This window comes from Nannobrachium achirus (genome assembly GCF_963921795.1).
Source record: "Nannobrachium achirus genome assembly, contig: SCAFFOLD_392, whole genome shotgun sequence".
NCBI lineage: Eukaryota > Metazoa > Chordata > Actinopteri > Myctophiformes > Myctophidae > Nannobrachium > Nannobrachium achirus.
In genome coordinates, this window is record NW_027664746.1 from 1 (window position 1) to 60177 (window position 60177).

Here is a 60177-nt window from a genome sequence, read left to right on the forward strand (position 1 = left end):
AGCACATGTGAGGAGGTAAAGGGCATTGGGCCTGTGGGGCTTTGGAATTGTGGCACTGGCGTTACATTTTAGACAAACACACTTACTGTAAGGGGGAAATAAATGGGAAATACTGGGGGAAAAGTCTTCATCCCGTTCTGTATGGAAGTGGGTTTTAGGGTTCTTTGTAATGCTACTGACTCTTGGATAAAGTATTGCATTGGAGGTTTGCCTACTTTAGAAGCCATGAAGGGAGCTGACAGGCCCTTCTTGATGTCATATTGACATTCTTTTTATATTTTAATTATATATTTTTCGAGGCATAATATGTGGTCTACCTGCACACCCTTGGTGATCTACTGGTAGATCACGATCTACCTTTTGGGCAGCCCTGGCATAGGAGATCTGTACACTTTGAGACACAGCCAAACTGATCAGAGTTTCAGTTGTGCTGGACATCAATTGAGCTCTGTACCTGATAGTCGCGGGATATCTTAAAAAGTTCTGGAATAAATTCCTTACAAAACATTCTTCACCAATGTGTTTGTAAAGGTGTCTAGTAACACATCCCACAAAGACTGAAATTCAGTCTCCCTAGGAGAATCCGTTACAGCTGCTGAAAGTCGGGGTCCCATTATATTAACTATACAGGATAAAACACACCAAAATAAATATGCTTTAACTAGAATGTGAGGGGTCAAACTAGGGGTTTTTCATGATTCTGAATCCATTGAATCATCACTTTTCACAGTTTTGTGGGAGCCGCCTTTACCCCAAGGAATGTTTTTCGTGCAAAACAAAGGCTTGCAATGGATTCAGAATCATGGAAAAACCCCTTGTTTGACCCCTCACATGCTACTTAGGTAAAACATTTGAGTCCTTTTTCCACCACTGCTATATCTGTTTCATTGTGGTCAACACAACACTAAAGTAACAAGAACATGAGAACGAGTATCCACATGTGTGTACATGGAAGCCATGACTTGCTCAATCGCCTCAATTCCTCAAATGAGAATTTGTTTCCTTATATGGACATGCAGGTTCTGTCAAGTCCTGCCCCGAGCCCTGTCAGGACTGTAGTGTGAAGACCTTTACTCTGGTCAGTTGTACTCAGACACTGCAGACGTCTACCTGAAGAAATGCAGCACAACAACACAGGTAAGACTTCAATACATTCAGAGCTGGAGTCATATTTAAACTCAACCTGGGTTGTGTGTAGTAACTCTGACTGAATTTGTTGGAGGTGAGGGTGAATAATTATTGATGAATATGGATCGGTAAAATCCCAGTTGTCCTACGCCCAGTTGTCCTACTGGGTCCCAGTTGTCCTACTGTGGGCAAATGTGTGTGTGCGCTGCTGGCTGGTTAGGCGGCAAGCGTACGCTATTATTCCAAACGTAGGAGACGGTGTTTGAAGGAGCACTCGTTTTATGGTTAGATGTCACAGTTATTGTCCACGACATTGCAAGCGGCGCGAAGGCCAGCGGACCTTGGTCCTGCTCTTCGCGCCCGAGCACCGCAGGCGCGAGTGCCCGCGAAGAGCGGGCCAAGCCGTGGTGAATGCAATCATTATATTTATGCCCAGGCCGTAAGGCCTGGGCAAGCCCACGATAAACGCCCGCGCAGTCCAAGTGACCACAGCCAGCCAGGCTACAGTAGGACAACTGGGACACAGTAGGACAACTGGGATGTAGGACAACTGGGCGTAGGACAACTGGGACTAGCCCTATGGATCAGCAGCTGTGGTCTAATCAAATTGTAAAAAAAAAATTGCTTTAACACATACAGGATGGGAACCCCTTTTGAGGTTCTTGTTGTCATGTGCAATATATATTAAGTTAGTAACATTCGTTTTGTAATTTCTGAATTAATATTTGAAGTTTTTCAGAAAACTTTAGTTTTTTAGAATCAGCCTCAGTCCTAAATGGGTTTATCAAATTGCTGTATTTGAGCATCCTCAATCAGCAGCATTCTAGTGCTGCTCAATAAATGAGATATAATGAAAATAATTATTGACAGCATCAGCCGTATACGTGTGATACGTGCCTATTGCAATTATATACTCATGTGTGTTATTGAGTGAGTGAATGTGTCACATTGCTTTGTATTGCGTGTTAGCTGGTGTAGGCCTGCAGGGCTGCTATGATGCTAATGATCACACAGATCATTAGCACACAGGGGAGGAGGGGTAGGCTATTTCAACAATGTATTCATTTCCACATAAAGGTGAGCACAAAGACACAAATTAATATTAAATGTTCACTTAAGATTATGTTCTCAAATGAATGACGTATCAAACTTTATTTATACAGCACATTTATACAGATCTAAATTGACCAAAGTCTTGTTCATAGAAGGCCTCAACAGAACAGGCCTGTGCAACAACATAGTCACAGTAAATGCAACAATGAAAACATGTGAAACAAGATAGAAGACATGAGACTCAAACAAGATTAAAAGCAAGAGAAAAGGAGAAAGATTTAAAAAGCCCATGGAATGTGGTTGTCTGTTCCAGGGGCAGCAGCAGCAAAGACACACCCTGGTTTTGGGAACTTCCTTGTATTGTGTTGTTGTGAGTTGTGACAGGGTATGCGGTGTGTTGTATTTTATTATGTTCGGAGGTGTATTGCTATTTTCAGAAGTGGGGGAGCGCCCTCATTAACGTGCACGTGCATTTACGTGCATGTGTCTCTGCCGAAAATGATGCTGTTGCTCGGGCTGGCGGGTCCGGATTGGGCCGGGCCTTAATTTCCAGGCCTGTTGATAAAGTAACTCCACATCACCATATGGTGCTTTTGTGAGAGCAGATTTCCAGGCCATTACACAGACTTCAAATCCAGACCTATGCCGGAAAAGGTTTCAAATGGCCATAACTCACTCTGATCATCAGAGTGAGTTATGACCATTTGAAACCTTTTCCGGCGTATTCTGAAAACACACCTCTTCAGACTCCACCTTAGACCATAGAACTTGTCCTAGCCTCAACGACCTTACCTTGCAGGCAAAGGTTAAAATGTCATTTAGTTATCTTTATGCAGTAGACAGATGATAGATCATTTGTAGATCTGGCATCATAGTGAGGAGTTTTGCATACCCTGCCAGCTTGTAGATCGGCTTTTGGGGGGAAAATGTTCCCCCCAGCAATGTGGATAATGCTATTTATTTATAATGATGTAATTATGTTCTCATGTTTTTCAAGGTGCACTAACGTTTTCATCTCTCTCTGTCTGTCTGTCTGTCTGTGTCTGTCTGTCTCTCTCTCTCAGGATGTTGCTATTGAGGGGTTTCAGAGCCATGCAGCCTTTCCCACCAAGTAAGAATATAAAACTATCTTCTACATGTTTCTACATTAAACATTACATTACTGTGATCATTGAACTCAAATACCATGATCACGTTTCTCTTCCCCCCCCCCCTCTCTCTCTCTCTCTCTCTCTTGAGGAGAGCTTTTCTGCCCATTGATGAGGAGTTTACACACAACACACACACATTGACTTAGTGAGTTCTGAATCCATGCTACTCTATTTTATATTTGATTTTATAGAACATTTTGTTATTCACCCCATGCAGACTTTAATTAGATGGATCATTTTAAAGTTTCTGTCGTATTCCTAAGACAATAATTTGATGACCAGCAGTGTTGATTTTGACACTGAATATTGACTTAGTTTTAGTCATAGCCTTTTTAATTCCATTTAGTTTTTGTCATTTTAGTCATCTGATAAGTTTTAGTTTTTGTCTAGTTTTAGTCGACAACATTTTAGTTTAGATTTTAGGGTTGTTTCAACACATGCACGTACACGCACGCACGCACGCACGCACGCACGCACGCACGCACGCACGCACGCACGCACCTGGAGACCCAATATCAAGAGACCGTCTTGATATTGGGTCTTAAGGACAACTCTTTGCCACGGACATAGTTGTCCCTGTACGGACAAGTTGTCCCTGTACGGACAAGTTGATGACCCCTGAGAGAGAGGGAGGGGAGAAGAGAGAGGGCTGTTACAACATGCGCGCACACACACACACACACACACACACGCACACACACACACACACACACACACACACATTACACATTGTGGTCAACAAAACAATAAAGTATCAAGAACATGACAACGAGAAACAACACATATGCGTACATCGCGGTGTCCAAAGTGCTGCCCGGGGGCCATTTGCGACCGAGGATGAATTTTATATGGTCCGCGTTTGTCTCACTCTGAAGGGGTCAAAGAAAGGTTATTTCAAGGTATTTTGGCCCTTGGGTGTTTTAATATTTTCTAATGTGCCTCCCTTTGAAAAAAGTGTGGGTCCGGTTCGGGCCGGGCCTTAATTTTCCAGGCCTGTTGATAACTAGTATTCATGTCCACATAAAGGAGAGCGCAAGGACACACATATAACATTTGCAGTTAAGGTTATGTTATCAAAATCATGGCGTATGAAACATACTTTATACAGCACATTTACAAAGATCTAAATTGAGTCAATTTAGATATTGACCAAAGTGTTCTTCATAGAAGGCATCAACAGAACAGGCCTGTGCAACAACATAGTCACAGTACATGCAACAATGAAAACATATGAAACAAGATAGAAGACCTAAGACTCAAACAACATTAGAAGCTAGAGAAAAGGAATGAGTCTTGAGGAGAAATTTAAAAAGCCTAATAGTCTGAGCATTTCTAATGGAATGTGGTCGTCTGTTCCAGAGCCTGGGGGCAGCATCAGTAAAGACAGCTGGTTTTAACCTATGATTTTGTAATTGTCTTGTTGTTGTGAGTTGTTACAGGGAATGCAGTGTGTTGTATTGTGTTCAGAGGTATAGTGCTACTCTTAGGAGTGGGGGAGTGCCCTTATTAACGCACATGCATTCACATGCACGTGTCTCTGCCTAAAATGATGCTGTTGCTCAGATGGCCGGGTCCGGATAGGGCCGGGCTTTAATTTGCAGGCCTGTTGATAAAGTAAACATGACATTTAAAAAATATTAAACTATTTGAAATGTTATGCTATGACTATGTAGATGGATAGATAAACTGATAAGATATTATAGATAGATAGATAGATAGATAGATAGATAGATAGATAGATAGATAGATAGATAGATAGATAGATAGATAGATAGATAGATAAATAGCAGGGGTGGACTGGGCATCTGGCATACCGATGGGCCAATGGGCCCCATTTTGGGGTATGAGGCTAACAACCCAACCCTGTAAAACAACACATTACAGATACGCCAACAAGTGTGATGCTGTAGCCTGATGCAGGTGTAAGACCCGTTGTTTGTATTGTGTGTTATAGGTAGAAGTGTGCCAAAATGCTAAGTTTTCTATGCATTTCGGGTGTTTTAGGGGGTTTGTCCCCCCATTTTGTTTCCACCCACGCCGCTTCGGGCTGGAGGTGACCCCCCTATCATTCCTTCCTGCTCCACCTAGTGCTAAAGGCTAGATCTGGCCCTGGAGTGAGTTATGGCCTCTTGAAGCCTTTTCCGGCGTATTCTGAAGACGCACCTCTTCAGACTCCACTTTAGGCCGTAGAACTTGTCCTAGCCGACCTCAACGACCTTGCACTCAAAGGTTAAAATGTCATTTTTGGGGAGAATGTTCCCCCGCGGTTAATGCTATTTATTCATAATGATGTAATTATCTCTCTCTCTCTCTCTCTCTCTCTCTCTCTCTCTCTCTCTCTCTCTCTCTCTCTCAGGATGTTGCTATTGAGGGGTTTCAGAGCCGTGCAGCATTTCCCACCAAGTAAGAATATAAAACTTCTAAATCTTCTACATGTTTATTCTACATGTTATTTATACAGCACATTTACCCAGATCAAAATTGACCAAAGTGCTGTTCATAGAAGGCATCTACAGAACAGCCATGTGCAACAACATAATCACAGACACAGTAGCCTACATGCAACAATGAAAATATATGAAAAAGACATGTCTCAAACGAGATAAAAAGCTAGAGAAAAGATAAAAAGAGAATGAGTCTTGAGGAGAGAATTAAAAAGCCCATGGAATGTGGTCGTCTGTTCCAGAGCCTGGGGGAAGCAGCAGCAAAGACACAACCTGGTTTTGGGAACTTCCTTGTAATGTGTTGTTGTGAGTTGTGACAGGGTATGCGCGTGTTGTATTTTATCGTGTTCAGAGGTGTATTGCTACTTTCAGAAGTGGGGGAGCGCCCTTATTAACGCACATGCATTGCAAGTGCATTCACACGTGCACATCTCTGCCTAAAATGATGCTGTTGCTCAGGCTGGCGGGTCCGGATTGGGCCGGGCCTTCATTTCCAGGCCTGTTGATAAAGTAACTCTACATCACCATATGGTGCTTTTGTGAGACCAGATTTCCAGGCCATTACACAACCTTCAACTCCAGATACTGTTCTGATCAGAGTGAGTTATGGCCATTCGAATCCGTAAGCGTCGAAAATCGAAAGCGTAGTCTGAAGACGCACCTCTTCAGACTCCACCTTAAACCGTAGAACTTGCCCTATAGCCTCGATGACCTTGCAGGCAAAGGTTAAAATGTCATTTAGTTATCATTATGTAGTTGACACAGATGACAGATCATTTGTAGATCGGGCATCCTAGTGAGGATTTTGGCAGATCCTGACAGCTTCCCCCCCAGCAATGCAGTTAATGCTATTTATTCATCTCTCTCTCTCTCTCTCTCTCTCTCTCTCTCCCTCTCTCTCTCTCCCTCTCTCTCTCTCTCTCTCTCTCAGGTTGTTGCTATTGAGGGTTTTCAGAGCCGTGCCAAATTTAAGTAAGAATTTAAAACTATCTTCTACGTGTTTCTACATTAAACATGCCATTACTGTGATAATTTAACTCAAATCCCATGATCACCTTTCTCCTCTCTCTCTCTCTCTCTCTCTCTCTCTCTCTCTCTCTCTCTCTCTCGCACCATGTCATGGCCATCTGGCCAGTGATGTATAACAGACCAGTTACCCATATATGGAGACCCCTGGTACCCATATATGGAGATCCATGTACATTTATGGGCATAAAAGAGATTCTGTTAGTGTGGTTCCCCTGACATCACAGTGACGTCAGAGCATGATGTCAGAGCAGCAAACATATAGACCTTACAAAAGTGTACACGGACGGATACGATCAAGCTGTGGCGGTTCTGATAGTAAATAGACTTGACTATAGATATGCATGTATATACAGTACAATATACAGAGACATCCAAGCTTTCCCAGAAGATTTGTTTTCTCCTACCTGTTGATAAAGTAACTCTACATCACCATGTGGTGCTTTTTTGAGAGCAGACTTGCAGGCCGCTACACAGCCTTCAAGTCCAGACCTATACTGTGATGATCAGAGAAGCCTGAAGCCTTTTCTAGCGTATTCTGAAGACGCACCTCTTCAGACTCCACCTTAGACCGTAGAACTTGTCCTAGCCTCGGCGACCTTGCAAGCAAAGGTTAAAATGACATTTAGTTAGCATTATGTAGTAGACAGATTCATTTGTAGATCTGGCATCCTAGTGAGGATTTTGGCAGACCCTGCATGCTTGTAGATTGGCTTTTGGGGGGAATGTTCCCCCCCATGGCTTTTTATTCATAATGATGTCATTATGGTTTCTCTCTCTCTCTCTCTCTCTCTCTCTCTCTCTCTCTCTCTCTCTCTCTCTCTCTCTCTCTCTCTCTCTCTAAGGTTGTCTCATTTGAGGAGAGCTGTGCTGAGGAGTTTACACACAACATTTTGACTTGTGAGTTCTGAATCCATGCTACTCTGTTTATTTTTCATTTTATAGAAGATTCTCTCTCTCTCTCTGTATCAAGAACATTATGGGGGTCAAACAAAGTTCAGGTCACTTTCCATATTGGTCAATATGCCTTGGTGTAGATCATTTCTTAGTACTAGTTTCTCAAGTAAGACGCCTCAGGGCGACAAGTGACCTCGCCCTAAAGGGCGAGGTCATGCCATATATTGGCCATCTAGCCAGTGATGTATATCGGACCAGTTACCAATATATGGAGACCCCTGGTACCCATATATGGAGATCCATATACCGGTACATACTGTATATGGGCATAAAAGGGATTCTGTTAGTGTGGTTCCCCTGACATCACGGTGTAGTCAGAGCATGATGTCAGAGCATGATGTGTATCACTACTCACCCCATGGAGATTAGGGTTAGGGTTAGTGTTCGGTTTGGTTGTTGAAAAAATGACTTGTAGAAATAGCGACACGCTCCGTGTTCCAACACGCACACACGCATGCGTCCAAAGTGCGGCCCGGGGGCCATTTGCGACCCGAGGATGAATTTTATATGGTCCACGTTTGTCTCATTCTGAAGGGGTCAAAGAAGGGGTTATTTCATGGTATTTTGGCCCTTGGGTGTTTTAATATTTTCTAATGTGCCTCCCTTTGAAAAAGGTTTGGGTCCGGTTTGGGCTGGGCCTTAATTTTCCAGGCCTGTTGATAACTAGTATTCATGTAAAAATAAAGGAGAGTGCCAGGAATCTGTACTTTAACCCTAACCCAATTCAATGCTTTTCTACTTCATTACATCTCAGAGGCAAATTTTGTTATTTTTACACCACTACATTTTTTTAAATTTATTTGGTACTTGCTTTGTTGATATGCATTACAAAACACACAACCACCTCAGCCGTATTTAAAGTTAGTTTGTTTGAAAATAGCCAATCTACAATTATTTCACAATGCGTCGCAATGCGTTTCACAATTGTTTCTACACCTTCTTCACCCTAACCCAGCCACTTACTCGTAACAGAGTTTCTACATTGCAGTGTTGATATACAGTAACTTAAGCAAAACATTTGAGTACTTTATCTACCACTGCTATCTACATTATACACAGGGATGGCTCCAGGAGGGTCCCCGTGAAGGAGCCATGACTTGCTCAATCGCCTCAATTCCTCAAATGAGAATTTGTTTCCTTATATGGACATGCAGGTTCTGTCAAGTCCTGCCCAGAGCCCTGAAGACCAGCTGTGAAGACCTTCACTCTGGTCAGTTGTATACCTGCACTCAGACACTGCAGACGTCTGCATAGACTGGAGAACAACAACACAGGTAAGACTTCAATACATTCAGAGCTGGAGTCATTTTTATATTCAACCTGGGTTGTGTGCTGTTGTAACTGTGAGTGAATTTGTTGGAGTTGAGGGTGATAGGTATTATTCAATCTAAATAGTACTTATTGATGAATATGGATCAGCAGCTCTGGTCTAATTAAATTGTTAAAACCCCTTTTGAGGTTCTTGTTGTCATGTACCACATGTAGTAAGTTAGTAACATTATTTTTGTAATTTTTGAATGACTATTTTAAGTTCAGAAAACTAGATGGTGTTTTTAGAACCGGCCTCAGTCCTAAATGGGTTATTCAAATTGCATTCTCAAGCATTGAGATTCAATAAATGAGATATATTGCAAATAATTATTGACAGCATCATCAAGTATGTGTATGCCTATTGTAATTATATACTCATGTGTGTTAATGAGTGAGTGAATGTGCCACATTAATTTGCATTGGGTGTTAGCTGACTGGTGCAGGCCTGCAGGGCTGCTAATGCTAATGATCACACCGATCATCAGCACACAGGGGAGGAGGGGTAGGCAACATACTGTATTTTAACAATGTATTCATGTCCACATAAAGGAGAGCACAAGGACAATGAAAACAAAACTGAACAACATTAAAAGCAAGAGAAAAGGAATGAGTCTTGAGGACAGATTTAAAAAGCCTAAAAGTCTGAGCATTTCTAATGGAATGTGGTCGTCTGTCCCAGAGCCTGGAGGCAGCAGCAGTAAAGACATCCTGGTTTTACCCTCTGGTGTTGAGAACTTCCTTGTATTGGGTTAGGGTTAGTTGTTACAGAGTGTTCTGTTGTATTGTGTAATAGTATAGTGTACACACACACACACACAAGTGCACACACACAAGTGCATTTAACTACTGTACTCTAGGAATCTGCACTTTAGATTGAGTGTTTCTAATTTCAACACTTTTACTTCTACTTCATTACATCTCAGAGGCTAATGTTGTTCTTTTTTTACACCACTACAATCATTTATAAGTACTTTTACTCAAGTACATTTAGTTTCCCAGCCTCTTACTTGTAAGTGTTTCTACATTGAAGTGTTGATATAACTTGATGTAACAGTAACTTAAGCAAAACATTTGAGTACTTTATCCACCACTGCTACAGTATCTACATTACACATTGTGGTCAACAAAACACTAAAAGTAAGAAGAACATGAATACGAGGTAACCAACACATACAGTATGTGTACATGGAAGCCATGACTTGCTCAATCACCTCAATTCCTCAAATGAGAATTTGTTTCCTTAAATGGACATGCAGGTTCTGTCATGTCCTGCCCAGAGCCCTGAAGACCAGCTGTGAAGACCAGTTTACTCTGGTCAGTTGTACTCAGACACTGCAGACGTCTACCTGAAGAAATGCAGCACAACAACAACACAGGTAAGACTTCAACTCAATACATTCAGAGCTGGAGGCATTTTTTATATTCAACCTGGGTTCAGTGGGTTGTGTGTCGTTGGAACTGTGAGTGGATTTGTTGGAGTTGAGAAGGTGATAGGTATTGGTCAATCTAAATAAATTTGTACTTAATGATAAATATGGATCAGCAGCTCTGGTCTAATCAAATTGTTAAAACCCCTTTTGAGGTTCTTGTTGTCATGTACTGTACCACATGTAGTAAGTTAGTAACATTGTTTTTTGATGCTAGGGAACCACACTCCTTTAAGGCCTTCTCTGTAAGGCGATCATTAGCACACAGGGGAGGAGGGGTAGGCTATTTCAACATACGGTATATAACATACGGCATGTCCACATAAAGGAGAGCACAAGGACACAAATATTAAATGTTCAGTTAAGGTTATGTTCTCAAAATCATGGCATATCAAACTTTATGTATACAGCACATTTACAAATATCTAAATTGACCAAAGTGCTGTTCATAGAAGGCATCAACAGAACAGGCCCGTGCAACAACATAGTCACAGTACATGCAACAATGAAAACAAAACTGAACAACATTAAAAGCAAGAGAAAAGGAATGAGTCTTGAGGACAGATTTAAAAAGCCTAAAAGTCTGAGCATTTCTAATGGAATGTGATCGTCTGTCCCAGAGCCTGGGGGCAGCAGCAGCAAAACTTCCTTGTATTGTGTTGTTGTGAGTTGTTACAGTGTTCTGTTGTATTGTGTAATTGCGACCATAGGTCGCATTTACTATCAAACCCTGCACAAAGTGTAAGTAGTGTCAGTCCCTCTGTCTGTCATACCTCACACGTCACACTCTTGCCCTGCTCATATCTCCGCAACCGTTGCCCCGATCCATGCCACATTTTGCACACACGTTCCTTGCCTGCCAAACTACAACCTCCAAGGACCCCCGGAGCTCCAGGGAACCCCAGGTCCCTGGGGGACCCCCAGATGTAAAAAATGACCAAATGTGCTAAATTGACCAAATGACCACCCCAACGGGGCTGCTCACGGGGAATTCCCGGGGACCACCGACTCCTGGTGCTCCAGAACGGATGCAAAAGTGGTGGCGCCCCCAGTGGAGGACCCCCTACACTGCAGCTCACATAAAATGCCGTAACTCCGGCTAGGAGCGACCGGGACAGCCGGGGCCGGTACCTATTCGTCCGCCTTGCCGGCGCGGAGACCCCACCCCTCATTTCTCACATGGCCCTCTTCTAGCGCCACCATGAGGCCGATTCTTGCAAAACACATTTTTGGACACTGCTCCTACAATTTTTGCCCTAAAATCACGCAAATCGGTACACAGTATGTCTACACTCATCCCATCAACATGAATCTCTCCCATATAGCGCCACCTCCAGGCCGATTTTTAAAAACACATTTTTGGACACTGCTCCTACAGATTTTGCCCTAAAATCACGAAAATCACTACACAGTATGTCTACACTCATGTCATCAACATGGATCAGGAAGATTTTGGCAAAACACATTTTTGCCCTATTTGTGGAGATAAGTGACCTACGGTCGCTTATCTCCCGATTAGGGAGTCTTACTGGTGTAGTGTAGTGTAGTGTAGTGTAGTGTAGTGTAGTTGCGACCGTAGGTCGCATTTACTATCAAACCCTGCACAAACTGTAAGTCCGTCAGTCAGTCAGTCAGTCAGTCAGTCAGTCTGTCTGTCACACCTCACACGTCACACTCTTGCCCTGCTCATATCTCCGCAACCGCTTCCCCGATCCATGCCAAATTTTGCACACACACTCCTTACCTGCCAAACTACAACCTCCAAGGACCCCCGGAGCTCCAGGGACCCCCAGGTCCCTGGGGGACCCCCAGATGTAAAAAATGACCAAATGTGCGAAACTGACCAAATGACCACCCCAACGGGGCTGCTCACGGGGAATTCCCGGGGACCACCGACTCCTGGTGCTCCAGAACGGATGCAAAAGTGGTGGCGCCCCCAGTGGAGGACCCCCTACACTGCAGCTCACATAAAATGCCGTAACTCCGGCTAGGAGCGACCGGGACAGCCGGGGCCGGTACCTATTCGTCCGCCTTGGCGGCGCGGAGACCCCACCCCTCATTTCTCACATGGCCCTCTTCTAGCGCCACCATGAGGCCGACTCTTGCAAAACACATTTTTGGACACTGCTCCTACAATTTTTGCCCTAAAATCACGCAAATCGGTACACAGTATGTCTACACTCATCCCATCAACATGAATCTCTCCCATATAGCGCCACCTCCAGGCCGATTTTTAAAAACACATTTTTGGACACTGCTCCTACAGATTTTGCCCTAAAATCACGAAAATCACTACACAGTATGTCTACACTCATGTCATCAACATGGATCAGGAAGATTTTGGCAAAACACATTTTTGCCCTATTTGTGGAGATAAGTGACCTACGGTCGCTTATCTCCCGATTAGGGAGTCTTACTGGTGTAGTGTAGTGTAGTGTAGTGTAGTGTAGTGTAGTTGCGACCGTAGGTCGCATTTACTATCAAACCCTGCACAAACTGTAAGTCCGTCAGTCAGTCAGTCAGTCAGTCAGTCAGTCAGTCTGTCTGTCACACCTCACACGTCACACTCTTGCCCTGCTCATATCTCCGCAACCGCTTCCCCGATCCATGCCAAATTTTGCACACACACTCCTTACCTGCCAAACTACAACCTCCAAGGACCCCCGGAGCTCCAGGGACCCCCAGGTCCCTGGGGGACCCCCAGATGTAAAAAATGACCAAATGTGCGAAACTGACCAAATGACCACCCCAACGGGGCTGCTCACGGGGAATTCCCGGGGACCACCGACTCCTGGTGCTCCAGAACGGATGCAAAAGTGGTGGCGCCCCCAGTGGAGGACCCCCTACACTGCAGCTCACATAAAATGCTGTAACTCCGGCTAGGAGCGACCGGGACAGCCGGGGCCGGTACCTATTCGTCCGCCTTGGCGGCGCGGAGACCCCACCCCTCATTTCTCACATGGCCCTCTTCTAGCGCCACCATGAGGCCGACTCTTGCAAAACACATTTTTGGACACTGCTCCTACAATTTTTGCCCTAAAATCACGCAAATCGGTACACAGTATGTCTACACTCATCCCATCAACATGAATCTCTCCCATATAGCGCCACCTCCAGGCCGATTTTTATAAACACATTTTTGGACACTGCTCCTACAGATTTTGCCCTAAAAACACAAGAATCACTACACAGTATGTCTACACTCATGTCATCAACATGGATCAGGAAGATTTTGGCAAAACACATTTTTGCCCCATTTGTGGAGATAAGTGACCTACGGTCGCTTATCTCCCGATTAGGGAGTCTTACTGGTGTAGTGTAGTGGGGGAGTGCCCTTATTGATGCACATGCACACGCATTCACGCGCATGCGTCTCTGCCTAAAATGATATTTTTGCTCAGGCGGCCGAGTCCGGATCGGGCTGGGTCTTAATGTTCAGGCCTGTTGATAAAGTAACTTTGCATCACCATATAGGCCTAGTGCCTTTGTGAGAGTAGATTACCAGGCCGCGACACAGACTTCAAGTCCAGTCCTATACTGTGATGATCAGAGTGAGTTATGGTCATTTGAAGCCTTTTCCGGCGTATTCTGAAGACACACCTCTTCAGACTCCACCTTAGACCGTAGCACTTGCCCTATAGCCTCAACGACCTTGCAGGCAAAGGTTAAAATGTCAAATAGTTACGATTACAGTATGTAGTAGACAGTAGACTGTTTTTGCCCCCCACAGAATATACAGGCATTCTGGGGTTCATGTGGTTAATGCTATTTATTCATAATGATGTAATTATGTTTCCATGTTTGTCAAGGTGCACTAATGTTTTCATCTCCCTCCCTCCCTCCCTCTCCCTCTCCCTCTCCCTCTCTCTCTCTCTCTCTCTCTCTCTCTCTCTCTCTCTCTCTCTCAGGATGTTGCTATTGAGTGGTTTCAGAGCCATGCAGTATTTCCCACCAAGTAAGAATATAAAACTATTTTCTGCATGTTTCTACATTAAACATTTCATTACTGTGATCAATTAACTCAAATACCATGATCACATTTCTCTCCTCTCGCTCTCTCTCTTAAGGTCATCTCATTTTACGAGATCTGTGCTGCCCATTGATGTGGAGTTTACACACAACATCTTGATTTGGTGAGTTCTGAATACAATCCATGCATGTTTTGTATTTGATTTTATAGAAGATTCTCTCTCTCTCTCTCTACCGGACACGTCATGAATCTCCTGAAAATGCAGACCATGTGACCCAGCACTCCAAACTGCTAGTATTTCTATGCATTTGGTTTGGAGCAGATACTTGCAGTAGAGGTGGTTTAAATGGAAACATGGCAGGATATATTTATCAGATGGCTTCAAGAAACAGCACTTTTAAATTATGTAATACGCCTACTATCAGTTAAACGATTGATTCCACTTATATTTATAATTTATGACTATTTTCAAAAATTAATAATAGCATGATACTGGAGGTATCGCCCATTTACTGCCAAAAATCAAAGATCTACAAGCCTGAAAAAACCTTTTCCAAAGTCCCTGCCAGTCTCCCCTGTGTTTGGGGAGGGAAGATTTCAATGAGGGAAATAGAGACAGAGCCCTGGAGTCCGTGGACAAAGTAAACACTGTCACATTTTCTCATGAAAGCCCTCTATTATGATCCAGGTCTTATGCCTTATGCCTTAACTTCTTTGCCTTTTTTTTTTACTATTTTGAAAAACATTTTTAAATACTTCAAATGCTGATCTACATCTGCACGTTGTGAGCTTGCAGATCAGCTATTTGAAATATTAAAAAGAATATGTCTATATAGTAAAAAAAGGCAAAGAAGTTAAGGCATAAGGCATAAGACCTGGATCATAATAGAGCCCAAGTCCCAGCCTGTCTTAAGGGCCGTCTGAGCCGTGAGGGTGATAGATCTATAAACGCACCACTCTGCCCACGACTATGCACTGGAGTGACGCATTGTGACTCGTGAGCTGTACGTATATATGTTGTTTTTAGCGAGTAACTTTCTCCCAGAAGTGAATAAAAAAGTAACCCTAATGATATTAGGCTCAAGAGAGTCGTTTATTCCTGTTTGTTTACATGGCGGACACACAACAATGTTTAATCCATGAATTAATCACAAGTTGTTGAGGATTTAATCACGCTGAGCTCATCAACCGCCATGCCGTCCTTACCTTTTAACGTGGGCACGTGCGCGACGTGCACGCACGATCTGTGCATGGATCATGTACCAAGCGTGTGTAGACTCGATCAGCTTTCAAATAAAAAAATCCCATCGAAAAAAGACCTTTCTGTCGCTACTCTTTACATGAAAGCGAATGGAAGCTGTCCCATTGACTCCAATTCACAGGAAAAGAAAAATATTTAAAAAAGAAAAACATCTGCTTTAAGTAGCATGTGAGGGGTCAAACTAGGGGTTCTTCGCGATTCTGAATCCATTGCAAGCATTTGTTTTGCATGAAAAACATTCCTTGGGCAAAATGTCTGCCCCAGAAAACGGTGAAAAGTGATGAGTCATTACCTTTTTTTAACTTTTGTTTGATGACTCATCACTTTTCACCATTTTCTGGGGTGGAAATGTAGCCCAAGGAATGTTTTTCATGCAAAACAAATGCTTGCAATGGATTCAGAATCATGAAGAACCCCTAGTTTGACCCCTCACATGCTACTTAAAGCAGATTTACTTTCTTTTTGTAATATCTTTCTGTTCCTGTGTAGTGGAGTCAATGGGACAGTGTATATACAAATGGCCATAACTTTTTTTTCGCGATGTTTCCGACAGAGCAGGCCTCTCATTCTGTGGACCTTAATGACCAACCTGTTGTGGAAATTCGAACATTTCCTCGGTGAGAGAATGAAGAGTTAGACACTGATATGTCTATAACAAATTTATTCAATACAACAGATGACAATAATAATAATATGACAATAATTCCTATGTAGTACAATAATGAGAAAATGAGAGTAAAGAATAGAGAGAAGAGAGGAGAAAGGAAAAAGAGATGAAAGAAGGATAGGTGGACAGGGTCCAGTTGTCTCGAAAGGCAACGGGAGTCTGACACCGATCTGGATGTTGAGGCAGCTTAAATACAGATACTGCAAGGATACATACACATTGTTAAGATAATTCTGAGGACTGACATTCCTTCTGTCTGACCAAAAGATGTACTCTCTCAACACTTGAGTATGTAAGGTCAATTATGCCTGACTATGAAATGTGCTGCTCAATGCTCAGCGACTGAGAGTGGCGACACTACCCTGACCAATGCTGCATGAACATGTGTTCCTTATCGACTGAGAATGGAAGGCCCTCTGCTCTATGCTGAGGCCGTAGTGTGTAGTCACTACCCTAGCCAGAATACTGACGCCTGATATAAGAAACATTCTCCTTGCGTTCATAACACCTTAACCTGTCGTCTTGCTGTCTGGGTCTGCCGCTTGCCTACAGGGAAATAGTTAGTGTACTTGACCTTGCTGTATGAGCCTGCTGCTGCATAGCCTAACTACCGTACAAGTACTGTATATACTGAGGCTTAAAATCATAAGACATATTATCATACTCATTTACTTCCCTTGCTTACATATTACATTCATAACATCAGCATACAGTCATATATTAATATAACCGAAGTAAGATGAATATTATATAATCTATATCAATAATCGATAACTCAATAATCAATAGATCAATAGCCTGAAAGGGAATATAAATTGTATTTCCATAACACAACCTAATAGATAAAACAGAAATATAAAGTACGGCAAGACATCACAGGTTAAACCCTATTCCTTGAGCTTTTGGGCTTGTGGGTCCCTGACTAATTCAACCATGGCTCTACAGCACTGTGTGCTGCATAGACCCTGTTTGGGCTTTTGGGACTTAGTTGATAGCACCCTCTTGTGGCATGTCTTGTGTACTGTATGTTAGAGCTACATGTAAGTTGATTATATAGGTAGGATGTTTTGTCAGTAAACTGAAGTGGCCTACATCTGTCCTAGATATGGCCTACATCTTGGCACAAACGGCTCAAAGTTTCTTGTACGCCCAGGTGTCCAGTTCTACCACTGAATCTATGATAGGTTCACTAGGATAACTCCCAGGAGCTTTGTTTCCTTCACCTGCTCAACCTTTACCCAATTCAACATCAGAGTCAACTATGGTTTAGAACTTAGTATACAATAGTATGATTTGTGCCAAATACTAGGCTTTTTTTTTTTTTTTTATGTTGAGCACTAATGTGGTGTGATGTGGCAGTGTTGGTGCTTGTATACAGTTATACAATTATGCAACTTCTATACAGTATGTTGGGGTGTATACATGGATGAAGTTATGTATGTAATTATTGAATATGTTTGGGTTCCATGTTACAGATCGTTTAGAGTGTTCATTCAATATTAACTTTTATTTTTGAATGAAAAGTATAATTGATAGGTAGAAGGGATAGGCATCAATAAGCTTTGAGCTTCGGCCTATGCCTTTTTGATCAGCCAGTAACTGTTGGATTGCAGTGTGGAATGTTTTGTGATGATGTTGATGTGGATCGAAATAAATTCAAACTAAACTAAACTAAACTAATAATCACCTTTCTCTCCTTAATCCCCCCCCCCCCTCTCTCTCTCTCTCTCTCTCTCTCTCTCTCTCTCTCTCTCTCTCTCTCTCTCTCTCTTTCTCTCAAGGTCCCTTATTTGAGGAGATCTGTGCTGCCCGTTGATCAATGTGCTGTTTACACACAACATTTTGAGTTAGTGAGTTCTGAATCCATGCAACTCTGTTTTGTATTTGATTTTATAGAATATGTTTGTTCAGAAACAGGAGTCTCCATGTCTATCTAGCTCTTCAGTAGACAAAATCTGAGCACTTGCAAATTGGCCTGGCAACATCCATAACGATTAGATAAAAGGGTGTACCAAACTTTTCTCAGTTGTTCCCAATGTGATTTCTTACATAGAATCCATTTCCGCTTGATACATTTTCGTAACGTTTTGTAAGTGAATTAATATTATTTTCTCAATTAGGTGTAAGATATTTGAAACATGACTTGGTGGAGTTTATTGTGGTTAATTAGAATAAATTAACCACATGCATAATAACAACTCAATGCAAACACGTGGTAATTTTCAGCTCAATGTTATATCAAGTATGTATTTTTACAGACATGTTTATTATGTAAAACTGATCATTACAGAAGCAGTCAATATCACAATACATTGGTCTCTGTCCATGTAAAGCTAATATGGCCATGAAAAGGATTTCTGAGAACTACCGTACCAAAACCGTACACCTTGCTGTCTTTATCCAACCTGTTGAATACAGTGAGGCTGAGAACTAAATATGTAAATCTAAGATACGGTATGTCATGAAGAAAACTTTATTTCCATTAGGACATATTTATAATGACTTTATACTTGACTTTTAATGACGTAATCAGCATCTCTGGGGGAACATTCACCAAAAATAACCAACACAAAAAAGCCCTACAAGCCCACAACGCATCACAAGTTGTAGATGTGCTATTTTTGGCAAAGAGAATTTGGTGTAGATGGTGTAAAAAGAAAGTACCAAGTACAGTGTCTGGTCTGTTGTATTAAGTATGAGTGTCTAAGGGGTTAAAATTATAAATTCTAAATATGATCAAAGTATTCTGAGACACCCCTGGGCTTGCATCATACACCCTAGGGTGCCACAGCACCCACTTTGACAAGTCCTGCTTTATCGAAAGGTGCAACTGTAGAACCCTCAGGGCATTGTCCATCTTCCATAGTGAAACTGGTTGAGGACCACATCACATCGGTCAAGGCCGGGGTACATCCATACAGCAGGGTTGTCACGGTTACCATCGGTAATACTAGGGTGAAGTAAGTAGCTCTTCACCTTTTTAGGTGATGGGGTGATGGGGTGATGTCGGAAGGTAAAAGCAGGAAGATGTGTCGGGGTGTGCGGTGAGTCGCTCTTCACCGCGGCTAATGATGTAATGTTGTAGTTTTCTGACTTTAGAAAACTACACCCCGGTGAACTGCTCTTCACCTTCTCTGGAGTATGAATCAGACGTAACTGTGTTGCCATGGAGATGGCCTGTTTGATGGCACACCTCAAAATCATAGACCTGCAGCATTTCAAATCCACTGGGTCAGCTGTCCCAAGCAGAAATTGATTCTACAAGATGAATCTGAGAACTGAGAAACGTTTGGAAGTGACCCCTGGTTTCCAAAAATATTGTCTATAAGGCGCAATTAAATGATACACAGATTTGTATTTTATTTATGGCCATATTAGCTTATTACGTGGACTGAGACCATTGTATTGTGATATTGACTGCCTCTAGTGATCAGTTTTACAGAAATAAATATGTCTAAAAATAAGTACAGGTACTAAATATTGAGCAGAATATGACCATGTGTTTGTGTTGAGTTGTTAGATAATTATGCATAATCTATGCTAATTGACCACTATAAACTTCCACAGTGGTTACATTTCAAATATCTTAGCTAATTGAGATAAAATATTTATTCACAAAAAAAAAGTATCTCATTAACTATGCACGATTAAAAATGTATCTACATCGATAGGTTTGAGCTTGTAGATCGGCTATTTGAACTATTTAAAAATGTTTTTTTCAAAATAAAACTAAAAAGTGCAAAAATGATTAAAGATACAATGGGGCACCAATGAAAATAGGGCCCACATGCTTGAAATAATGTTCTTTCTGACACACAGTGAAACCACAAAGCGGTCTGGGATGTCAGAGGTGTAGCGCTCAGCTACACGTAGTTAACTACATACATTGGGTCCCCATTGTACACAGAAAACCATCTTATAGAAGGTGTTTGTTGAATGCCGCAATGGCTGAGGGGACAAAACTAAAATGCATCTTTTCCCCTGTAGCGATACAGTGGACGATCATCAGTGTCATTATTTTGTTATAGAGTTCTCAACAGGCCTGAACATCAAGGCCCTAACAGGGCCGGCTCGAGGCCCGGCCCAAGGTCCGGCCTGAACCCAACTAATTAGCATATATTTTAGGCCCTACCGTCGCGAAAACGTTGGGTCGGGTAGAGTCGGGTTCGGGAAGAATTTGAGAACTCTATCACAGAGTAAAAATTATATTTTTGGCATACATTTTAGGCCCTACCCTACCCTCAATGTCGGGTTGGGTAGGGTCGGGTTTGGGCAGAATTTGAGAACTTTGTTCTTGAAGACATTCTTTATTGAAAGTGCTAAGCGTGTGATGGTCTGGTTGTCCATAGCAGAAAGTACAGAGTGTAAATATCAATGTTCTTATTGTCATTTATCAACAGGGCTACTAGAAGAAGCAGACAAAGAAGACAAACATGGGGAACCAACTACGCACAGGGAGGAAACATCACATGGTAAGTTTATTTATACAACAAACTATGCCCAGAGGCAAAGACCAGAGATCAGTTTATTTAAACTGTACGAACAAACTAACTGAAGACCAGAGGCTTTAAGCTTTCAGGAGGAAACAAAAAAAATGCACAGGCATATTATAACCACACCTGGCGATCTCATGGAGTACTCCATATAGACATGTACAAAACAGAAAAAGTACAAAACTATGGCACCACCTCTTTGATAGGATGCTCTATTGTACATATTATGTTGGATGTTGTTTTAATTTACATTTGCACACACAAACGCTCATAGGACTCTAGCCTACTGTACATGCAGCCACACCTCAGTTGTTGGTTATGTCCCATCTAATGCAAAATTCTACATTCATATAGTAACAGTATTTATACTAAAGGGGGTCTTGTCCACAGAGAACGCCTTTTGAGCTGAGGAGCTCTTTGGATATAATTCATACCCATAGTTTTCACGCATAGTGTGGATATCATGCTCTGTTTTTAATGTTTGATATTAGCATGTTTCTTCATTCTCTGTGGATAAAGCCCACTGCGTTCAGTGACCTACATGTGGCAATGTAAATACAAAAAACTTCACAACCGACACCTTAATATAATGAAGCTGAGATGTTAAAATCTTCTGTTTGTAAATTGTAACAGGTCTCAGCCATAGAGCCTCTTGAGGAACACATCTTGAAAACTCTGGATAAGCTGGAGGACTTTGAGTTTGAGATGTTCAAGTTCCGTTTGCGACAACCTGATGTCCTTGAAGACCTCGAACCAATCCCAAAGAGACCCCTGAAGAAGGAGGGCAGGAGGACCATCGCTCATCTGATGGTGCGCAGCTACTCCTGTGATGCAGCTCAGAAGATCGTGGTGGATATTCTGAACAACATCCACAGGGAGGATCTAGTGGAGAGGTTTCCACATTATACATGCGAAGGTTGGTGGAGACAAGTTAACAATATATTGAAACACTCCTATGGTGTAATTGGATATGAGAAAAAGGTGCAATCCATTCAAATCCATCCATCCATCCATCCATCCATCCATCCGCACGCACGCACGCACGCACGCACGCACGCACGCACGCACGCACGCACGCACTTATTTGAGTACCTGGCTGTCTATAGAGAACAGTGAATTACTAAAACATCATCAATTTAATTTTATATCAGGAAAATTCAGGTAATTGCAGGTTTTTTATACAAGTGTGTTGTCTTTTCTGTCACAATAGATGACCAGCATGAAGCTACAAACACTGACCCACCAACGCAGGCTGCAACTTCAACAACTGATGTCTCTGAAGGTGAGCTGACACTATCAATGGATGTCTTCAATAAACTGATTAACCACTTGAACCCCAACATCTATATGCTGCTATGTGGCCCTCACATGTAGAGTTCAGGCCGCTAAGTGGCCCTCACACCTATTTTGCACCACAGATCTGACTGAATGTATTGAGATCTCTGTATGTGTCTCATGTTTTAATTTCCTCTACTCTACTTCCTCTACTTCTCATCAAGTTATAAACATTGACAACGGCTTTGACAATTTTTGTTTTGTCTGCTACCCAGACAATATTATAGTTTGTCTCAATCACTAAAGCTCAAATAAAAGCAATCTAATGTCAGGATAATTATTGCCAGCTAATAGCAGGTTTCTGTTCTCTTTTCTGACACAATAGGTGTAACATCAGAGCAGCATGAAGCTACAGCTGACCCTCCAATGCCACCTTCAACTTCAACAAGTAGAGACGTCTCTACAGCTGAAGGTGAGCTGACACTATGAATAGATGACTTGAATAAACTGATTAATCACTTGAACCCCAACATCTATATTCTGGGGGGAATATTAGAGTTCAAGTTGCTACATGTCCCTCACATCTAGAGTTCATGCCAATAAGCAGCCCTCACATCTAGAGTTCAGGTCGCTGAGCAGCCCTCACATCTAGAGTTCAGGTCGCTGAGCAGCCCTCACATCTAGAGTTCAGGTCGCTGAGCAGCCCTCACATCTAGAGTTCAGGTTGCTAAGCAGCCCTCACACCTAGAGTTCAGGTCGCTAAGCAGCCCTCACATCTAGAGTTCGAGCCTCCACGTGGCCCTCACACTCTATGTTGCACCACCAATACGACTGATATAGCCATACAGTATATTGAGATCTCTGTATGTGTCTTTCATGTTTTAATGTTCCTCTTTCTCTCTCACTCTTTTGGGGTTCCGATAATTACATGTCTTACTTACTACATCATCAAGTTATAACATTGACATAAGGGGGGGTAGGAGGCCTGTGCATTATTTTTAAGTATATTATTTGTAAAGTCCTACAACTAACATAGTGAGTGTAGGAGTCAGATCACCATTTTTCTAACAGTGAATCTACCGATGATATGGCCATACCGATATACTCACTTTCCCTCCTTTGTACATGTCAACACCTTCATAGTCTGGCCTCTGGCTTTATCCCCAAAAGATCTGGTACGCGCTGTCCATGCGCTGTCCCTCTAACATACTCGTTCCTGATCCTAAATTCAATTAATCAACAAAAAAAGAACGTAATTCAGTTTCATTTTACGCACAGTGCTTTTCATATAGCCTAAATAAAAATATATATTATTGTATGTGCATCTGAGGTGACAGAATACCTTTTAGAGTTGCAGGTCTACTCCCTGCTACCCAGATATTATTATAGTTTGTCTCAGACTTTTTTACTCATTTAAGTGTCTTGTTATCTTCCTTGCTACAATAACAGTTCATCGCCTAAGGTCAAATAAAAGTAATCTAACGTCAGGATAATTATTGACAAGTAATAGCAGGTTTCTGATGTCTTTTCTGACCCAATAGTTGTAACATCAGACCAGCTTGAAACTACAGAAGTTGACCCACCAATGCCAGCTTCAGCTTCAACTTCAACAAGTAGAGGTGTCTCTAAAGATGAAGGTGAGATGACACTACAAATAGAACCCCAACATCTAATCTAGGGGGAATATTATCCAAACAAAACATCAGTCCAAGTACAGAGCCAACTGAGGTCCAGTTTCACTTTAAAAAATGTTTGGGGTCATTTTATGGTCCATTCAGGCTTTTGCTTTTCACCCCAGAGTTTTTAAGTTGCTTGTATTTAGATATTTGATAATCAGACATGCCCCCTTCCTATACAAACTCATTGTAACTTAAACCACCATTGTAAAAAGTGCCCCCTCCAGACCATGAATGCAGTTTTCACTATGGTGAAAGAAACGCAAAAGCCCCCCTTTCCATGCCATACCTGAAAGCAGCATTCAAGAGAATTACCTTGTTAAAACTCTCCTGAACTTGAATACAGCATCTTATGTTGCCCTCTCTGTGTAGAAATCCATCTCCAGTATTGACTTGATTATGCTTAGTTCAGCATGGTATCAAGCACCAAAAATAGCCCTCCAAGCTCACCAAAAGGCCCTTTTAGAAATTTCAGCCCCTGCCTCTCTAACATTCTCTGCACGTCCTGCTGGTGACTCATACTGTCCTCCTAATACATGAAAGCCATTTTTTTACAATTACTTAAAAAAAAAAAAAAAAAAAAAAAAAAAAATATATATATATATATATATATATATATATATATATATATATATATATATATAAATAACCTCCCCACCCAGGCTTTGAACCTGGGCCTCCTGCGTGAAAGTCCAATATCTAAGGGATATCCCTATGGAACGAGGGAGATATTAGACTTTTTGAGGCTTCAGGCTAGGGCTGCCACTCTCTCCACCACACTCACCCCCCTTTAGACCTCCTCCTACGGGGAAACCCTATCTGGGTCACGGCACCATTGTGTCCAATATATTAACCATTACACCAAAGGGATATCCCTAGGGACAGGGAGATACTAGACTTTTTGAGGCTTCAGGCTAGGGCTGGGACTCTCTCTGCCACACACACACACACACACACACACACACACACACACACACACACACACACACACACACACACACACACACACATATATACTAGGGATGCGAAGATATACCGGTACGGATCGTAATCGCGATACAAACGTCCGCAATACGGTCGAATCGGTTCATTCAGTGTGTACCGGTACAATAGACGGCCGAAATCGTGATGGATCGTGCCGTGAGTGTCTGGATCGGTACATTCCGCGATTGTATCGGTTCTTCCATAATAGTATTTCATTATATCCTGTGTTTCCGAGGCGCCATGAATGCACCATCATCAGCCGTTCGGTTCAGCCCCCTCCCCAAAAGCCAGTCTTTAACGCGAGCTGCTCTCGGACAGACGGACATCTGCACTCTGCATGCTTGCAACCAGGGAGACAGACAGCGAAATGCGAGTGAATCAACACAGACGAACTAGCAGCCCCACGGGTTAAAAAGATGATAGATTAGTACAGTACTTAGCTTTATAACATCCAAGTCCGCTGCGCTGATTGTTGTCACAGAGTAGCACAGGCTGATCGAGTGATATGTAATCAACAGCCGTTTCTTAGCGAATCTTCGACGGACAATTGATTGAGATCATCTTCTCTCTGCGCTATATTAACTGCACACACACAACAACAACAATGTTGCTGGGTGTTGTAGGACTACTGCTTGCGTTTAAAACAAAGTATTTGTCACTGTTCTACAACTTTCCTGTTGATGCAAGCAACTCTCTCACTTTCTCTGCTGCTAGTTCTGCTCTGGAAAAGAAGCCTAATTTATACATCGCAGTACAAAGGTGTTGCACCTAAAATAGCAGACCTACAAGCTCACAATGCGTCGTGGATGCGACGCGCTGTGAGCTTGTAGGTCTGTTTTAAAACATTTTGGCTATAAAAATTGCATAATCCTGGATTAAATATAATATAATATTATATTATATTATATTATATTATATTATATAAATACAAACCAGGGAGGGACTTTATTGTTTTTCAGGTCAAGGACCCCTTAGCTCAGACAGAGATCAAGCAGGGACCCTCGCTGTAGGCTATACTGTATCACACAAATATTTGGCAGGCCCCCTGTAATAACCCTGGATTGGGGTCCCTGACTCCCAGTTGAAGACATATAGGCCTACTAATAATGACATAGGCCTTCTATATGATTAGTTATCAAACACTTCTACAATAGCCAGCAGCTTTGTGTTCTCCCAGAATACTATATGTTGGGTTGTTAGACAGAGCCTAGTACTACAGTGAAACAATAAATTGCCTTGAATTTAAATTTCATAAATTTTTAGTCGCTATGTTTTGTAAATTTTGGGATTTGGGCTTGAATCGTGGTGAATCGTGAATCGTATCGCATCATATCGGGAACAGGGGTGGATCGTGATGTATCGTATCGTCAGGATTTCGATGTATCGCAATTATATCGTATCGCTGGCTGTGTATCGAGGTCCGTATCGTATCGCCTCAGTGGTCGAGATTCGCATCCCTAATATATACAGTATATATATATATATATATATTTCACAGATTGCGTTAGACCGGTAATTGCCGGTTTTGACCGATTTTTTATGGCCAAGACCGGAAAATAAAATTCCTCTCGGACATTCTGACCGATTGAAAAACCAATGGTCATTTATTATTATCGCTGTCTGCTCCTCTGCGCAGGCTGCCTGCCTCTCTCTCTCTCTCTCTCTCTCTCTCGCTCGCTCTCTATGCTACTCTGCATTAAAATGATTATGTCCGGTTTTTTCTTCAGATGTCCGGTAAATTTCAATCATGCCGGTCACAGTGACCGGCAGTTAAAAATCCTAGCGCAATCTCTGATATATATATATATATATATATATAATTTTCATTTTCCAATTTTTTTTTTCAATAATTAAAAAAATATGATCTGTTAAACAAAAAGGAAAAAAAGAAGAAGTAGTAATAATCTGCTAACCCGTAAGCAGATTTGAACCAGAAACATATTCATTGTTACTATATAATTTAGATTGAAAGCTCTCTGGTCATCAAAACATTTTAATTATGTAACATAACCTACCTATACCAATTGTTAGAACAACACCAGTACATTTTGTCCTGAGACTTTCTAATCATTTGAGCAGCAGGAGAGTTACTGCCAGGTAATACCAGCCTCCAGGTTTCTTATTTAAGTCTGCTTTCTTTTCCAACTCAGACAAGCCTGCAGCTGCAGATGATGACCCACCATCAACTCCAACATCAACAAGTACAGGAACCTCTAAAACTGCAGGTGAGTTGACACTAGGGGTGCTACGGTTCACAGTATAAAACCGAACCGTACGGTACGCCCTGCACGGTTCAATACGCCTTTATGAACCACAAGACAATCTCCACTAAACCCCGCTCCGCGAGTAAACACGCACTAATGTCCAATCACCGTAGCCCTCCCCCCACCTACGCCGACATTCACACTCGCAGCAGAGCAGAGCAGTTGAGAGTCCTCACAGAGATGGAAAAACAAAACGAAGCCAGTATTGCTAGTCGCTAAGCTGTGCAGTGCGGAGCGCACGCACTGTAGTTGTTGTAACATGGAGAACAAGTCCAGGAGAAATCTGCTTGTTGTTGTTAGTCCCATACATCATTACAGACTGTTTTTAGACTGGCCATAGCAGGCAGCGTTAGCAAGCAACAAAGCCAAGCGTAGCGTAGCCCCCAGCCAGAGTCTCAGACACCCGCTAGTCTCAGTGACTGACTGACTGCATGGTGAGTGTTGCCATATCTGATTATTATAAGCCACGTTGAGCTTGTTTGTATGTAAAGTTGCTTGTAGGCTAAATCATGGTGGATGTGGTGGTGAACTTGTAGATCGGCTCGGACACTTTCAAATAGCCGACGTATATAGGTTTAAAGACCTCACGTGGCCTATATTCACTTATTTAAGCCTTGTTTTCATAGACCTGGTTGCTTATTCCTCTCGCAAAATTTGGCAACACAGTGAACACACCCGTCTATTTTGGATATAGTAATGAAAACTTACAGAGGCTATTTGCTCAAGCTTGTAGCCTACTATAGTATCTCTTGTTGTGTGCAAAACAATTTGTTCATAAATAAAGCACTTTGAAACTGAAGACGATGGCCAATATTGATGATAATGATAATAGAAAAGAAAATCTTTTTTCCCCCTTTTTATTTTAATTTTATATTATTATTATTATTATTATTTTTTAAACACACGTTAAGGCTAAGAGGCACTGTCATAATTCAATTTGCTTAGACGCAAAATGAAAATAGATTTTTGGAAAGCCAAACTTTTTTTACTTTTTTTATGCAAAACACGTACCGAACCATACCGAAACCGTGACCCCAAAACCGAGGTACGAACCGAACCATGGGCTAAACGAACCGTGGCACCCCTAGTTGACACTATGAATAGATGTGCTATGAGCTGTTCACATTGTTTACCTGTAGTCTACAGTAGAGATGACATTATGTAGATGTGCTATGAACTGCTCTTTACGTGTCTGTTTTAAGTGCTCCACACTGTGATAAAGGTAACTAGGCTAACTACTAGGCTAACTACCTTTGATTGGCAGTTGTGCCGAATGCTCACCCCAAAACATGATTTGTGAGACTGTGGCGTCTCGTGTGGGACAACAAAGGCATGGATGTGTTTGTAATGACAACTACACATTCACTTTTGACCGCAACAAAATAGTATAAAAGCGATAGGCTTATGGTCTCCACTCTATATGAAGGCTGCTGGGTTCTGCTGGGGAAACTGGACAACAGGGGCATTTCTGCCTAATAGACACCATGGACAGTCATTTTGGACCAATACAAGTAATGAGCCTAGATGTTATTTAGTGCAGAGTTAAAATGAAACAGATCCAACATTCCATTCACAAGATCACTTTCCATAGATATATGTTTTAATATTATTTGGCTTTTCCAATGATTGCACAATTTGCATGAACAAAGTGCAGGGCTCCATAAAGCCATTTTAATAAAATAATAATAATACATAAATCCTCTATCTTCAGATAAACACTTTGTGGATAAACACTGGCGTCACCTGATCCAGAGAGTGACCATGGTCAGTCCAATCCTTGATCTACTCCGTGATGAGAGAATCATCACCAATGAGGGCTACGGTAATGTGAGATCCAAGACCACCACCCAGGAGATGATGAGAGCACTCCATCCACTCCTGACCACCGCCAGGGCCAAAGAAACGTTCTACAAAGGTCTAGAAGAACATGAGAAGGCACTTCTTGATGATCTGTAAGTAACACTGATTTAAAGTCATCTTTAGGCCAGACATAAGACATTATATAAGTAGGCTACAAGAGAATGTACCTTGTACAGGCCATGAGCCTTCATGTGTTATTGGCCGGGTTTCCCAAAGCGATCGTAGAGCCTTCTTAGCTCACGCATGGTCATAAGACCCATAGCAGCAAAACTGTTTGAAGAACGTCTTCGTAGCCTGCGCAAGCTCCTGTCAATCAAGAGCCTACGCAGGGCAGGCTACGGCGGCTTTCGAGAAACCGGTCGAGAGTGTACAATGAAACCAAAATGGGCTGCTACAATGGGTGAGCACACCTTACGAATGACTTCAGGAAATCCATCGTAAGGTCTCCAGGAGGATCGTAGAAGAACTCCTGTCAGTCACGCAGGCCTGTCTTACGAGGGCTTTTTAAAGGTGACCTGGGGCGCCCTTAAACCCTTCGTAGCGAAGCTGACTAAAAGTATAACTATAAAAGTATATAAAAAATTGATCTAAGTCAAGTGGATGGCAGAGTAGCTAAAGCCTAGGCTACACACCGCTATAAAACACTATAAAAAATAAACAATATAATGAGGAAATCAATAAATAAATAAAGATGAACGATGTATTTTTTATGTTATGCGTCTGTCGGGTTGCTTGAGAGAGCAAACCACAACACAAGACACTTACATAAAAAAGAAGAGCTCTCCATTCGTTCTCAAAGTGGGGTCCGGGGACGCCAGCTAAATTGTACCGTATATAATGATGCACGGAAACAGGGATAGAACTCTTGTCAGTCCAACACACAATCTGCCAATCTAGCACTGAACTGTGTTGGCAGGGTTGTTGTATTTACTTAGGAAGTTATAGGAACCAAATGAACCCTCATCATGGGTATGTAACCTACGTGCATGTAGGGGTGGGCGATATGGCGATAATTATCGTATCGGCGATACAGCTTTGCCACGATATGCTTTTTCAGAGTATCGTTTCTCTCGTGATACAAACAGTCTCAAGGCTCTGGATACACCATACAGCGAGTGCACGTTCTATGAGTCGCAGCTCTAGTGCTTAATTTATACTTCTATAGTACGGTGGTGTAATTCGCCAAAAAGAACAGATCTACAAGCTATAACGTGTCGCGGCTCAACGTGTCATATAGCGTGAGGATCTGTCCCCTGCTTTCACAGCCCCTCCCCCGGGCAGCACGCAGACAGGCTACAGTGTCTACAGCACTGACTGAGTTGTGCAGGAGCACGGCACAGTGGTCCACGATTTAGTTTCACTTTCACGGGACGTAAAGCAGTGATGCAGCTTGGCCTGCATTCTTTGAAGCATATTTTTCATAATGGATGCATTAAACTAACAGGACGCAAACTACTTATCCGTCCTGCTATCGCTATCAGCCATCAAAGCTGAGCTGTGCTGGAGTCTCCTCTCCATAGCTGTGTGTTCTGGCAGTATCGATGAGATGATTTAGATCACCTTGTAAATCCATGCTTCTGTTTTTATTAACTACAAACAAGTAGCTATTTGCCGCTATTTGTAAAGTGCTTATGTTTTCACCATTGATGCATGCGTGTGTCGTCGCGAATCGCGGTGAAATCGTCGCGTCTATTTTGCGTCTATTACATAATTGGCTTAGTTATAAAAACCATGCCATTATTGTTAGTAGAAAAGCGAAAAGCTAGGATGATAATGAGTGAGTAATTCTCTAAAAAGAAAGCTTGTATCATAACAAACCTCCTGACTTTGGTTGGTCATAAGGTAATTTGTTTTCCCTAAAGTTTCAATGGTAAGGCATGGGTTGTTGTCAACCTGTGGGTCGAGACCCCCAGAGAGGTCCCGCCAAATTGTTTTGAATATAGCCGATCTACAAGCTCACAACACTCAAAAAACATTTTAAGGGAACCCATAAAACATTTCTGGGACCCATTTGAATGACCTGAACCATCATCACACCAACTAGTAAATATTTTGAGGTAAAAAATGATAATTGTTTAATCAAAAATCTGAATGTTATCATTAAAAAAATCATAGATTAGGCTATCTATCTTTCTATCTGCAGCATAAAAATGTATAGATTATCTATAGAATATCTTTGTGGGTCTAATAATCATAATAAACCTAAAAACTCGCTTAAAACAGTATTGTGATAATATCGTGTATCGTGATACTGCATGAAGCATATCGTGATAATGCTTTTTTCCAGTATCGCCCACCCCTACGTGCATGCATGTACAAATGGGACCATTTAATTGTACACTCTCTGATTTACACCCATGATGAGGGTTCATTTGGTTCCTGACTACTTGTAGCCCCCATAGTTATTACAGCGAAGACAGGCAGCACAATGTCGGCCATGCACGTTGCCAGCCCTGTTGGCATGCCAGAATGTATGATAGACTGATGAGTCAAAGCCTCGGGTTCGACTTCCGTTTAAGTGTATCGCCACATATCAAGGACCTCTCTAATATAGTCTATAATATACTCATGGTAGCTTATATAAATATTTAAGAAGATTTAGACGAACATTTAAGTCATAGTTTAACATTAAAACAAGTATTTTGTGCAGCCCTTACATCTTGCAAGTAGAGTTTAAGGCTAAAATTAAAACAAGGAGTTTGTGTGGTCAGTTAGACTACCAACAGCGCTTAATAAAGTGTGTTCATTTTCAGCATCGTTTTCTTCCTTCTTGATGGGCCAAGTACAATCACACAACAGCTGAAATTAATTTGCGAGTGCAGCTGGTTGTGGGGATCAATCCATAGACCGGGACCCAGAGCCATTCAAGGAGAGTCGGTGGGAGAGTTGCATGGCAGAACTTTATAATACAAGGCTCTGGCCAGCCTAAGGCAATGCGTAGCCTGTTTTGAGACGAGCGCTTACAACGTGTTTTGGAAACCGCTTTGTCGTCGTACAGGAGCCCTTCGTGGTGTCCTACGAAGGGCTCTTAGGACCGCGGTACGACTGCGCTTTGGGAAACCCGGCCAATGTCATTTATATCCACTTTCTATAACCAAGAGATTCACACTTTAATGTATATTCATAATTCTTACAAATATAAATTAGAATTGTTTCCCTTTGTAGTTAACTTTATGTTTGACAATGTGGTGCTAACTTAAAGAAAAACTTCTTCTCTAATAAATGTATTTTCACTTAGTTATAATCGATGAATGTGTTAATGAAGTTACTGACAATATTTGGTCCTATAGTGAAAAGTAGGATTTGTGTAGGATGGTAGATTTACTGTATACACAGTATACATGTAGTTACTAACGTTAAAAAAAATATTTGCTTTTCAGGAACAGGAACGCTCAGCCACCCAATGGAGAAACGGCAGCTGTCTCACGTGAGTGCTATTTAAAGTCGAATGGCTTTAAATGATATGCGTGCACGTGCGTGTGTGTGTGCACGAGCGCATCATGCATAAAACGACTATAAAAAACAATAGAGGTGAGGTTGAGATGGTTTGGTCATGTGCAGAGGAGAGATGGGGGACAGATAGACAGATAACGAGATAGACAGATAGACAGATAGATGAGGGGTGGAGGGGGTAGGTGGAGGAAGGCCAAAGAGGTTATGGATGCAGGGTGAGAGGAAATGCAAGTGGCTGGGGCCACCCCTCACGGAAGTTCACTCCTGGAAGTTGGCTGCTCCCGCGAGCAGCCAACTAGTTTTAGTTGTATAAATATGATACGATTTTAGGATTTTTTGTTGCCTAGACTCTAGTTCCTAGAGGCAGCACATCAGTTAAAGTTACAAAGTTAGAAAGAAAGTAAGGAATGTAATAACACCAGGTTATCCTGTAACAAAGTGTCAGTGTCAAACCATGGAAGGATCCAGTACAATCAGCAAAGAAAAGTGACAGTGTCCACAGTGCAATCAGTACAATAACTACAGTATCTAAGTTATTGGTACATATGACAGTTTACTTGGCAGAGTGACCAACGTGTGTCTCGTTGTAAATCCTCATAGAAACCTGTACAAAGGACATGCCAAGTCCACGTGGGGAGGTGAATCTACTGTTTCCTCTCCTGCTCAGATGCCCCACTATATCTTTGTAGAGGGGGTTTGTCATTATGGCATCCAGCTTCCTCGCTGTGTGACACACATGATTTAATATATCACATTTCTCTTAATACATCGCAGATATTAAAGGACAACTTTTTACAACAAGGGTTCATATTTTAGATTGTAATTAAAGAAAAGTGTTGGTGTTAAAAAAAATTATTTACTGCTTTCTATCGTTTTAGCCATTTTAAAGTTTTTGATTTCAGTGGGTGGGGGCTTGCATACAAGTGGCTAAATATATATTTTTAGACACAATAAGCCCATTCCCAAGATGCACCGCAATATTTCATGGGCAGATGTGACTTATGGAGGCTAGTAGTGTTACTGTAAATAGTAATAAAGAAATCACCAGCTTATTGTGTCTCAAAAGACATATTTAGCCATTTGCACGCATGCCCCCACCCCCGTATTTTCTAAATCTAAAATATGAACCCTTATTGTCCTTTAATATTGGAAAACTATGTGACCTATTTATTGTTGTTAATTGAAATTAATGTTGGTTTTGACAACTAAAACTATGATTAAAAATGTTCGTTGACTACCTTTTTTCGCTGACAGACTAAATAATAATAATAAAAAAGCTATGATGACTAAAACTAAGACTAAATATAATGACAATTTCGTCAACAAATTCAACTAGGCTAAAATGTTAGGGAGGGACTAGTGGGGAAGAGATCCAGAAAAGACAAGTAATTTTATGTTTGGTTTCGCTATTTAGCAAGCTATATATAAACTCAGCACAAAAAGAAAGGAAACTTGACCTCGGTCCATTATATCTCCCCTTTAATAATACCACTTTGTATTATGTTATTAAAGCAATAAGCCACAAGATGCGAGTGGTTACCGGGGGAGTATACACCGGCTGAGAGGTGTTGGGAAACACGAGGCGTTAGCCGAGTGTTTCCGACCAGTGTTAGATCAGTGTTAGATCAGTGTTAGACCAGTGTTAGATCAGTCTCATGTTAAGAAGTTAAGAACCATATTCGATCCATACACATGTTTATTTTCATCCAGATTTAGCTGCTATGTGGGTGAACATCACATCAAAAACGCTAGCATAGCAACCTAAGCTAAACAGCCGAGTGGTGCCTGGAGAATAGAGGGCGCTTGTTGCCTTTACAAGCCCCGCCCGGAGCCATTCAGTCACTGTCCTATGCATGCGGGCGGTGCTTAGAAGCACCCGCACGGCAGGATTTGAAAGGAAATCAAACGCTCGCTTCTCTAGTTCAGCCTCACGGCACAGTGGAAAGAAATAACGCACCTGGCTTTGATATAAACTGATTCAAGGTGTGGGTTATAGTCTCAGGTATACCATGGCAACCAGCCAATCAGAATCAAGGAATGGAACTAGCATCAAGGAATGGAATTAGAAATATCATTTTTATCTTTAATTCGTCACCTTTACAAGGAGGTAGAGTTTGTAAGCATCAGGCATTCATGGAATGAGCACCACAGCCACGTGTGGGTAGCGTCCCTCCAAAAAAAATCTAAATGGCCTGGCAGGCCTGCAATACTGTTCTTTGTTGCTTGGTTCATTGAATGATTGCCCTCTCCCACAGTAATAAGGTAAAGAAAACAACACATATTGGCCATTTTTACACTTTGTTCATTTTAAGCTCAGTGTCAGGGAAGCCCAAAATGAGAGTAAATGCCAGCAGAACAGTATTGTAACCCATTTTGGCAAAATGTTGGTCGGCACTACTCACACGTTTGGCTGTGTAGCTCATGCCTCGAATGCCCGATGCTTACAACCTGTACTTCGTTGTAAAGGTCTCGAATCAACAATAAAAATGATACAAAACACAATACAAATTGGTATTATTAAAGGGGAGATATAATGGACCAAATCAAGTTTGTGCTAAGTGGGATTTTCATATATAATATATATATATATATATATATATATATATATATATATATATATATATATATATATACGCTATGTGTACTGTATGTGTTTATTTTTTATTTCTATATACTGTATATACTGTACACAGATTAACTCTGGCTGTTAAACATGGAATTGTTTTGTTCACTACAGGTCTGTTGGTGAAACCATCAGGGCGTCTCATTACTTACTATGAACACCAGCTTCAACGCAAGATGGACAAGACATATCTAGGTGTAACATTGGGCACAGACCCTGAGGTCATGTTTAAAGATATCTTCATCGCGCTCTACAATGCAGGCATCAATGTCACAGACATCCACAGCAATCATGAGGTCAGGCAGCTGGAGATGAATACGGCAGGAGAGGAAAAAGAAATCAAAATTGGTGAAATCTTTAAAGACCCTTCTGGAAGAAACAGAAGAACGGTACTGACCGTTGGCTGCGCAGGAATTGGAAAAACCTTCCTGTTACACAAATTTCTCTTTGACTGGGCCAAGAAATGCTTTCCCCAAGATCCACACCTTGTGTTCCCGTTCAAGTTCCGCCAGTTAAATCTGCTCAAGGGGCAAAGCTTTAGTTTGGCTCAGCTAATTCGCAAATGCATCAAGGAAACAAGATTTATCGAGGAAGACGTTCTCAATTACATCTTGAACGAATTGCAGAATTCAGAAGATTACAACGACAGCCCCTTCAAGGTTATGTTTGTTATGGACGGTTATGATGAGAATTATATGTGTCTCAATTTCATTGAAGATTTCGGCGAAATGCACATTTCCCAATCATACCCAGTGGAAATTCTCATTGTAAACCTCATCAAGGGGGAGCTGCTCCCCTCTGCTCAGCTCTGGATAACCTCACGACCTGCAGCAGCCCACCAGATCACAGAGTATGTCAACGGGTTGACAGAAGTGCGAGGGTTCATCAGAGATGACCAGAAGAAGGAGTTCTTCATGAAGACGTTCAAGGATGAGAACCAGGCCAGCTCAATCTACTCCCACGTCAAGGAAACAAGCATCCTCCACACCATGTGTGAAATCCCTGTCTTCTGTTGGATCCTTGCAACTGTTGTGAAGAACATGGGGATGAGAGGCGAGCTGCCCAAAACCCTGGTTGAGTTATACTGCTACTTCGTGATGGGAGAGACCCAGCGGGAGAAGATGAAGAATCCTGCAGTAGACCGGGCAGTCAAAGAGAAGATCATGAAGGATGCAGGAGAACTTCTTCTGAAGCTGGGCAGACTGGCGTTAAGCCAACTCGACAAAGGAAACATCATGTTCTACCAGAAAGACCTGGAAGAGTGTGGTCTGGATGTGAATGACATCTCACTGTACTCAGGCTTCTGCACAACGTTCTTCAGAAAAGACGATGTGTTCTTCCTGCAAACGGTCTACTGCTTTGTTCATCTGAGCATCCAGGAGTTTATGGCTGCAGTCTTCCTGTTCCATTGTTTCACAAAAAGGAACATGGAGGTCCTGAAGACATTCATGGGCAGCAGCATTGACAGCAGTGACAGTTCCTTGTCTGACTTCCTTTCGGCTGCTATGAATAAAAACCTGCAGAGTGAGAGTGGCCACCTTGACCTCTTTACCCGCTTCCTTCATGGTCTCTCACTGGAGTCCAACCAGCGTCTGTTAGGGGGCCTTCTGGGTCAGACAGACAACAGTCCAGGGGAGATCCAGAAAGTCATCGACAACCTGAAGGAAAAGAATGATCTCCATGCCTCTCCTGACAGATGCATCAACATCTTCTACTGTCTGATGGAGATGAAGGATCCCTCAGTAAGTCAGGGGATCCAACAGTACCTGGAGTCAGAGAGCAGATCAGGGGTGGAACTCTCTGTGCCCCAGTGTTCAGCTCTGGCCTCCATGCTGCAGATGTCAGAAAAGGTTCTGGAGGTGTTCGACCTGCGCACATACAACACGGACCGGAGGGGGAAACAGAGACTGCTCCCAGCTGTGAGGAACTACACAACAGCCAGGTTAGCAGTTATTTCAAAATGTTAGATCACCATTCAGTCATATACTCCTTCCATTCATTCATCCATAAAAAAGAAACACACATATGCACACACGCTAACTTAGAGTGTGCGCGCAAGAGAGAGAGAGGGTGGGGAGAGAGATATATGGATGGTTCAAACAGTCAAACAGTAGTGATGGTATCCTATTGTTTATATTTTCCTGAAGAAGACTCATATTGATAGCCTGACTTCCGTCAGATGGTGGCAGTAGTGCGTAGCGCCCTACTTTACCGTCTGAGTTCTCTCGGCAGAGAGTTGATAACACTCGTAAAGCCCTGGGCCGGACCAATCAGCGGCAGCTACGGGCGGGCTCTGAGCGGCTCTGAGCCAATAGAGTCTGATTGCAGACCACGTGGAAACCCAGGAGGCGGATTCTGGGTGTAACGTCATGCAGACAAGCCAATATGAGTGGTTGGAGTTGGCACTCCCAGACTGTGATAGACAGACGGCCCCATCCAATCACCTGCTTAACAATTCAAAAAAATGATTTTTTTTCGACATCGAGTCTGCCGGAGCAGTACCAGATGCTAGTAGGCAGAGCGGACGCACTGCTACTATCATCTGGCGCAGTCAGGTTATCATATTGATGCATGTGTCATGTGATCATGATGAAAATCATCTGTAAGAAAAAAGAACAAGAAGTCAAGTCCTCTCTACCTTTTACAAGTGTCCTCATTAGCTACTTTGACTTTGTTCCAGTGATACCTTACCATCTGGGTTCCACTTCTCTGTTCTCTGTTCTTACTGACATTCTGTTAATGTCTGAGGAATCAGAAATAAGTTATCTTTAAGGTGCCTTTCACACCTAAGGTTTGCTTAATACGTTTCAATCAAGGACCAAATGTTAACATTGTTACATTTAACATATTATTGTCGGGTTAGAGTCCACAGAGAACTTTGTTAATTGAACCAATTATGTAAACAAATGGCATGCGGCCGTACAGGCCATTCATCTATCTATCTACTGTATTTCTTCTCTGTCATATAGAGAGGAGCAACAGCAACAGCTTGTTTTCATTATTTAATGTTTGTATTCAAATCAAATGAGGACAGTGGAAAGTTATGAGCACATTTCAATTAAATATGTTTTAATCATGTACATTTAATCTGTAATTACAGACTTGTTGGCTGTGACCTCAAAGAGGAACACATTGAGGTTGTGGCTTCAGCTCTCAGCTCTAATCCGTCCCATTTAAGAGAATTGGATCTGAGCGAAAACGTCTTGGGGGTTACCGCACTGGAGTTCCTCTGTGCTGCACTGAAGAGTCCACACTGCTGTCTGCAGATTCTCAGGTCAGAAGATTGACAAATTATTATTTTTCCAACTCGTGGGTCCAAAACCTTGACAGTTGAACAAGACCAGCTCCTTTAAGCAGTGCTGGTGAATGCATTGGGCAATATGGGCAGTTGCCAGGGCGCTAGGCCACTGGGGGACTGAGAGTGTGTTGTTGTGTGTGTGTGTGTGTGTGTGTGTGTGTGTGTGTGTGTGTGTGTGTGTGTGTGTGTGTGTGTGTGTGTGTGTGTGTGTGTGTGTGTGTGTGTGTGTGTGCGCGTGCGCGTGCGTGCGCTTGTGTGTGCGTGCGTGTGCAAGTAGTCAGTCTCACACTGCAAAATGCTAACAAATAAACACTGTCAGTGCTGCAGTTTAGAGGGAAGAAGGTAAGAAACGCATGCTTGTTTGTTTTATGATTATGAAGGGGGAAAAAGATGTGTTTGTGTGTGGGGGGCGCTCAGAAGAAGCTTACCCAGGGCGCAATTTGCCTAAGCGCAACTTTAATAGATGCTTGTAAGCAAGTACCTGTACTCTATCCAGGAATTATTTATACTTGTCCTGTGCCCGGGGGTATACACAGTATATGAGGAATTGAATGTAGGAGTCTCACAAGTAAGGTTGGAGAGCCCAGACCGGTGCCCATTGGGCAAAACAGTCACCATTGACGTCCAGTTGTGCAATACCTGTCTGTGATGTAGGCATTGTTTCAGAACCACCTTGGTTGTTACCATGGTGGCAACACTGTTTACTGTATATCAGTGATGTCAGCATGCTCATCTCCAAATGTGGGCATTGTTTCAGTAAGCGGCTGTTACCATGGTGAATGTCACCATGCTCATTTCCAAATTTGGTCATTGTTTCAATAGATATATTATTAGAAAGGCTAGATGGTTCAAGGCGGAGTCGGCAGCGTTGCTAACCAGCGGCCATCTTGGATCGGGGTTATGCTCTATTGTAGAGGATGATCAACACAACAAAAATACTCTTAGTTCGCTGAAATCTTGACGGATTTACTTACGGTTTGGTTTATTACAAACCGTAGTAACGTGGCTATGATTCAGGCTGTTTGGAAATGTTGAATTGCAGCTTTACTTTTTGAAAAACAGTTTAATCATGCATTATAGTTGTGTCATGGCTACTTGTTATCAAGGCTGAGTGGGACCACAATCGAGATTTAATTTAATATACAGGTTTTCCTGAGACCAATAACGATTTTATGACAACCTAATGTTTTTGTGGATGTGGTAGTATTCATTAGCTGGCTAAGATACAGGAGAGGTGCACCTAGTATTACAAAGTTAATCTGAGTCCCCAGAAGGTCTTCTCTTTTTTCGCCACGAGGGAGAGGGTGGTCGGGCGCAGAATTACTCTTTCGTTTCAACTCAACTTGTTGTGCATGATTTCCAACCTATTATGTTTCCAACAGGTTTGGTTTGTTTAAAAAAAAAAAAACAACCCCTTACATTTAGATACAGGACATTGCTGGCTTTGTGTTTACAGAAATATACCATACAGAAACTAATGGAGGATCCAGTTGGTTTTGTTTATTTTGTATGTATTTATTTACACATATTGTATTGTAATTGTGGTATCTTGTTTTTGTCTTAAAGTGGACATGACATCCAAAAATCATTTTACATTTTTTAATGTTTTTTTTTCCTGACCTCAATTACACCAGAAAAACACCAACTTTTAACTTGCAGTGGTTTTCTTGTTATCTGTGGGTTTGTGCCGGTTTCTGTATTATGAGTCTCTGACAGTTCATTCAGTTAATTGAAACTGCATTCTGTCCTCCCCCCACCCACCCACACACACACACACACGGGGTCACTGCATCACGGCGCTGTTGGAATGGTAAATTGTCGCCGTCTAAAGTTAACTCCGCGAGGCGAGGGTCCAGATGTAAGCACAAGGATCCCGTCCCCTCTCGCGGGGTAACACCCACACCTCGTATATTGAAGATAATTCCCAAGTAAAACGTTCATGAAAGGCTGATCATCATGCAGCTTGACTGCTTGAGCGTGTGACAGACTGTCTTGTGCGAAACAAACTGTGAGCGAGCAATAGAACTCGTCAGTGTGTGGAGGAGATGGGCCTGTGTGTGTGTGTGTGTGTGTGTGTGTGTGTGTGTGTGTGTGTGTGTGTGTGTGTGTGTGTGTGTGTGTGTGTGTGTGTGTGTGTGTGTGTGCGCGCGTGCGTGCGCGTGCGCGCTTTGGGTTTGAGAACCGTTGGCCTAAGTGATTAAGGGCTGAAGTGATTGATTTGTAATAATAATCAAAATCTACAAAGTAACCAGTAACTATAGTTTCTCTAAATGATTGTGGAGAGAAAAAAGTACATTTGCCTCTGAGATGTAGTGGAGTAGAAGTAAAAGTATTGAAAACTGGAAATACTCAAGTACAAATACCTCAAAATTGTACTCAAGTACATGTACTTAGTTACTGCAGCATGAGACAAGAGACAAGAGAGCGGCCTCAACAACCCCCCCTGGTGGTTGTTCTGCAGATTTTTCATGGCAGCTAACAAATGCCCCATAACAGAGAGAGAAGAAACTCCATGGAGTGGATTTTCAAGTTTAAACCTTTTTAAACATGTTTTAGGACCAGGACAATGACTTTTATGATTGGTAAAAACAGAATGTCATAATACCTTTAAAATAAAATAACTGTGAACCCTGAAGCCCTATCTCTAAACATAGATTACAGAATGTCAAATGACGCATATTTTTATACATCAAATACAAATATTTTAATGTTATTTATTATAGAATAAAATACATATTAAAAATAAATTGAATTATGGCATTTTAATATAAAAATATTGATTTAATATAAATACTTTCTGTGTGTGTGTGTGTGTGTGTGTGTGTGTGTGTGTGTGTGTGTGTGTGTGTGTGTGTGTGTGTGTGTGTGTGTGTGTGTGTGTGTGTGTGCTTATCTATCTACTTGTTGTGTTATTTTATTTTTTATAGAAATACATGGATAGAATTATTCGTAAGTATGCAGAAAAATAACTACATCTCTGACGTTTATAAGAAACCAAACCGTTTGAAAACCTGTGGAAAATTGAGCAAGCTATGATCATTTAAATAATACATGCACTATCTAAAAATCAATGTTATGGCTGGGCGAGCGGCCCCAAAGCAAGATGGCCGCCGTGTGGCGACGTCAGTCCCCATTGGCCAACAGCGTGTGTACACCATCTAGCCTTTCTTAAATATATCTATGTGTTTCAGCATGCAACTGTTACCATAGTGGCGACACTATGTAGTATCAGTGATGTCAGCATACAGTCAGGTGGACAGACATTAGGTAAAAGTCCATATATGGGTATTCTCCAGAATCCCTTTTATGCCCATATATAAAGATCCCTGATGTCATCGATATACATCACTGGCCAGATGGCCAAGACATGGCCAGGCCCATATCTGTGTGGCTGGTTCAGATAGGGATCTCCATGTATGGGCATAAAAGGAATTGTATGTTGTGATGTCATGGGAACCACTCTAACAGAATCCCTTTTATGCCCATCTATGGAGATCCCTGATGTCATCAATATTAAGCCCATATCCAACAGGACTTCAAATGGGAATGCCCATCTATGTAGGAAGACAGCCCATATCTGCGTGGCTGGTTCAGACAGGGATCTCCATTTATGGGCATAAAAGGGATGTACCATATACAGTACATGGATCTCCATATATGGGTACCAGGGGTCTCCATATATGGGTAACTGGTCCGATATACATCGCTGGCCAGATGCCCAAGAGAGGTCGCATGTCGCCCTGAGGCGTCTTACTAGTATGTGTTTCATCTCTCTCTCTCTCTCTCTCTCTCTCTCTCTCTCTCTCCATTTAGACTGAAGAGCTGTGGATTGTCAGAGACATGCTGTGAAGATCTGGCCTCAGCTCTATCTTCTAATCCCTCCCTCCCACTGAGAGAATTGGACCTCAGTCTCAACACGGTGAAGTCAGGAATTAATATGCTGCTCTCTGCTGGACTGAAGAATCTGGAGATTCTCAGGTCAGATTAATGTACATTTTTTATTTGTTGTGAGTGGTTGCATGTGTTTTGTCAAACTGTCATTCCCTAGTTTTGAATGGCATTTATATTCATGTTAATTCTTAATGGTGAGTATTCACTGCAGTAATACAGTTTTCACAAGATGGCCACCCTTGAAATGTTGTTCAGATACAAAGGTGACCATGTTTACTCACTTGAGTAAAAGTAAAAAGGTATTGGCATCATATATCAAGTACCAAAGTAAAATTACTCACACATTGCATGCAATAATTTGACAAAATGTCTATAATGCACACTGTGTAGTACAGCAAGTGTTGGATTTGGTTGGGAACCTCCTTGACAGTGAAAATGATCTGATCTGTTTTGTTCATCTCTGATTTTACATTTAATCTGTAATTACAGACTTGTTGGCTGTGATCTCAAAGAGGAACACATTGAGGTTGTGGCTTCAGCTCTCAGCTCTAATCCGTCTCATTTAAGAGAATTGGATCTGAGCGAAAACGTCTTGGGGGTTACCGCACTGGAGCCCCTCTGTGCTGCACTGAAGAGTCCACACTGCTGTCTGCAGATTCTCAGGTCAGATTGGTTTACTATTTTTATTTCAATCAAGTAAGCGATTAATTGCGACCGTTAGGTCGCTGTTACTTACACTCTTATACTATCCAAACCTCCACCGGCTGTCAGTCCGTCAGTCAGTCCCCCGATCCATGCCAAACTTTGCACACACACTCCTTGGCTGCCAAAGCACAACCCCTCATTTCTCACATGTCCCTCTTCTAGCGCCACCATGAGGCCGATTCTTGCAAGCACATTTTTGGACACTGCTCCTACAGATTTTGCCCCAAAATCACGCAAACCGGTTCACAGTATCTCTACACAGTTATGTCATAAAAATGCACTGTCCCATCTAGTGTCACCATCTGGCTGATTTTTTTAAAACACATTTTTGGACACTGCTCCTACAGATTTTGCCCTAAAATCACACAAACCGGTACACGGTATCTCTACAGTCATGTCATCAAAATGCATCTGTCCCTTCTACCACCATCCACCATCTGGATGATTTTAGAAAAACACATTTTTGGACAGTGCTTTTATAGAATTTGCCCTAAAATCATGCAAAGCCGTACAGTCATACCACAAACTCCCCCACCCCTCATTTCTCACATGGCCCTCTTCTAGCGCCACCATGAGGCCGATTCTTGCAGCACACATTTTTGGACACTGCTCCTACAGATTTTGCCCTAAAATCACACAAACCGGTACACAGTATCATGTAATCAAAACGCATCTGTCCCATCTAACGCCACCATCTGGACGATTTTTGAAAAACACGTTTTTGGCCTATTTGTATATTCAAATAGATTATCTCCCGATTAGGTAGTCTTACTGGTTTCAACTCGTCAGGTCAGTATTCCAAAACCTTGAGAGCCGATCAAGACCAGCTCCTTTAATAGAAGGTTCTCTATCCAGGAATTATTAATATTCGTTTTTAATACCCCCCACCCCCCCTCTCTTCCTCCCTCTCTCTCTCTCTCTCTCTCTCTCTCTCTCTCTCTCTCTCTCTTCATCTGGTTGGATTCTTCATTTAGACTGAAGAGCTGCGGGTTGTCAGAGAGACACTGTGAAGTTCTGGCCTCATCTATGATTTCTAATCCCTCCCTCCCTCTGAGAGAATTGGACATCAGTCTCAACATGGTGAATGAGTCAGGAATGAAGATGCTGCTCTCTGCTGGACTGAAGAATCTCCAGTGAGTAGACTTTATTTTCCTGGAAAACCCGCTACCTGATGTTTGTGGTTTGTGTTTGGGGGTGTCACCACTATTTCACTATTTTCAGTTATGTGCAAGACGCAACGCTGCCCATAAACACCTGCACTACCCGCTAAATTATTCTCCATGCCTCTCCTGACAGATGCATCAACATCTTCCACTGTCTGATGGAGATGAAGGACCCCTCAGTAAGTCAGGGGATCCAACAACAGTACCTGGTGCCACAAAGCAGATCAGGGGTGGAACTCTCTGTGCCCCAGTGTTCAGCTCTGGCCTCCATGCTGCAGACGTCAGAGAATGTTCTGGAGGTGTTCGACTTGCGCACATACAACACAGACCAGAAGGGGCGACAGAGACTGCTCCCAGCTGTGAGGAACTGCACAACAGCCAGGTTAGCAGTCATTTGAATTTCATCATGTTGGATCACCATTCCGTCATATACTCCTTTCATTCATTCATTCATTGAATATTTTATTAGACAAAAATTAGAACAGTAAAAGTATAGTCAATACAACAAAAAGATGTAGTACAGTACAAGTACTGTACAGTTAAACACCCTGCCTAAAAGGAACACCCCAAATAAGCCCTTTACGGTCTTGTTTACGTCGGAAGTCCTTGGTATTCAATTCATGGACATAACAAATAGCAACAAAAAACATTAAATATCATCGCAATTATAAAACACTATATGTACAGAGTAGGGGAAAGGGGGGGTGGGGCTAAGGTAAGGGGGGGGGGTGCTCACTTCTCGCCTGTCGATGGGAGAAGTGATAATTACCTCCGGGTCTGGCCTTCTGGCGGTTTTGAAGGATGCCAGCGAGCTACATGTTTTAAGGGAGGTAGTCAAGGAATTCCACACCTGGGTGGCAGTGTTGTAGAAGGAGAATTTACCCATATTTGTCTTATGGGTTTGTGTTATCAGATTGTTGTGTGCGCTCCCTCTGGTGTTGTGGCTGTGGGTGTCGCTAACCTTTTGGAGGTGTTTGGTCAGATATGCGGGGATTGAGGGGATGGAGTGTTGTTTAACCCTGTCTTCTACCCTGAGCCATATCTTAAGCTAGCAAAATGTGGGGGAGAAACGTGGGTCATCATGGGCCCCAGGTCGAGAAGTAGCCGAATCAGTTTGTTTTGGGAGGTTTGGAGCTTAGTCTTTAGTGGCGTTTTACCAGGAGGTGCAAGCATAGTCAAAGAGGGACTGAATGAGGGCCCCAGCAAGAGTCCTGAGGGACATAAGTGGAAATTCTGCCCAGGAATCTTGTTCTTTGATTAACTTTTTTGATCACCATTGTTGCCATGCTATCCCCAGTCAGGTATTTGTCAAGAATACAGTCCAAATAGGTAATCTCTTCCCTGCTAGATTACTCTGTCATCAACTTTGACCTTGAAATCGTTTACATATCTCACTTAGAGAATGTCTGGTCCCAAAAAGAATGGATTCTGTTTTATCAAGGTGTAGTGACAGTTTGTTATCGATAAGCCAAGTACACATTTTGGTGACTTCTGAGCCGAGAGCTTCCTCAACCTGCAATTTGTCCTCTCCCAAGATCATTCATTCATTCATTCATTCATAAAAAAGAAACACACACATATGCACACACACTATATAGAGCGAGAGCGAGAGAGAGAGAGAGAGAGAGAGAGAGAGAGAGAGGGGGGGAAGGGGGGAGAGAGACATTTGGATGGTTCAAACAGTCAAACAGTAGTGATGGTATCCTAGTGTTTATATTTTCCTGAAGAAGACTCATATTGATGCATGCGTCATGTGATCATGATGAAAATCACCTGGAAGAAAAAAAGAACAAGAAGTCCTCTCTACTTTTTACAAGTGTCCTCATTAGCTATTTTACAATGAAAACAAACTAGGCCTGTCCCAAATGAGAAGTGGATCATACTATTAGTGAAGAGGTGTATAGCAGGTGGTATTTTAAACAATGAGCTTGCTCATTACTTTGTTAGTTCCAGTGATACCTTTCCATCTGTATTCCACTTCTCTATTCTCTGTTCTTACTGACATCCTGTTAATGTCTTAAGAATCTGAAATATGTTATCTTTAAGGTGGCTTTGACACCTAAGGTTTGCTTAATAGGTTCCAATCAAGGACCAAATGTTTACATTGTTCCATTTAACATATTATTGTCGGGTTAAAGTTCACACAGAATTTTGTTAAGCAAACCAAAATATGTAACAATTTGGCATGCAGTCATCTATTGACAGAACATTTCTTCACTGTCATATAGAGTGGAGCAACAGTAACAGTGTGCTGTGGTCGTTTTCATTATTCAATGTTTGTGTAATCAAATGAGAACAGTGGAAAGTTAGGAGCACATTTCAATTAAATATGTGTTAATCACGTCCTCTTATTTAGTTACTTAATCAGAAAAGTAGCCAAACGCACACACATTTCATGTAGCACCATAGGGAACCTCCTTGACAGTGTACATGGTCTGATCTGTTTTGTTCATCTCTGATTTTACTTTTAATCTGTAATTACAGACTTGTTGGCTGTGACCTCAAAGAGGAACACATCAAGGTCGTGGCTTCAGCTCTCAGCTCTAATCCGTCCCATTTAAGAGAATTGGACCTGAGCGAAAACTTCTTGGGGGGTTCCGGGCTGTGGATCCTCTGTGCTGCACTGAAGAGTCCACACTGCTGTCTGCAGATTCTCAGGTCAGATTGATTTACTCTTTTTATTTTGATCAGTTCTGTTATAGTAAGTGATTATGATGTAGCTATGATGGTGGTACTTTATTTGAAGAGTAATATAACACATTTTAAAGTTTAATGATTTGTCAAAATGTGTACCTGTAGTCAACACAAAAGCCTTACATACTGAGATTCATTTCATTCTTATTTTGGCAACACTTTTTCATACAGGATCTGATTTTCAGCTCAGAAACAATTACAATAAATGAACACATGGTGTCTCTGTGACCTCATGCACACCGGGTCTGAATTTGTCCAGATTCTGACAATAATGTCCACTTTTTCCACATGGAAAATCAGACTCTGTGTGCAAAGGCCTTTAGGCTACTGGTAGCTGTAATGTCCTTAGACTACAGCGTGTGTCTGTAGTAGTGATGCGCGGATCAACCCGGTGCCCCCACCCGCCCGCCAACCCGCCCGCATGCGGGTGGGTGGGTCGAGGTTTTCAGACTCAATTGGCGGGTGGCGGGCGGGCGGGTTATCACCACTCTCATGTGCAAAAAATAAATAAGAATAATCTCCTGTTCTTATTTGCCTTTTATTCTTAATAAGAGTAGGCCTATATAAGAATAAGAATACAACGTTTGAATGCGAGCACGAGCGAGTGAGTTTTAAAATGCGCCAGAGAGGAGCGAGGTTTCTCCTCCGCTCCTTGGTGCGGGGACCATCCCAATTCCGCGAACCACATTTTGCCAACATTTGACACAACGTGAGCACAGCAGAGAAGATGCACAAACAATTCAGCGTGTGTCGCTGATCAGGATTTCACTTATAGGCATGTCTCTGTCATCCACAGAACAAGTCCGTTTATAAATACTTTGAGTCGGTTAAGTTATATAACCAGCCAGTCAACGGATACGATTTGAAACACAACTTTTGCATTTGAGACGGATTTTTTGACTGAATGAACCAACCACGCTCACCTCGAGACTCCAGTCGCTCCCATGCATCTCTCCAATCCAGTGGTGCAGTGGTGATTCAATGTTTGGGGGGTCGCGGACGTCGCTCGACACTATACAGGTCTATTGATATGCAAATAGGCTTGTTTCTTTGTTAAACAGTTGTAGAGGTGTGAACTTCGGGGGGTGCGAGACCCCGGCTCAGAAAAGGTTTGGGTCGTCGGGGGCGCGCGACCCAAGAAAGACCACTGCAACACTGCTCCAATCTGGTGATGATTAATCAATAACCAACAGGATTTAATATTGTCCGTCTTTTGCTGTGTGTTTAAAGTGCGAGGCGCTGTATATGATTGACATAAAACCTGAAACGCCATTCTTACCCCGACGATGCCCCAGAGAGAATGAACGTCTTTGAATGAATGTCTTTTAGGCTAAACCCCAATTTGAACAACACGTTTGTTTATTTAGCCCATGACAATATTGTGCTACTGTAAACCTTTCTGTAAAGCGACTTTGGGTACTTAGAAGAGCCATATATAAAGATGAGCTATTGTGGAGATGATATACCATCTTTTTTTTAAATGCGGGTTGCGGGGCGGGCGGATTCGTTGATTTATATATTGTCCTGCGGGGCGGGCGCGGGCGGGTTACGTTCCGTGCGGGCTATGGGCGGTGCGGGTTATGAAAAAAACGTCACCCGCGCATCACTAGTCTATAGGGAAGAAATGGCTATAGGGTCCTAGTGCCCAAGGATAAGTTGGATCAATCATATTGCACATAATTTCTCTTAGTTGCCTTTCACACCTACGGTTTACCCATTAAGGACGGGAACACCTTTTTGTGTTGTTGTTATGTACAGTATAGCAACATCTTTTTTTAATTTTACGTTTTACGTCAAGACATAGAATGCGTGTTTAGAATCGGCCCAGGTCTAAATGGGTTAAAAGTTTCCAATCAAGGACCAAAATGTTTACATTGTTACATTTTGCACAGAATTGTGTTAAGTGAACCAAAATATGAAAACAAATGGTGGTCCTTACTGGGTACAGGCCGTCCATGTATTGACAGAAGTTGTCTTCACTGCACTGTCAGTGGAGCAACAGCAGTAGCGTGTTGTGGTTCTTTTCATTATTTGATATTTATATTCCAATCAAATAAGAACAGCAGAAAATTATTCAGCACATTTCAATTAAACATGTTAATCCCGTCCTCTTATTTACTTGGGCAGAAAAGTAGCCAAACGCTTGCACATTTCATGTACCGGTAGGGAACCTCCTTGACAGTGAATATGGTCTGATCTGTTTTGTTCATCTCTGATTTTACATTTAATTACAGACTTGCTGGCTGTGGCCTCAAAGAGAAACACATTGAGGTTGTGGCTTCAGCTCTCAACTCTAATCCGTCCCATTTAAGAGAATTGGACCTGAGCGAAAACTTCTTGGGGGGTTCCGGGCTGGAGTTCCTCTGTGCTGCACTGAAGAGTCCACACTGCTGTCTGCAGATTCTCAGGTCAGATTGATTTACCATTTTTATTTTGATCAGTTCTGTTATAGTAAGTGATTATGATGTAGTGTTGATGGTGGTACTTTATTTGAAGAATGTGGATAAGGTTGATATCATGGTAACCCACACTAGTGCTGGGCCTTAAGGGGAGCGAAGGCTAATTTTGTGCAAATTTGTCTTACAAATTTTGCACAGATGTAGCCCAGGGCATGCTCTAATGATTTAGCTAGGACGCCCAAGTTTGCGACCTTCGGGGTCGCCACAGCAGCCAAATCAAGTTGGGCTCCCATCTATGCAGGAGGAAAATACCCAGTATTTAAGTAGGATGTGAGAGGTCTAACTAGGGGTTTGTCATGATGCTGAATCCATTGCAAGCATTTATTTTGCACAAAAAAACATTCATTGGGCTACAAATGGCCCCAGAAAACAATGATTTAGTGATGAAAAGTGATGACTCATCACTTTTCATCACTAATCACAGTTTTGTGGGCGTTTTCTGGGGCCATTTGTAGCCCAATGAATGTTTTTTGTGCAAAACAAATGCTTGCAATGGATTCAGTATGGATTCAAAACACATGCAATCACATTGTAATCAGAGGTGTTAAGGTTTTAAATGTGGTATCTCTGCAAAAAGACTACGTACATTAGTCACTGTATCTTATCGATATTATGGTCTGTGTAGTGCGGGGCATTAAGGGGAGCAGATGCTAAATTTGTGCAAATGTATCTTAACGCGCCAAATTTTGCACAGATGTAGCCCAGGGCATGCTCTAATGATTTAGCTAGGGCGCCCGAGTTTGCGACCTTCGGGGTCGCCACAGTGGCCAAGTCAAGTTGGGCTCCCATCGACTTTCTACAGGAGGAAAATACCCAGATTTATTTTTTCCTTTTTTTTCTGGGTATTTAAGTAGGATGTGAGGGGTCTAACTAGGGGTTTGTCGTGATACTGAATCCATTGCAAGCATTTGTTTTGCACAAAAAACATTCCTTGGGCTACAAATGGCCCCAGAAAACAATGGTTTAGTGATGAAAAGTGATGACTCATCACTTTTCATCACTAATCACAGTTTTGTGGGCGTTTTCTGGGGCCACTTTGGTGCCACATTACTGGCATACTTTTGTCTAGAAACGTGATTTAAATTTTAAAACACTCACACGACCTTGGACTTTATCTGACCAATAGCAACTAACTGTAATTGCTGAAGCCCCGTCCCCTCTGTCTTCCTATTGGCTGAGCTTTAAACAGCCATAACTCCAGTTCACAGCATGGTACCGTCTTGAAACTTGGTGTCTGGACTTAAACGGCCAATAGGGACGAGCTGTAATTGTTGAAGGCCCGCCCCCTCTGTCTTCCTATTGGTCAGGCTTTAAACAGCAATAACTCCAGTTCCCAAAATGTTACTGCTCTCAAACTCGTGGGTGGTCCCACAGTCCCAACGACTAACCGCTACTTCCGCTAATGCTAATGCTAAAAATGCTAATGCAAACCGCACGTTTTGAGCATGGTACCATCTCAAAACTCTGTCTCTGGACTTAGTTGGCCAATAGGGACTTATTACTTTAGCCCTGCCCCTCTTAAGCCCCACCCCTGTCTTCCTACTTGCTGAGCTTTAAACAGCTATAACTCCAGTTTGCAGCATGGTACCGTCTCGAAACTGGGTGTGTGTACTTAGATGGCCAATAGGGACGATCTGTAATTGTTGAAGGCCCGCCCCCTCTGTCTTCCTAAAAATGCAAATGCTAAACAGCTAATGCTAATGCTAACGTTATTGCTAACAATGCTAATGCTAATAAAAATTCTTGTGCTAATGCTAAAAATAATAATGCTAATGCTGATGTTTATGTTAATGCTAAAATGCTAATGCTAACATCAACCGCTACACAAGGTTGCACACACTTGGCAAGCTGCAAGCACACTTAAATTTTGTTTTCTTCTAGTCTAAAGCCTTGAGAGCTGATCAAGACCAACTACCCCCCCCCCCCCCCCTCTCTCTCTCTCTCTCTCTCTCTCTCTCTCTCTCTCTCTCTCTCTCTCTCTCTCTTCATCTGGTTGGATTCTTCATTTAGACTGAAGAACTGCGGCTCGTCAGAGAGGTTCTGTGAAGTTCTGGCCTCAGCTCTAACTTCTAATCCCTCCCTCCCTCTGAGAGAATTGGACATCAGTCTCAACATGGTGAATGGGTCAGGAATGAAGATGCTGCGCTCTGCTGGACTGAATCTCCAGTGAGTAGACTTGGGGCCCTATTTTACGAGAGGACCCGCTACCCAATGTTTGCGGGTATTTTAAATATCTTCTTTTCTGGCCAAAAAGTGTATTTTAGACGTGAGGTGGGGGGCTCAGAGTGTTCCCACTAAGGAAAGTAGGCTTTCAACTCCCAAAAGCTGTCTTTGCTTTGGTGAATAGCAAAACTGTATTTGTTATTTTTGGACCAGGCGAGAGGGTGTGCAGCGGATGGTCAGTGACAGAACTCCTTCTAACTCTATGGACCAGAGCTAGTGTGGGGCATAACCACTATTTCAGTATTTTCAGTTATGTGCAACACGCAGCGCTGCTCCTAAACACCTGCACTACTCGCTAGATTATTCACATGCCATGTGTGGTCTGGGAATTACATGAATAAAACAGTGCACAGGAATGCTTGTAGTGGTGTCAGCCCTGAGCAGAAGAATCCAATCGACTATTTAAACCGAGAAGAGTATCGGGTGGCATTCCTTTTAAGACCAAGTGTGCGCTATGAGCAGGACACAGTGCTATCTTCTGCGTATACATTTACGTGATGAGATGAGAAGAGCACAGAAACATCACATTGTAAGGAGAGATGTCCAAGCGCAGAGCATGGCCGTCACAATCACTGTAGCCTCTGTCTAATAATGTCTCATGTCCAACATCTCTCTGTCATGTGCAGAAATAAATTCCCACCTCTCTCTATATTTTCTGCCGCAGAACGATCCGAGGTTCCAAGCTGTAGCATTTGATTGCTTTGTAATAAAATGAGATTTGATACAATGAGCACAGAATAACACCCACATTCTGCTGATCACATAACTTTAAATTACAGCAGCATTTGATTCAGAATTGCGTGCGGTATGGATTAATGAAACTGAAGTTACCACACACAAGTGGTGGAAGAAAATACTCATGTTTTTACTGTAAATCTTGAAAGCACATAAGGAGGAGCGCACACCTAAATGAGTGAGGTGCTGACCACGCAGATAACAATGAGTAAATCTTAAAATAAATGCGACAAATCTCTGTGAGTATGTATGTATGTAATCCGCATATCTCGAGAACCGGTCGTCTCGAGAACCGGAGTGCAGTGCCCGGCCTCGACTCCACCCGATGCACGGTTTTCCGGACCGAGCATGAAACGTTCGGAATCCCCGTATGCGGAGCTGATTGTGGACATCAGGCTGTTCTGGAGCCCATTGCGACATGTTGTGAGATTGTAGATCAATAAAAGCATATAAATTGGAAATACCTCAAATTGAAAATATCTAAAAACTATACTGAAATACAGTACTTGAGTACTTGTACTGTTGCTTTACTTTGTGTCTCAAACGGACTTGAGACACAGTCCACGTGAGACACTGCCGAGTGAGCTAAAACAAGCGAGTCGTTGTGTCGAGCGTTGCGAAGTCCCCTTGAGCCGACTCGCTGTTTGAGTTGTAAACCATGGGGCCAGAATAGTCAATATTTGCCCCTGACTTTAGGCACCTCCACGCGGTCCAAGTGAACACAGCGGAGCACTCCCTAACTGCAGTTCAGCCAATCACAAGCTTCCGCGGTCGGGTCTTGCCTTAAACAAAGTGCTTTTATGATACGCATGGTTTGAACCGATTAGCCTAACTGGTGATAAAAACACAATTGACACATGTAATTGACAGTCCTAGTACTTCTGCTAATTACAGAAAATTTTGAATCACAAAGATTTGTTGAGAATTAGGTGTGAGGCAGACTTATGCATGAGTATGACTAGTGTCAAAATGTCCAATATGTTTAGAGGCAATTATAAGCTACAAAGACATAACACGAGGTCCTCCGACCTCCGGGCTTCAGTGAGTGTCAGGTAGTGGAGACGTTGTGTTAGATAGACATTGATGCATTGTTGTTCTACTTCCTACAGAGTGACACATGGTGGAGAAGATTGGCTTGATGCTCATCTCATTAAAGGATGTGAGTATCTGTCAATATTTACATTTTATACATTGTTTTTAGGGAAGTCTCACACCTATTCAGAGGTGTAGTTGCAACATTGTTTGGTTTGGTTTGCTTTCACGTACATTATCAACCAAACATTGCTAACAAATGTCACGTACCATATTTTACCAAATAGTAGCCCGGGCGTTTAATAGGCAAAATCTATTTGGACCCAGGCGTTTAAAAGAAACAGGTGGCTATTTGCAGCAGGATTTTTTTTTATTATTTTTTTGCACAGGCCATTATTTGGTTACAGTTCCTGTCCAGCTGTCCACCTGTTAGTGCAGAATTATTGTAGCCTATATCGATCATACCGGTAATGTAATTTGGCTAATGGTATGCCTTATTCAGTAAACCTACAGTAAATATATAACAAAATATTGTCTACAAGACCGTAATAAAAAATAAACTCTGAGTCATCCCAGACTATTGCAAAATGTGTTGGAATTTGGTGGTTCATGGGCTTTAGTCCGATAAGTAGTCGATCAGTTTGTTTCGATTTATCAGCATAATGTTATATATATAGATATAGTGTTCCAGTTCGGGAGAATGTTTTTTGCAGGTCTTTCAGTCAGAGTGTATCAAAAAAGCACATTGGTTAAGGTGGAGACGACCTCCCGTTGGTCCGACCAGGTTAACATTTACCAGGTTAGGGTTAAGGTTAGGTTTAGGTGTATCTCAGTCCCCCCTGACTTTCGTCACCTCGGCGCAGCCAATCGCAAGCTTCCGCTGCCTTAACTCAGTTGCTTATATAAACTCAGTACAAAAAGAAAGGAAACTTGAATTCGGTCCATTATATCTCCCCTTTAATAATACCAAATTGTATTGTGTTTTATATCATTCTTATCATTGATTTGTCACCTTTACAACGAGGTACAGTTTGTAAGCATCGGGCATTCGAGGCATGAGCTACACAGCCAAACGTGTGGGTAGTGCCGACCACATTTTTGCCAAAATGGCTTGCAATGCAAAATTTGCCAACATTCGGTCCATTATATCCCCCCTTTAATTATGCCGAATGGTATTGTGTTTGATATCATTGTTATCATTGATTTGTCACCTTTACAACAAGGTACAGTTTGTAAGGATCTGGCATTCGAGAAATGAGCAACACAGGCAAACGTGTGGGTAGCGCCCCTCCAAAATGGTCAAAATGGCCTGGCAGGCCTGCAATACTGTTCTTTTGGTGTTCACCTTTGTTGCTTGGAGCACTGAATGATTGCACTCTCCCACAGTAATAAGGAAAAGAAAAAAAAACACATATTGTCCATTTTTACACTGTTAATGTTAAGCTCAGTGTCAGGGAAGCCCAAAATTAGAGTAAATGACAGAAGAACAGCAAGCCATTTTGGCAAAATTTTGGTCGGCGCTACCCACACGTTTGGCTTTGTAGCTCATGCCTCGAATGCCCGATGCTTACAAGCTGTACCTCGTTGAAAAGGTGACATGACATATCATATAAAACACAATACAATTTGGTATTATTAAAGGGGGGATATAATGGACCGAAGTCAAGTTTCCTTTCTTTTTGTGCTGAGTTTTATGTATATATATATATATATATATATATATATATATATATATATATATATATATATATATATATATTGATTTATATTATCGCGAGAACACTGGCTTCCATTATAACAGTGTAACTTTCCAGGAATAGAAAGCCTGCAATTTTATTTTTGCAGGTTTCTGAACTGCCCACAGCCCTCCTATGAGACACAGACCAAGTAGATTTTTTTTTAAATATTTTATTAGAACATTAGTGAGGACCAATTATATGAAGATAGGTTGACAATTGGTGAAGTCGTCCTAATGTGTAGGTAGGTAGGTAGGTAGGTAGGTAGGTAGGTAGGTAGGTAGGCAGGCAGGTAGGTAGGAAATTCAAGCATTACAGCAGCTCATAAAGACATCAATGAAAACACATCATGATAATAAATAAATGAAAAACTTGTATCCCACATCCCCCCTCCTAACTGGCCTGATCAAGCCAACCAGATGAGGAGTTGTACAGTCTTATTGCTGTGGGCAGAAAAGATCTCCTATAGCATTAGTTTTTGCAACTTGGATGTAACAGTCTGTTGCTAAAGGAGCTTTTCTGCCCTTTCACAGCGTCATGTAGGGGGTGAGAGGTCCATATGGAAAGGAGTTTAGTCCTGATCCTGTTATTGGCCACCTCACTCCACAGTATCCAAGGTGGTTCCGAGCTAGAACCGGCCTTCTTGATAAGCCTATTCAGCCTCTTACTATCGCCCTCCTTGATACTAGCCCCCCAACATACCACCGCACACAGCACTGCGCTGGCCACCACTGATTGATAGAACATGTTCAGCAGAGTCCTACACACACCAAAGAAGCTGAGCCTCCTCAGGAAGTAAAGCCGGCTCTGGCCTTTTTTGTAGAGGACATCTGTATTCCCAGTCCAGTCCAGTCCAGTTTATTGTCCATTTCCATACCCAAATACTTGTTGCTCTGGACCAACTCCACATCCTCTCCATCGATTGAAGCAGGAGACAAGGGTGGAGCCCCCTTCTTCCTAAAATCCACCAGCATCTTCTTCGTTTTGGCGATGTTGAGTAGCAGGTGGTTCTGTTTGCACCACAGAACAACGCTTTTCACCAACTCCCTGTACTCCATCTCCTGACCTCCACTAACAGACACCACAATAGCAGAGTCATCCGCATACTTCTGCAGATGGCAAGTAGCTGTTTGAGCAGAAAATTTGAGCAGACCAATATAGTGTGTGCCAACGGTGACACAATAAACCCTTTTGTAAATCCCGCCCCATTCTGCCCTGTTACTATGATGGGACATTAACCCTGGGCAGATTGTTTTTATAGTGGAAGTGGATGGGATTTTTTTTCCCTTCATAGCCTCATTACAGCTATATAAAGTACCAAAGGAAAAACACCTAGGTGATATTAATAAAAAGGGAAGACAAAGGTACAGTAGTTACATTGCAAAACAGGGGGTTTACCCGAAAATATATGTTTTAATTTGTTTAATCCCAGTGGGACAGAATCCTCTTTGCAGATTCTTTTATAGTGGTAGTGGATGGGATTTTTTTTCCCTTCATAGCCTCATTACAGCTATATAAAGTACCACAAAAAACACATCTACGTGATATTAATAAAAAGGGAAGAAAAAGGTACAGTAATTACATAGCAAAACAGTAGTTTTCCCCCGAAAAATAAATGTTTTAATTAGTTTAATCCTCTGGATCAGAGATAGAAAGAGAAGCGCATTGCATCTTGGGTACTAGGAAGAGGACAGAGAGAATGTTTCTCCTCACATAATAGGCTGGCTTTTCGTAATTCTGCCCATTTAAATTATATGTACCCAATCGTGACTCTTAGACCATTGATAAGGTACATGTGAACTAGTTTGTTGAAGCTTATTCGTTATGATGAGCGAGATCGCTTGACGCTTGCCGTCGCTATCACCGTACCGGCCGATCTCCGTGTCGCGCACTGCGGACAGTTGTTGAAAGCCACATTCAATATTCTCCACTGCACAAACTCCACCCCCGATAGCAAAAAGTGAATGTTTTTTTCTGGTTGGCCAGTCAGGGAGTCTCAGGGACCAATCAGAAGGCTGACAAACGGTCTATTGTGGTCCTAGAGCGGCCATATTTTGGGTCAAACACAGGTGTTTCAATTGTTTGATTGGCATAGAACTAATGCTCTACTCCAATCAGAACACCTGTGTAAGGCTGTGTTGACCCAAGAAATGGCCCCTCTAGAACTACATATTGGCACACCCTATAGAGCCCTGGGAGACACCGGTCGATGAAGGTTTCACACAAAGGTTTGAGAACCACTGCTTATAGAAACATTCAAATAGTTAAATAATGGTTCATTAATAACCTTTGGAACCATAAATGCCTCACTCTGAAGAACCACTTTCAGTTCCAGTTGATACCTTCATGTGTGTGTGTGTGTGTGTGTGTGTGTGTGTGTGTGTGTGTGTGTGTGTGTGTGTGTGTGTGTGTGTGTGTGTGTGTGTGTGTGTGCGCACGTGGATCTCTCTCTCTCTCTCTCTCTGTGTGTGTGTGTGTGTGTGTGTGTGTGTGTGTGTGTGTGTGTGTGTGTGTGTGTGCGTGCGTGCGTGCGTGCGTGCGTGCGTGCGTGCGTGCGTGCGTGCGTGCGTGCGTGTGTGTGTGCACTGCACGCCTGCGCGCGTGTGCATGCATGTCTGTGTGTGCGCAGCGCACATCTGCTTGTTTGTGTGAGTGTGTCACTCAGTAAATTATATTTTTAAATGTTTCTGTTGTTTTCCAGGTTTCCATCGTCTCACACTGGACACAAACACAGCATACAAATACCTCTCTCTGTCTGAGAACAACAGGACGGTGACAATGATGAATAATAGTCAGGATCCGCCTGATAATCCTGAAAGGTTTGATGGGTGGTCACAGGTTCTGTGTACAGAGGGTCTGACTGGACGCTGTTACTGGGAGGTGGAGCAGAGTGGAAGGGTTAGAATAGCAGTGACCTACCGAGGAATCAGCAGGAAAGGAGGTGGTTCTGACTCTAGACTTGGAGACAATGACAAGTCGTGGGTTCTGTCCTGTTTTAAAAGTAACAGTAACAGTCTCAGTTACAGTGTCATTCACAATAATAAGGAAACTGTCCTTCGTCCCCCTGTCTCCAACAGAGTAGCAGTGTATCTGGACTGGACGGCTGGGACTTTGTCCTTCTATGAAGTGTTAGAAGACACTCTGACACACCTGTACACCGTCCAGAACACATTCACTGAACCTCTCTATGCTGGGTTCTTTTTTATCTGGGAAGAGTCAGTGTGTCTGTGTGAGCAGAGATAGAGTCTCTATGTGAGGTTGACATCAGGTCGCTCATGGTTACTCAACTTGTGTGAGTGATTCCAGGTTGTCATGGTTACCACTGTTGCATGGATACTTTGACACTAGCTAAGTCTGACATCATAGACTCCATATTTGATCATTTCTGACTCATAGTGACATAATCATCAAAGAACCCCTGGTGGTCTCCAGACCACACTTTCAGAACCTTTGATCTAGACATTGTTTCTCAACATCAAGTTTGGGGCCCAATAGGGGTCCAAATGGGCTATTACAGCAGTGGTTCTCAACCCCCAAATTGATATTTCTTTGGGGTGGGGACCCCCATCTGAAAATGTTTTGTGCCAGGGACCCCCAGAAAAGATTAACGTTTACCAAACAAATCTAAAGTATTTTCAATATTTGTCAAATCTTTCTTTCTATTTTTGAGTAGCCAGCACATAGGGGGTTAAAATGATTGTGACACTATGTCAGCTACCTTTGCTGGGGACCCAAAGACCCCACTTTGAGAACCAGGTCTTTAATTTTGAGATTGTACAAATGGAACCAAATGGACCCTTACAGGTCTGTAACTCTGATAGATCAGATCAGATCAGATTAGATTAGTTCAGATTAGATTGGATTACAGCGCTGCACAAACCTCCACTCCACACACAGGTTTATAAGTATGTTTCATAAATACTGATGATGATGATGATGATGATGTAAATATTAGTGTCATACAATACGTGTGTTTCTCATCTAGAAATTTAGTCTATTTGACACAACAGAATGAGGAACCGTGTGTGTTTGACTCTGGATTCAGACATGCACTAAATGCATTCATTAATTCATTAATGAACTCAAAACATTCATTGTTGATGTATTGATTCATTAATATTAGATCATTGTTTCCTCAGTCATTAAAGACATTTTCATATTTCATATTCATTTTATATTATTCTCATTCTTATGATATTGTGTGATCATTTGTAATGTCTCTGCCAGGCCTAGACTATGTTTTGCCTGTCCGTCTGGCCATCCATCTGTCTGTTTTTTTTAAATATTACTCCTACAGATATTGTCCAAACATCATGTAAATCGCTACACATTATCTCTAGTCTTTGTGATCAAGACAGATCTATGAGATTTTTGATTGGCTAATATTGGCATCTAATGTTTGCAGGAGTTACTCATTTTTAACAAAATGCCTCAAATCATGAACACAGCGTCCGATAGCCATTCCCACTAGACCTGTTATAGTGCCACCGGGAGGCAGGGTTTTTGCTAAACACAGACTTTGTCCAAACATCACATTATCTCTATAGGCCTAGTCATGTGATAAAGACGGATCTGTCTGATTTTTCATATGCCATCCTGATTGGCTAAGATTGGCTTTTTTTGAACAAAATGCTGCACAAATCATGAAAGCAGTTTTCCGACTGCCTTCCCACTGGCCTGTTTATTACTCCCTGATTGGCTAAGATTGACTACTGTACTGCTACCTGGCCTGGTGGAGACCTGTGCTCCGAGGAGCACATCTTTATTGTTTTCATATGTATGATTACATTTTTTATTGTTTAATAAATTGATTCATGAAAGTCTAACGTTCCTGTGTGTTAATATTACTAGGACATGCTAACATTGAGTGAATGCAGGTTATTGTCAGTCAAATTTAGTTTGACTCAGTTCCCTCTGATATATATATATTTTTTAAATTCCTCCTTAGATTATTCAACAATTTGGCTCTTGTATATTACGGTATGTACTGTATTTTCTATCTATCTAGGATCTTTACTACTTGCAAATGTAATAATAAAATAGATTATCTGGCGCCAACTGCTGGTGGAACTGAAAACAACATGCATAGCTTTCATGTGAAAGGAGTTGGGGAAATGCCAGTATTCTGAGGGCTGTCCCCTCAATGCTAATGTGATACACTGATTGGATAAGGATCCAAAATTGGATATGAAGATGAATCTGACAAAACAGAACAGGC

General features: G+C 42.1%; 1 protein-coding gene across 1 annotated transcript; it reads left to right on the forward strand.

Moving 5' to 3' along the window:
• Positions 1–20828: 20828 nt before the first annotated feature.
• LOC308280820 (NACHT, LRR and PYD domains-containing protein 12-like) lies at positions 20829–52145 on the forward strand (the record flags this gene model as incomplete). The annotated part of the gene is made up of 17 exons (XM_080755136.1): positions 20829–20867; positions 21522–21773; positions 22099–22170; positions 22561–22635; positions 23717–23800; positions 26974–27048; positions 28840–29039; positions 33001–33038; positions 35138–36965; positions 38124–38297; positions 42702–42875; positions 43973–44050; positions 44214–44462; positions 46565–46738; positions 49009–49182; positions 51325–51399; positions 52121–52145. 17 exons carry the CDS (start codon positions 20829–20831, stop codon positions 52143–52145), a joined length of 3786 nt encoding a protein of 1261 aa, XP_080611262.1.
• Positions 52146–60177: the final 8032 nt, after the last annotated feature.